The sequence below is a fragment of the Cottoperca gobio genome, chromosome 11, assembly GCF_900634415.1.
Source record: "Cottoperca gobio chromosome 11, fCotGob3.1, whole genome shotgun sequence".
Taxonomy (NCBI): Eukaryota; Metazoa; Chordata; class Actinopteri; order Perciformes; family Bovichtidae; genus Cottoperca; species Cottoperca gobio.
In genome coordinates, this window is record NC_041365.1 from 13,597,526 (window position 1) to 13,658,473 (window position 60,948).

Consider the following 60,948-nt stretch of genomic DNA (forward strand, 5'->3'; position numbering starts at 1 on the left):
TGCCCTGTGTTCCCTACAGTCAGCCATGATGTAGGGAATTAGTAGGATGTTAGAAAGCTTAGAATCTTATCTATTTAGTGAGAAAAACAGTTTTGAGATCAAAATTACAACAGCAAGTACAGTAGGCATCTCACACAAGCAAGCAAACTCACAATCAAACCCATAACTTTGAGCCAACTCACCTATGAAGTCTAATCATAATTCTGTATTCATTAATAATAATAATAATAATAATAATAATAATAATAATAATAATAATAATAATAATAATAATAATAATAATAATAATAATAATAATAATTCACTCACAAGCCCCCGGCTGAGCGCCGCTACGTTGGAGTTCACCCCAGTGGACGAGAAGGACGCCTCCCTACGCCTTCGGGTTATGGGGGGGGGAAACTCTGACTGTTGTTTGTGCTTATGCCCCAAACCGCAGTTTGGGAGTATTCTGCCTTCTTGGAGACCCTGAATGGAGCCCTGCAGGAGGCTCCAGTAGAGGACTCCGTGGTCTTGCTGGGAGACTTTAACGCGCACGTGGGAAACGATGGAGACACCTGGAGAGGCGTGATTGGGAGGAACTGCCTCCCTGATCAAAACCCGAACAGTCGTTTGTTGTTGGACTTCTGTGCTAGTCATGGAATGGCCATAACAAACACCATGTTCGAAGGATGCTCATTAGTGAACATAGTACCAGAGCACCCTAGGCCAAAGGTCAATGATCGATTTTGTGATCGTATCATCTGAACTGAGGCCGCATGTTGGACACTAGGTGAAGAGAGGGGCGGAGCTGTCAACTGATCACCATCTAGTGGTGAGTTGGATCAAGAGGTGGGGGAAGACTCTGGACAGACCTGGTAAGCCCAAACGGGTAGTGCGGGTGAACTGGGAACGTCTGGAGGAAGACCCTGTCCGGGAGATCTTCAACTCATACCTCTGGCAGAGCTTTTCAGACATCCCTGTGGAGGTTGGGGGCATTGAACCTGAGTGGGTGATGTTCAAAACCTCTATTGCTGAAGCTGCGGTGAGGAGCTGTGGTCTCAAGGTCTTAGGTGCCTCAAGGGGCGGTAACCCTCGAACACCGTGGTCGACCTCGGTGGTCAGGGAAGCTGTTCGACTGAAGAAGGAGTCCTTCCAGGTTATGTTATCTGGGAGGACTCTGGAAACAGTTGCAGGGTACCAACGGACTCGAAGGGCGGCAGCCTCTGCCGTGGCAGAGGCAAAGCAACGGGTATGGGAGAAGTTCGGAGAAGCTATGGAGAAGGATTTTCGGTCGGCACCAAGGTGCTTCTGGAAAACCGTCCGGAACCTCAGGAGGGGGAAGCGGGGAACCATCCAAGCTGTGTACAACAAGGGTGGGACCCTGCTGACTTCGACTGAGAAGGTTATCGGGCGGTGGAAGGAGCACTTTGAGGAACTCCTGAATCCGACTAACACGCCCTCTATGGTAGAGGCAGAGCTGGAAGCTGATGGGGGCCCATCGTCAATTTCCCTGTTGGAAGTCACTGAGGTAGTCAAACAACTCCACAGAAATGCTGAAGGCTTTGGGTGTTGAGGGGCTATCTTGGTGGACACGCTTCGTGAACATTGCGTGGAAGTCTGATACAGTGCCTAGGGGGTGGCAGATCGGGGTGGTGGTTCCCCTATTCAAAAAGGGGGACCAGAGAGTGTGTGCCAACTACAGGGGTATCACACTTCTCAGCCTCCCCGGTAAAGTCTACTCCAAGGTGCTGGAAAGGAGGGTTCGGCCAATAGTCGAACCTATGATTGAAGAGGAACAATGCGGATTCTGTCCTGTTTGTGGAACAATGGACCAACTCTTCACTTTCGCAAGGATCCTGGAGTGGGCCTGGGAGTACGCCCAACCGGTCTACATGTGCTTTGTGGATCTGGAGAAGGCGTATGACCCGGGTGATACTGTGGGAGGTGCTGCGGGAGTATGGGGTGGGGGGGGGATCACTTCTGAGTGCCATCCAATCCCTGTACGCCCAAAGCAAGAGTTGTATCCTGGATACTCGGCAGTAAGTCGGACTCGTTCCCAGTGAATGTTGGCCTCCGCCAGGGCTGCATTTTATCACCAATCCTGTTTGTAATTTTCATGGACAGGATATCGAGGCGTAGTCGTGGAGGAGAGGGGTTGCAGTTCGGTGGCCTGAGGATCTCATCACTGCTCTTTGCAGATGATGTGGTCGTGATGGCGTCATCGGTCTGTGACCTTCAGCAGTCAATGGATCGGTTCGCAGCCGAGTGTGAAGCAGTTGAGATGAGGATCAGCACCTCAAAGTCTGAGGCCATGGCTCCCAGCAGGAAACCGGTGGATTGCCTACTCCGGGTAGGGAATGAGCCCTTACCCCAAGTGAAGGAGTTCAAGTACCTCGGGGTCTTGTTCGCGAGTGAGGGCACGATGTAGCGAGAGATTGGCCGTAGAATCGGAGCAGCGGGGGCGGTATTACTTTCGCTTTACCGCACCGTTGTGACAAAAAGAGAGCTGAGCCAGAAGGCAAAGCTCTCGATCTAACGGTCGATCTTCGTTCCTACCCTCACCTATGGTCACGAAGGCTCGGTCATGACCGAAAGAACGAGATCACGGGTACAAGCGGCCAAAATGGGTTTTCTCAGACGGGTGGCTGGCGTCTCCCTTAGAGATAGGGTGAGAAGCTCAGCCATCCGTGAGAGACTCGGAGTAGAGCCGCTGCTCCTTTGCGTTAAAAGAAGCCAGTTGAGGTGGTTCGGGCATCTAGTAAGGATGCACAGCCTGGTGTTACTCTTAGAAAAACCTGTCTGATATGTCTTTATCCCTTTTATCTGAAATGTGGAGCTGAACTTCATAACACTTGGTGCTATGTTTCTATTGTGTTTTCCAGTCCATACCTACCAGCTATACCCATCTTCAGTTATCTTTTTCAACAACAAACTTCAGGCGGAGTGTATTCAGTATATTCAAACCACTATTACTCAGTGACAGAAGCACTTGGAGTGATTCTTCAATGTTTTGCAAGAACAAAAGAGAGTTATCTTTTGAATGAGACCAAAATCATGCACCTGGTGCAAATGGTTGAAGAGCAGCTTTCAATTTACTTTGGGTATGTCGTTTGTAGGTATTTTCGGGTAAATTCCTCCACCTCCAAGGGGAACCGATCTTATCTGAAACAGAAAACCAACAAGTCCATGAACTAAACAACAAAACATGGAATTCGTCACTGCCTCCCAAAACGACCCAATAGGTGCTTTCCTCATCTGCAACTCCTATCATTAGGATATTTCTGCATTTAGGCACAAAAGCTTCTAGGTTTGGGAAAGCTTTGTTGGTCGATTGACTCAACTCTCACTTTTACTTTTTGAGTGCTCTAAATAAAGAGAATTTGAATAAAATATATTGATATTCTTGATTACTGTCTGTGTGACAGCTGGTTGTGTCTTACTGTTTTTAGACTTTGTTGTAATAATGTTGCATCCTGCACCCAGATCTTATTAATGACTTTAGTGAGAACAATGTCCCGATGGCCAAAACTACAAAAACAAGTCGAGTAGTAAACCAGAATTACTCTTTGAATCTTGACCACTATCTGCACATTGTTTGTTAAATACTTGATTAAGACTGTCCTCACAAGAAAAATGAAAGCATCATATTTCCGAAAAGACCCCAAAAACAACATGTGTTTAGTGACAAAGCCCGTAGGAATTATGGCTCTTGTACGTCGGGTATAAATATTGTGATGTTATAAAGCCACAAATATAGAGATTGCACACTGTGTGCTTCCCGTTTCTTCATACAGTCATACAGACTTTTGTAGACAAAAATGATCAGAAAATGTTTTGTAATTTAAATGACCTTAATGTTTTTATATAAAGAGCAGGAGTTTCTTTATATTTTGACTTCTGTTCATTGTGATAAAAAAAATCTGTAAAACTCTGCGAGTCGTCAGTGTGTCTGCAGCCAAGTCGTCAGTATATTTATGGAGTGTGCATGGAGTAGAGTTCAGTTCTCCGTCTGAGATGGAGATCGAGTTAATAGAGTCAGGAGCACCGTCATTCCTTGCCTGCACTCCTTAGAGCTGAATCACTGTATGTTTTCATATTCATATTGTGTGAGATGCAGGGAGGCAGAGAGGAGGGAGCCATGTTGGGAGGAGGAGAACAGCTGTAGTGCATTGTTAGAAAGGAAAGCCCAGCTGCAGACTCAAACAGGCTGAAGCGTGATGCATATTACATGTATCAGATATCGCTCGCATCAACACTGGCCCGCCTTTACTTGTGCAGAATAAAACGTTCAAATTATACATTAGACAGTTCATCAGGGGGCAGCGTGTGAGAGGGAATAATGAAGAAGGATGTCAATGTCAGAGCTACTTTGCATGTGGTGGGACTAGTTTACAGTAATCTGAGCGGATTCGCATTTTAGGCCATCGGCTGACACTTCAACATGTTGAGATAATGAGGGGATCCTCAGAATAACACCGAACACCGAACATCGAACTCACCAACAATACAAACAGTTGCAAATTAAAACCTAAAGGTTAAAACGATCAGATGTGGAAGACATTGTGTCTGGTCCCACAAACATATTTACAGAAGGTGCGTAACATGAATAACATGTTTCAGAGATATAAAACATTAGCAGCTGATGCCAGTCTACAAGTAGCCAGTTTACAAGTTAACTTAAGCTAATAAAAATCAGAATCATCGTCAGACGACAGGCAGTGCCCCTGTAGTTAGTTCAGTGTAAGTCGCTCTCGATTAGGGCGTCTGCTAAATGACCTGTAATGTAATTTCAGCAAATTAGTTCTGCCTCTTTAGCTCTCCACACGACTGTTTTCAACCAAAGCCTGCTCAAACATGGCTGGTCAATACTACTCAGACTTCAAACGGAAAGCAGAACCTTTCCGATGCCAACATCTCGTCCCTTTGCCTACAGATTCTGCACACAAGGTAGAGTGAATGGAATATGCATTTCAGTCTTCATATGTTTCTGCAACCTTTTGTAAAACGAAAAAGACAATAAAACACAATAATGTGCGCCATAGCACAATGTAGGCCAATATGATAAATGGGTACTGGAGATAGACAGAGGAGCCAACATTGTGTAGTGATGTGTTAATGTACAAAGAGAAACTGACTGAAGAAAAGACTTTGGAACAAATTTACACAACTACAGGTTGCAGGAAAAAACACCAACATGCTTTAGGTTACCTTACCCTACATTAGTACATCGTTACAGTGCTAGCAGGGTTTGTCATTTATATCTGTTGCTTTTGACCAAAGTAAAAAAACTTACTTTAGCAGCCAACTGCTGAATGCAAGTGATGGACATATTGAGGACATGGACAGACAGTGGGTCTACAATTAAACAGCACCACAAACTGCAGCCTGTTGAATTAACAAATTGAATGATACATTTATGATCCATACTGTTTACCTGATTTCATATTTGACTTTTTATATTTGTACTCTTCCCACTTTGGATTGAAACTACTGCACAATTCCCTCAGTATGAATAAAGTTTTATCTAATTAATAAGCAAACTGTTAGTGAGCACACAAACAGCTGTACACTCAACCCAGTGTGCTCATGTTTGATTATGAGTGTATCTAATTTACCTTTGACAGCTTGATTTGTGTGTGTGTGTGTGTGTGTGTGTGTGTGTGTGTGTGTGTGTGTGTGTGTGTGTGTGTGTGTGTGCGTGTGTGTGTTTTGCATGTGTGTCTGAATATGTGAGGGTGCGAGTCAAAAGAGAGAGAGAGCGATCGAGCCACATTGACAATGACTGAGGGGAAACAGGAGTGTGTGACGGCGGCAGGCAGAGAGAGAGAGAGGAAGCGACGCGGATGACACGAACATACACACCCTCTCTCTTTCTCACATACGGAGAAGAGGACAGCGAAGAAGAAGAAAAGACAGAGAGAAGGAGGAGAAGAAGAAGAGGAGGAGAGGGGAAAGCGCAGAGTGAGAAAGAGAAAGAAATCTGGGGAGAAATGCCCGCTGGACGGATGGATTTTATTTTCCCCGAACTGTACGAGCCTCTGTAAGACAACATGGGCTGCATAGGATCCCGGACGATCAGTAAGCACACACTGCTTTATATTCTGCCATGTGGAGGGAGGGCTGGATGGATAGAATAAAAGATAGAGGAATGCGTGTCAGTGCTTTTTTGAAGGGCGGAGATGTTGAGAAAAAGGGTCGGAAGAAGAGATGAAGCTGGAGCAATGAGACACCGGCATAAATATTACTTTTAGGAAATATCCTGCAGGGAGTTGCAGCGCTTTAAATGTGATTTATTCTCCTTGTCAGTGGCTTAGGGAGTTTTTTTGGGGGTGTGTAGTCTAGTGTCTGTATAGTTTACTGTAGGGATTAGATCTCAGTGTGTGTGTGTGTGTGTGTGTGTGTGTGTGTGTGTGTGTGTGTGTGTGTGTGTGTGTGTGTGTGTGTGTGTGTGTGTGTGTGTGTGTTAGAGGGGAGAGGCGGGACAGACAGGCAGCAGGGATGTGAGCGGAATAAGATGCGGCTTGACGTCCTCGTGTCCACATGGATGACACCGGGCAGGCAGTGTGTGTGTGTGTGTGTGTGTGTGTGTGTGTGTGTGTGTGTGTGTGTGTGTGTGTGTGAGAGAGACCTCCGCCTTGACATAAAACTAAGGTCATTGCATGCTGGGTGTTTGAGAAAAGTCCCCATTCCTCCCTCCTCTCCTGTCTGCCCCTTCCCTCCCCTCATCTCCCCCCTCACCCCTTCCTTCTATCCTCCCCTCCATCTTCTCCTTCCTCACCTCTCCTCTCTCGCTACTGTGCGTCATGCAGCGACGTAATAAACTGAAGACGCAGGCAGTGCACACCGGGTTTCACAAACACACACACACACACACGCGCACACGCACGCGCACACACACACACACACACACACACACACACACACACACACACACACTAAGAGGAAGCTCGGGGCATGACTCGTGCAGGATGAGTCAGAACCGGGCTCGGTAATCTCAGGTGTATGCCTGAACACTCTGCTCATGCAGGTCAATTCTGCAAAGTCAACGGTGCCAGCAGCTACACAGAGAACTCTATGCTATATGTATGTATGTATGTATGTATGTATGTATGTATGTATGTATGTATGTATGTATGTATGTATGTATGTATGTATGTATGTATGTATGTATGTATGTATGTATGTATGCATTAACTTAAACATATGTCTAACCTTTAAAACCAACTGAAATTAAAAGGCATTTTTGCTAACGAATCAGCATACATTTCCTTTATGTTTCTTTTGAGGAGTGCACTTATTTATTGACACTTGGCTTGTTTGGTACTTGGCTGGACGAGACTAGATTTTAATTGGTGCAATATCAGTGTGGGTGGACACTGAAACAGTTTGTAATATTACTTAAGTTCCACACAGGCAGTTAACCATCCACTCCACATGTCGAAGTGTCCTTGAGCAAGACACTGAACCGCAAATTGTTCCAAATGGTTTGGTCAGCATGCCGTTAACTTGCTGCCATCGGTATGAATGAGATTGATGAGAAATTGTAAAGCTCTTTGGATAGAAGCACTGTATATAAATGCAGGCCATTTACCCATCTGGGACGAATGCTGCTCGGAGAGTGCAGGAGCTGCCAGGAGCTTAAATAACATGAATGAAAAGTAATGTCTAGTGGGAAACGTTAGCAAGCTCTGCTATAGTTTCCACTTTCAAAGTAAATTACACATTTAACCTAGAATGGGTCCTCCCAACTGTTGGATCTTGTAAAGGGACAGATGTCCTAACTTGCTAACCGTACATGAGTAATGCTATTAGAGAAAAAAACAAACAAATTGTATCAACACTTGTAGGGTAAAAACAGATATGATGTGCCGGTCACCAGCACCAAAGTTGGCGGTGCATCTTTTAGAGGCGGCAACCTTCAGTGCTGTAAAATGAAGCCAAAAATGGCCCAACACTGCAGTTCCTTAAATGGCCACTTGAGGATGATGGCTCCAAAAGGGAGTCAATCCACATAGACCCCATGTTAAAATGTACAAATAACTTTATAGCAGAAATAAAGATGTTTACAGTCTGGTACAAAAAAACGGTTTTGGTATTAATTGCTAAAATCCCCGTTTAATACAACCTTATGAGGGGTGAATTTTTATACAACTCAATTTAAATTATATTAAGGCTTACACTTATGCATAATTAGGGGTGTATTCTCTTTGAGGGACAGGGGGGAGCTAGCTAGCTGTCTGTTCTGCTGCGTCACCTGGTCCCGTCTCAACTCCACAGACAATACACCACAACAATTCCTAACTCCTATGACTTAAATATAACTTACTCTAGAAGTATATCAACGTCAAGTACAACACCCGGTAAGTGCAGATCCCGTCATCCATCAGTCACCGCGGCCCACTATAGACCATGCCCATATACTGTACGTACCAAAACTGTTCTATCCTATATTGAAAATTGTAAAATTACCCTTGATAACGGCAGTACCCTTGTAGTTTATATCCCTTAATACAAAAAGTGAGAATTAACATTTCAGTTCTACATTAACCCTAAAATTATAGAAGTAGAAGTGAATACCAGAACAAAATGTCCTCACTTTCCGACAATGTCCTCACTCTCTCTCACACACACACACACACACACACACACACACACACACACACACACACACACACACACACACACACACACACACACACACACACACACAGCTTTAAATCTTTTACAGAAGCCTCTTCATTATAGACACTAAGACCCAAGAGACACACTTCAAACTGCCCTGCTGTCAGCATGGTCACTCCTCTGTCTGTGTGTGTGTGTGTGTGTGTGTGTCACCATTTACCATTAGGTGAAGCATGCAGCTGTTGCGTCCTGCCTTGACACGCTCATGTATGCAGACACACACACATTGTACAAGAGGACGGTCACCTCCCTCCGTCTTTTAAATGCTCCATCAGAGTCTCATCAACTCCTTTATGAGAACAAATAGAGGCTGCTGGGGGATTTCAATAAATAAAGGATCATTTGACCTTTGATTGTCATTGAGCTGGGCAGACGGATGGAGAGGGATCAGGGGAGGGACGGAGGTCGTTGGTGAGGAACAATAAAGACGAGGAGGGAGTGGAGGGTTTTCTGCTAGCAGGAGCTTGTGGTGTGATGAGTTCTGATGTTTTTTGGTTTCATAGGTGGGTGTGTTCCCCTTTGAATTTCTCCTCTCATCTTATCTCCTCTGGCTGTCTCTCTCTCTCCCTCTCCATCCCTTCCTCTCCTCTCCATTATTTGCAGTGTCAGAAGTAGATCAAAGCAAATTAAGCTAGTTGTGTGCCGGGGACATTATCTCACTCCGGTGGATATTCTCATTTTTGTAAGCGTGTTCTCCAGACGCCGCGAGAAGTGAGAGTGAGAGTGAGGTTGACTGAATCTGCAGCAACGCTTCAGGTTTTCTGATGAAACAGGACTTAACACAGGGGGGACAGAGCAATAAAGTGCGGTGTTGTTCAAGGAGGGAAAAGTAGAAAAACATTGCAGGGTGCAAAACATCTGACTATTGTATCGTATCAAAGGATTGTTGCTAACTTGACAATCCTGGACATCTCGTGCTTTGCTTCTACAGGATCTGCAATTTAATGATGTGATTCAGTCTGTCTCCACTCTCTTCCTTACTTTTCCAGTTTGTTGGAAATAATAGAAAATTAGGAACTGGATAGTTTGCACAATTAGCGATAGCCACCTACAGAAACTAACATGAAAAGAAACTCAAAGGCAGAAGACTTCACAGACTTCACAGTCCCACTCTGATTGCTATCTCTTGCAGCGCAGGGACACCACAACACTAAGCACTAAGAGCCAGAGATGCATTTATGGAAGGATTTTGTGTGACCTTGATCAGGGGACACAGTGGCAGCATTGTTGAGACCAGTGCATTGAAGAACTGAAAGAGAACACAGCCCTGTACTAGTGAGGCGCTGGCTCGCAGGCACTGAGGACATCAAAGAAAGGAGGATAAAAACATGGATATAAACATAGTTTTTATTGACTTTCGGTTTCAAAGAAAAACTAAATCTAAGTAAAAAAACTAATCAAGCACACACAAAACACGTCTGCCAGTGCTTTGAACGTTTCAGATATAAAAATCTAATAATTTTCATATCTGCTGCTCCTATAGTTACGTTTAGGAAGAAATCTGCATTATGGGTAAAACAAACTAACATTGTCTTTTGGTTGGAAATGGAATAGGAACACTTTGTATGCCCAACCATTGAACCCACCGTCCCCCATTAGAGTATTCACTATATCAGTGGTTCTCAACCTTTTTTGGGCCAGCGCCCCCCTATCCATTATCCAGGTCCCTTACCACCCCCCAATCAAATAAAATGTAGGCTAATTGTCTCCCCTGAATTTTAATGTCGATTATTATTCTGTTTGTATTATTATGATTATTATCCTTAGTATTTATTATTTATATTACATATTGATTATATTAATTTAAATTCTTATATTATTTTTCTTATTATTAGGCTGCTATATTATATTATTATAACAACTCAAATTCATACATAATAACATTTCTAAATAATAATAAATATTATATTATTAAAATATTTTTGTTGTTTTTTTTTTTACCTTCAATTGCCCTGATACACCAGGTACCCAGGGAGCAAACAAAGACATTTTATTCAGGAGTGTTAAACAAATGCAACGGTAAGAAGTTTGAGATTCAAACTTTAATCGGTGTCAAAGACTGCAGCCAATCAGAAACGAGTCAGACATTCAAACTTTAATTGGTGTCAAAGACTGCAGCCAATCAGAAACGAGTCAGACATTCAAACTTTAATTGGTGTTAAACACAGCAGCCTCAGAACTGCCAAACAATTTGCCCTCTTAAGTGTTCCAACAGAAAACAAGCTGTTTTGGTCGGGAGGTTCCCCACCCCTGCTATAAAACAAACGCCCCCCAAAAACACATGAACGCCCCCCTTTCTAAAATATTGCTTCCAGCCCTGGGGGGGCGCTACCGCCCGTTGAGAACCCCTGCACGATAGCATCACACTATGCATGCATCATAAACACAGGTTGTTTTAAACAAACAAGCAATGCTAAAGCTCTCTGGCGAGGACATTTATCTGACTTCAAGCTATCCTGTGCCGTATTTTTTTCAAAACCTCTAGTATCACTATGGAGCAGTTTCTCTGTGAGTTCTGTTTGTCCCGTGAAAACACATGATACATATTCCTGCCAATGGTGTCACACTATTCCACTGATCTACAGCTGGCGTTAATGTGCACAGATATGCAGGAATGCTCCAGTAAATGCAGAAGAGAAGAACTGATTTCTAGTTAACATAAATCTAAACAAATGTTTTATGGGGAAAGACATGCATTCATCAGCTCAAGGATACACAGCATTAGTTTAGGTGAGAAACGCTGAATGTAAAACATACATTTTATTTGTTTATAATAAAGTCCACAGGACACCTTTAACTAGTATGTATCCATAATCTGGATGATTTCACATACACTTTATGTTCTAGACATTTAGCTGTTTAACTATATTTGACGATGGTTTCATCTTTATTTATAGACAAGACTGAAACAGGGGCAACACGATGTACACTGTTCACGCAAACACCCTTAAAGATGACTTCCCTTTACCTCAAAGTAACTGCTTCATCAATGTGCTGGATTTCAGAGTCAAAACAATACAAATGTATAACATTTCTGACTACCAAACATATACTTAACACAAGGTTAAAATATGCTACACGTCTCAGATTGGCAATATAAAAAGGAACCTGGGTCAGAATGACCTTGAAAGTTCACAAAATGCCCATAAAATAAGAAGGCAAATAACCAGAAGAACACATTTTTGCATTTAAAATCCTGAGTATAATATATTTGCTGAGATATCGAATATTCATATATGAATGCAACACATGTCCTCTATGGGCCCCTGTAAACAAAATGTTACCCTGACAGTTATTGTTTCTTCACACCCAAAACCTTGACAAAATACCAATTACGTTTTTTTTGTTGGTTTAAATATTTACCAACTCAGCTGTGTTAAAATAAATAATCAAAACAATCATGCAGAGGGTAGTGCACAGTGTTCATACTTCATTCAGAGGGAGAATAATGGTTTATATTCAGAAAAAAAGCAGCGAGGAAGAGTAAAGACAAGTATTGTCAGTGTGCAGTATGTGAAAGACAAGAACGTGGGAGATGGAGAGAGAATGTGATAGAGCACCATCATCTTCTGTAAGGCGGAGTTGTTAAGTGTTTTACAAAAATCAATAAACTGTTTTATAGTTCAATAAAACTGTTAAAGGACCAGAATGTCTTTAAAATCTGATCCACGTATTGAACTAAAGTGTTGCGAGGATCAAGAGTGATGTACTGAGTGACAGAGCCCCGTCCCTTCAACTTACTGACTGCAGAATATTTCCTGCTGCGTTTCTTGCGAGGAGCGTCTATTCTTATATTTGGCCCGAGTGAGAGAGGCTGCTGCTAATAATAGATCCGGGGTAAAAGAGGGAGGTCAATGGGAAACGGAGAGAGGAGAGGGGAGAGAAAATGTTACAGTAAATATGGGTCAACAGCTCTCTCTCTGTTTCTTCTTCTCTCCTTCACATCTCACCCTTTGCTTTGTGCAAGTGAATCAAATATCAACAACAACAAAAACATTTCATTTGAATGTGTATTATATTTCAGTTGTCGCTATCGTGGTTTTGTCTCTCAGGGCTGGATTGTTTCCCCTCCTGTGGAGTGCCATTTAACCAAAGCATCACCGCCTGCCATTACACTCAATTATCCTCCAGTTACAGCAGAGCTGATGTTTAGCAGTCATCACTCAGACAGCAGGGCAGACACATAGAGAGTTGACAGTTGCATCTCCATCTTAACGATTCACAATCAGAGCCGGTCAGGTGATGACTTCTGCAGCTGGCAGAAGCTAGTTCCATTACTAGCAATCACTGTCCACTGTATGAGAGATCTTCCCAGAAGATTTAAGACTGCTGTGGTGGAAATCACAGATATGTGTTCAATGGCTAACCTCTTAGAATTGGACACATCAGTGAAGTTAAAGAATTGACACTGTTTGGTGTAACGTCTGTGAGACATCATTACCAAACAGTCGATCAAAACACATTTAATTTACCACGTTTAGGTCCTCTTAAGGTGAGAGGATTTTCGGGTTTGAAAGGGAAAAATGACCGAAATACACCTTTCAGGCCGTTGTGGATGAATTTATGTTTGACTTACCTACTGAATGCAAATGAGGGGGAAGTGGAATTCAGATGAAGCTGCCTAATAAAGCCAGTTGGGCCATCCACTGCAGTTTAGCCTCGTAAGAGATGAAGGCAGCTTAAAGGTATGTTAGGTCACGGTACAGCGTGGTGTCATCTGTCAGAGGGCTCAGCAGATTCCTGACTCCACAGCCTGATGTGTTAATGATAGGTCAAAACATAATTCAACATGAATACTGGGACTCCATAGGAACACTCACCGCACATTTTACTGTGTATCGATAACCATTTTGTACCGTTTTGACTTTACAAACCGCAGTTTGATATATATAAAACATCTTCACTTGCTAACTCTTTCTGCAACTTTCAACTTGATCTTCCTCAGCGAACAAAGTTTGCCACGTGGTAACATGGTCATATTGGGGAAGGTGTTGGGAATCCCCTGCCTCTGTTGTGATGACCTAAATACTTGAGGTTCCATACTGATACAACTGACATATCGCCATGACAACTGAGAAAACTCCATCGACAGAGGAAGACCAGAGATGCTGTTGAAAGTTGAAGTTGAAAGCAATGCAATATTTGTGCCTATAAAACTTTAAAGTGATTTAATGCTGGCATCTTTTGAAATATATTTCCACATCCTCATACTGTACTTTTCATCTCCCGCTCTCTTAATATCTTTAACTAAATGAAGTTGTATGAACTGTCCCAACCACACCACCACCCCTTTAACTGGGGGACAATGAACAATCAGAAAGTGAATTTCCCCTTTATTTTTATGTTTTAACTGGGTTTCTTTTTAAATGTAGGAAATTAATCAATACAGCGAAGAAAAAAACTACAGCTTCTAAGCTTCATGTTGATGTACAGGTTTCAGGCCCATTGCTCCGAAAATACACACTCTCTCTGCAACAAACAGAAATACATGGCTAATTATTATTATTCAGAATGACCTTTGACCTTTGTCATTTGACCTTGTGCTTGAAATCAAAGTCATGTTGCAAACAGAACGGACATTTTTATGTCACATGGCAAGAAATATTTAGGTTTGGTTTTAATTTCCAGCTGCATCCAGCAACACAAATTGAAAGCAGATAAGATTTTCGAGATAAAAATAGGCGACAAGCGCAGTTTTTAAATTTTTAATTGGGAGTCCGTGACAGCTGCCAAGTCGACTTACAGTTTGTGGTTTTAAAAGCAAATGTCTACATGCAGGGAACGAGAGGAGGGTCAAGTAAGAACTGAGTACCGTGTTATTTAAAATGAAAACAATGCAAAAAGCAGAGATGACTGGTTGGCTGCTCCTCTCTGAAGATAATAAATATGTTGGAGGTGATTTTGCCATCTGACTCCTTCCACGATGTGCTGTTGACAGAGACTCTGAAAGCCTGAGCCTTTTCGTCTGGCAGAACACCTTCCAGCAACTGTTTTCAGTCCAACAGATCTCCCTTCAAATCCGAGCCAGTGGGCTGACTGTGAGCAGAGCGGCGGGGGGGTTGTTTGAGGCTGCATGTCTACTTTACAATCATTTTGCTGATGTAGTGAAATGCAGCAGGAGTTGGCTGCAAAATAAAAATAATATAACACATGAAGACAAGGTATCATTCAACATTAAAGCATCTTTGTTGTGCTTTGTGCAGACCTCCATACAGGGAAGTACAGTGGTACTGGTTGTTGTCCCTGAGGGTCTTATAGCAGGTGTTATCACTGCACAGTCGAGCAGACATTTAGAGCATGGGGCTTCTGCTCTTTGCTTGTATATTACTTTATTTACAGTACTTAACACTTAAATCTACACTTTAGATTAGAGTGTTTTGCTACTATCAAAACATGCAGACTAAACACTAATCTAAGTAATCGAGGCTCATAAATGATATGCTTCAACTAAAGAAGTAATGTATCCTATCATTTTAACTGCATTAAGTCAAAAGCATATTCCAGAGCAACATTTCTACGTAAAGCTGCTCCAATAAATATTGTTTATATTAACAGTGATTGATTGTATGACTGTATATTGTGAAATGTGTCACTTGTAGTGCAGAGAATTATCTCCTGAGTTTCTATCAGCACTAAACAGCACACAAAGTTAGCAATTATCTTGTGAACATAGTAGAGCATTTACTAGCTAAATAGTAAGTAAAGGGAGTGAATATTTGACTTTTCAGATGTAAAACTGAATGCTTATGTTTCTTCTCATCTGCTGGATAATTAAATAATCAACTGGTTGCAAGCACAGCTGCATATCAGTACAGTGCAAATATGTCAGTGTTGTGTTTACAGTTTGTTGTGCTACTCCCGAACGACCGTAGAAAAATCAATACAATTCATTTCACATTCTTTAATGGATGCAAAGCCAACTTTAGATGTGAAAGGGAGGGAATCCACCCTGGACGGCTCAAATGGACACACCGGAATCGACTGTAGAGGTTTGTGTGAGCGACCCCGTCACCTCTGAATAGAAATCATAAATATTTTGTTCACGTTTAAATCCCAAAGCCCTTCATTTTCTGCCTCAGCATGGTCATTATACAGCATTAGATGGACCGATGAGCAGTAATATTGCGACTAAGGGTTAGCTGCTCGACCACAATCTACATGCTGTTAGTGCTGAGTGGTGCATTAGACAAAAAGATTCAATGACACGTCAATATGAAAACCATTGTTGCTCTTTCAAAAGTTGCTTCATGACAATCAGATGTACAGATTTACTGTCATTAAATATCAATATTACAAGGATATTAATGAATGAAATCTATACATTACACAGACGTTTGTTTATCAATGTTTGTGCCATCTGAGATGTAATCTTATCCACTAGCCTGTAAGTGTAGTCTTGTTTTGGCTTCTGCGTTTCAGTTGGCAGGAATCCGAAACGAGTAAAGAGCAGACTCACAGGCAGCGGCTCCATTTCCACATAAATAAACACAGGTTGGAAAATGCAAGTGGCATCTGATGTGACACTTGGCCTGTGTGGTCATCTGTGAATGCAACGTGATCGTAGCGAAATCCTGCAGGTTTTATTTTTAGACAAATCGATTCAGGCCAGTAATGGAAAAAGAAGGTGGTGCTTCCTTCAGGCTTGTCTTTTTCTGAGTGTCTCGTTTCCCGTATTCCCCTCTAGATTTACATCACAATGGCTCTGTGGCCATGTCCCCGCTCCAAGTTCCAAGCCTGAAGCTTGCCACATGAATGTTTAGTAAAGACGTGACAAGCAGTTGGAAAAGTAACTAAGAGCTGCACAGGGCAATTTCACAATTTTCTAAATGGCACTCAGAAGTAACTGCTTGAATTTCAGTGACGTCAGTACAGTGCACACAGCTCCTGTTTACCGTCGCAACTTGTCCGTGTTGCTTTATAATAATGGAAGTCGAGAGGTTGCATTCTGCTCTGATTCTTTACTTAATTTCATTACATACATTGCATGATTCTCAATGACTTTGGATGCAACACTCTTCTTTGTCGCGGCAGCAATATGTGATTTCGGCTCAACAGAGGGTTTATACATCTAAATTGACACGGTGCGATGTACACATGTAAAGGAGAGCACAGCTTTGGCTCAGTCACAGGGTTCAGCAACCAAAACTGTCCTCACACATTCGTTAATTAAACGTCTTAGCCCACTTACTCTCTCCAAGGTTACGAGGGTGCTGGAGTCTGTCCCAGCACACATTGTCTTTTTAAAAACGTTTATCAGCACGAGCACTGAAGCTTATCTATTGGCTCTCCACATGCTTTGATAGCAGAGTGTCTCGCTCGGTCCCACTGTCCGGTCTGTTTGTCACTGGGACAAGGATACTCGGTCCCATTTGTCTGGTAGTTTGCAGGAAAACCATGTTTCTTCAATGAAAGTAAGAGGAGAGTTCTGGCATGGACAAATGTATCGTTTTTTAGTGTAAATAGCGCCACAATATGGACATTTATAAAGCATGCTTTACAATTTAGCTCATAACTCCCAAACTGTGAGACTGTGAGGATTAGTTCTAGATGGATCCATCCAAACAGGCCAAATATCATAACATATTTAGATGATCCAAGATATTTGTTTGCGGTTTGGGGACTATTTTCAGCAGCGGAATAATCCACATTTGGTGCTCTAGTGAGTATTTGGGGCAGCAGGACGGTTTATGTGGGATTGAATCAAAATAAACTTCAGTGTTTGTTCCTAGTAATGAAGGAACATGTTTTTTAATAGTTTCTGGACAACAATGGAGCTCTATGGCACTGAGGAAGAAGATACATCACACTCACAAAACTAGTTGTAGGATCAGTTTGTTGGTTTTTACATCAAATTTGTTTACAATAGGAAAAATGAAGAATATCACCACACTTACCTTTTACAGCTGTCATTTAACTGGTTGCCAGTTCCCTTGCAAATGTGACGTTTCGATTGACATAAACTGCCATAATTCTTTGACTTATTGTGTTATTGCCAATTTAGAAGACACATACGTATGTATGAACTCCGAAGTGGAGATACAACAACGCGACAAATTGGCCATAACAGAGAGAAAGCGAGTGAATACAACTTTACACTTCATCTTCTGTACAAAGTCCTAATATTCTCTGACATGATTTAGTTATTCTACTAAAGCTGTCTTCTAGTTAAACCATTTAACACTCCATCGTGTTTGTTCTTCTCTGTCAGGTGTGTTTGAGGTATCACCTTACCCAGGAAAATCCTCCTCCCTCCCCAACTCCAAAATATTGACTGTGTTACCTCTGCTGACTGCGACTGATGGATGCCCTGTGTACTAAGTGGTGCGTGTGTGGCCATTAGCATCTCTGACCTGAAGGGCAGAGGAAGTAAAAACTCTTTAATATCCAACAGTTTTAAAATGACACAGCTTTTCCTTTTAAAACCATTACTTCATGGAGCTGGCTTTGTGCATGAGGGCATTGTCATCTGGGGACAGAAAAGGGACAAACACAAGCTGTTGTCCTAAAGTATAATCTATATTGGAAAGGTCTTTGTTTAAAGAAACCCCATAAAATTGCTCAGCCATCAGTGTGGACTCCAAGTCTTCTTAAGCTGCTTGCCTGGATAAAGCTTCACTGTTTTTTTGGGGGGGAGTTTAAGAAACAGAATTACAGCTTGCCTCGAGGAAAGCTGAATAGCAGGCTGAAGCATCATCTTATAAAAACAAATGTAGTAGAACTGCATTTTCACTTGGGGGTGTAAAAATGTCTTTACAGGACCTCACACAAAGACGACTGTAAAAGATAAAATCAAATTACAGGAGGTATAACTGGAAGCCAGCACGCGTAGCTTAACATTAACACTAAACAACATTATCCAACCCGGCAGTGACCTCAACTGACCTGGAATCAGCACACAATACATTAAAATGAGTTTCTTTGTGTAAAAACAAGACTTCTGTCAGTTCAAAAAGTTGTTTTAGTCAAGTACTGTGTATGGCTTTCAAAACCTCATGGGATTTGCTCTTATTGTACTATCCAGTACATACTCCTTTATTTTAGAAAATGGTCAGAAAAACTAAACGACTGAAGGAGGGGGTGAGTGAAGGAGGGGGTGAGTGAAGGAGATAGTGAGTGAAGGAGGTGGTCTAGTGGTACGCCTTCCAAACAGAACACCAGATGGTTGTGAGTTCAGCACCAGGGCTGAATTGCTCCAGGGATTCTGTCCCTATAGTTAGTTCCCTGTAAGTCGCTCTGGATAAGAGCGTCTGCTAAATGACCTGTAAGGAAACCTTCTATGTGAAACTTCAGTCTAGACCAAAAATACCACAGTGATAAAAAAATAAAATAAATGAATCAGTCCTTGAGCTTTAAGGCTAACCTGGATGGTTATTACAGCAGCAATAACGTTATCCTTGGCATGTCAAAATATGTAGTATATAGTTTTTGTTGGGCATTTTTACTTTTATTTGAAGGCAGATAGATGTTGTGCTCATAGTATACGGTTAAAAGATATTAAGAAAGCAGGATATTTGCTTGGATATATTTGGTTGACTAACACATGTTTGATGATTCAAAGATACATACATGAGACATCTATCAACCACGAGAGACCATTAAAGGGACGAGTGTAGAGCAGCAACGTATCAGTTTCATTGAAGTGAACGCAGCTTTTGTCGAAGTGCTGATATCAGTCTGAAGGAAGGTTTAGCGAAGCTATTGGAGTTAAAGGAGAGGAGGGGAGGGGGGTCTAAGAGAGATACACAAAGTGCTCACATCACTTGTAAAACCTTTTATGAGCTGGATATTAGTTGAAAAACCATTGTGTTATATAAATTGGTGGTAGTATCAGATTATCACCTGATGTATTGTTTTGGAAGCACGTAAATATAGCGCAGGAAAGACAGAGAACATTGTGTTTTTCTTTGAATCATAAGGGACATCAAGTACCAAACAGAAACAGAAACCTCCGGAAGCTCGAGGGATATGGGGTCGCACACACACACACACACACAGACACACACACAGAAGAATGGACGGATGGATGCGTGAAGGTGTTACCCCGACAAGACGTAGTGAGCAGGACTCCCTTAGTGTTTGGTGTCGGCTCAGAGCGTCCGCTACTGAAGCGGAGGTGAGTCAGACTCTAGACTTCACTTCTAATCACTGTCACTGGACGTGTGTCACCTCACCCACTCGCACTCGCACACGCACACACACACACACACACACACAGTGCCCAGAGCCATAGTAGCAGACAGGCGAGGGTCTGCCAGAGAGAGCTGTCAGGACTTATTGTTGCAGCGTCCCACAATGCCAGCCTTGCTTAGACACTCTTGTGTGTGTGTGTGTGTGTGTGTGTGTGTGTGTGTGTGTGTGTGTGTGTGTGTGTGTGTGTGTGTGTGTGTGTGTGCGTGTCAGCGTACATGTGGGTGTATCTGTGTGTCTGTGTCTGTGTCCTTGTGTAGCATGTTGTGGAAGTGGCTTGTTCATGGCAGCTTCCTCTTCTCCGCCCTGCTGATCCTTTTACCTGGTCTGTAGTCGAATAGTCAAAATAATTGTCTTTTGTCTTTTCCTAACCATTGTCCTTCCTTTGCTAAAGGAAAGGAAGCATTTGAGCACCTCTCCTTAGCAACATAATTCGACCAGCTCTTGACCACACACACACTACAATACTTCTGGGTCGACCGCAGCCCTTTTCTTCTCTCCCTACCATCCGTCCCTCCTCTTCCTGCAATACTGAACCCTGCATTTACCACCGTCTCCCTCCCTATCCACCCATGTTCTCTTCCTTTTTGTTTTCCTAAGAAATCACTTCCTCTTCCCTCCCTTATTTGCCCAACTGTTCCACTCATTCCTTCGCTCGGTTTCATCCCTCCCTGTGGTGCAGTAATGCAGCTGTATTAGTCCTTGTGGAGCAGTTAAACCAAGGTACTACTTTATATGGAACACATTTTCTGGCACAAATCCACCTATTCAATCTCTTTGTCCCCTCTTCCTCTGGTGCATTTCACCATCGTCTTGTGTTTGTTTTAATGTTGAACCCAAATGACAGTAAGGACATACATTTTGACCAAAACTTCAGGTCTGTGTTGCTTCATAACAGAGAAACCAAACAAAGCGCTGAAACACAGCTGAGACAGTTAGTCCATTCATTATCGGCAGACAATGAATTAACAACGTTAAAATGCCAAACACTGTCTAGTTCCAGCTTGTCAAACTTAGAATTAAGCAAATTGAAAACGTCTTGGCCTCTCAGAACTTGTGACGGACTATATTCACTATTTCCTGACATTATTTAGACTAACAAATTCATACAAAAAAAAGATTAATCAACAAGTCATCCAGATTTACCAACAAAATAAGTGTTTTATAACTACCCTCTAGAACAGGGGTGTCAAACTCATTGTAGTTCAGGGGCCACATACAGCACAATTTGATCTGAAGTGGGCCGGACCAGTAACATCACAGCATAATAACCTGTAAATAATGACAACTCTAAATGTTTCCCTTCGTTTTAGTACAAAAAAGTACATTCTGAAAATGTTAAAACTTAATCTTTTTACAAAACATTATGAACAACCTGAAATGTTTTAAGAAAAAAAGGTTCAATTTCAACAATAGTATTAGTTCAGAATTTACACATGTGCGTTACAACTTACACAGTGTATCTACAAAGGCTTTTACTTTATGATCAAAACAACTCATTTTTACACTTTGCAAAGTCATCTCGCGTGCCGGATTGGACCCTCCGGCGGGCCGGTTTTGGCCCACGGGTTGCAGTGGATCATTATGGACTGAAGGAATATAAATAAATCGAGAAACGGATTTTATGACCGCTTCAAAGGTAGTTGTTTTGTAACTGATGCTGTCCTTATTCTCAAGAGGAAAGTGTCAGATTATTCAAAAATTAAATTGAATGCAGTTCTTAACCAAAGACGTGAGCGGGAACACGTAACAACGTTTCTTCAGGAGAACTGTTTTTTGAAACAGGTGTATTTCTACATAAATATCTGGTGTAGCTTTGGAGACATAGAGTTACATAAATCTCTCTTTCAAAGACACATTTAAATATATATTTCATTGGTTTGAAAGTAAAAAACACAACTACATTGCCCAAAATGTCTAGCAGATTGACTGATGTACAAAACTCTTCTTGGCTAAATGAAGCGTGCAGCTCCAGCAGGCCGTTTGGCAGGCAGCACTTCTCTGTCATACTTTGATGTCTCAGATTCATTTCCCTGAGACCTTCTGCATCGTTGCCAAACAGATTAGAGCATGCAGCACCAACATCTACGCCGATGGCTTTGTAATCTGCAGACTACAGAAGAATAGCCTGTGGAAAATGTCACTGAGGCTTTCTGAGGACAACGGCATCAAAAAAAGAAAAAAAAGAAAACTGTAGCGGTTTCAAATTATTAGGAAATATTACAATGTTCCTTTTTAATCCCGCAGTTTGTGAAGCGAAGTTTAGCAGCAATACGAAATAATTTTGAAGTTTGTTTTGAGATGAAATGTTACTTTCTGAAAAAATGAGATTTCTCTTCTGTTACTTTGATTTATTAGTGTGAAGTACCACTGAACTGTATGCAGACACAGATTAATTAATAACCAATGCAAACATCCCTCGCAAGTTATTTTGGTTTGTACTATAATAGGCTTAACTATGTTTTACACCCACATGACCGTATATAACATGTAAGGTCATGAAGAAGAAGAAGGCCTTCACTTTCATATCTGATGGTGCTTTTATTCGACTCCACAGCAGAGACTTTGGTTACTAACACAAACAGAAACAACCTTTTCCTCAAAGGTCAGCAGCCTCGCACTAACTGCACCACACCACAGACGTGTTTCACAGTCTAACAAGCAAACATTACACTGCGGCCTCCCAAAACACAATTTACAATCACAGTCTGAATCAGATTAATTACCAAGTTCAATGAACGGACAAGAATTTGCATCTTTCACATCAGTTATGCCAGTCCCCCCCCCCCCCCAGTGTCATGGCTGTAAAACCAGTCACATAATTACACAGTATCCAACTCTCATTTGTGGGGAAAATCTTCTGCTGCACCAGAATGTATGTGGTTTGATTATTAATCTGATAATACATGAATCGTTTTCAAGTAATGTCAAATGTGTAATTCCATCTTCTCGGTTGTGAGGATTTGCTGCTCTTCTTTGTCTTCAATGATAGTAAACTGAATATTTTGGGGTTGTGGATTCAATAATTGAGGACATTTATTAATTTGAACCCTAACAGCAGATTAATTGACAATAAAATTGTAGTCGTAGTTGCAGCCTTAACAATTTTAAAAGCATGAGATGATCATTACATGTTATAGAATCCATCAGAATACAGATTTAGAATTACAGTTGATTAAACCTGTGAAGTTGTTATGGCTTACATTTCGAGTCCTGATACAGTAAAAACAACAACTGGACTATATCACAACTATAACGTGTTTGATCTTGTGCTGCATGAGGATTGTCTGTGGTAAATCATGCAACACAGGAAGATATAAGTCCCACAGACCCTCGTAGTTCTCGGGGGATGTAAAAACTATTCATACATCCAGCAGACAAATAGCAAAATCATTTGGAGTCGTACTTACGGCCACCTGACAAATTGAAGTTGAATATTCCCTCTCCTTCTAGCTGTTTTTGGTATCAACAACACCTGGGGGGAAATATGTCTTTAGCTTCTAAATGCTCCACTATGTCCATCAGCTTGAACCCACTTTCTTCTTGAACACAGCATTCGCATGAGTAGTGATAGCCACCATGAGGCCACCACCTACAGAAAGTCAAACTTCAATCACAAAAAAAACATTAAACAGTAATGTTAATTTTTTTTTGTAAATGGTCATTAGGCCGCCTGACACTGAGTGACAGTAATGACTGTGAAGCAGGCTGCATGTCCTCCAGGTGCTGCAGGGAACTCTGGGTAAATTGCTATCAAATGGCAACCGAGTGATCAGTGCTGCTGCTAGCTGTTTGGACTTACACTTATTGGGCCAGACAGCTGTTGCTGTTTACACAATGTTGCTGTGGGCGTCAATTTAGTGTCAATAAAAACCCGCCTGTTTGCAATCCTGGCTCCAAAAGGGTGGAACGAGCCTCCCATTGATATCAGGTCAGCAGAAAGTCTTCACATCTTCTGTCGCAGACTAAAAACTGCAAAACTAAAAACTGTATGTAGCACTTACATTGGTTTGGCTTAATTGAAGCTAATGTACTTCCTGCTCTTCTGAGTCTGTATCCTCGTGGGTGTAATTCAAATGTTCTCGTAAAGTCTCTGTTAATAATGATGTTTACAGCAGTGTAATGTAATACATGCACACTTTAGAAAACACATTACGGTTTGTCAATTATCAGGATGTGACCTTGGTGTTACTAGTATGCTATCAAATAGTTTGCAGTATTTAATGAAATAATCAATCAATCTCTTCAACATTTCCCCCTTTCTGTGTTTTTGAGAGCCTTCAGCTTCCCTCTGTGTCTCTTTCACTCTCTTCCCCCCCCCCCCCATGGCTCCGGCAGGGAGCTCCATCAACTCCAGAGGTCTCCGGTGTGTGTGAGTGTGTGTGTGTGGTTAACTTGCTTGTGTGTGTGTTTGTGTGTGAGTTTGTATGTGCCTCCATGCGTGTGGGTGTGTTGTGAGGAGTAAATGGCCTCCAGGATCCCCTGGGTCGCATCTCAAATGTACTCACAGAGAGCAGAGTCATGACTAAGACTGCATGCCTTTCATTAACACAGAGAGAGAGAGAGAGAGACACAGACAGACAGACAGACAGACAGACAGACAGACAGATAGACAGACAGACAGACAGACAGACAGACAGACAGACAGACAGACAGACAGACAGACAGACAGACAGAGAGAAGGAAGAGGGAATGTCTAACAATGTTGAATAAGTCAGCTGGTGGAAATGTTGTCCTTCCCCAGAAGCACTGGGTCAGGCCTGAACAATGTGTAATGCAACATGTGTTGTGTGTGTTTGTCTGTGTACATGTGTGTACATGTGTGGGTGTAACTAAGGTGTTGAGGAGTTACCAACTCTGAAATGAATTAGATTTTGTTTCTGAAATGAACTCTGATGATATCATTTTCCTCGTAGACGTAGTTTGAACATAAACCAGAAAAACAGCAGCATTGTTGTTTATTCAACCAAAAAAAATCACGTTGAGCAGCAAAGTCAACAGTAGTGATTGTTATCCTGCGGAACAAACGTGTACAGCGAAGACCCACTGAAAGCAAACAAATTGCATTACATTAGGTCCAACACATCTCACTTCTCGCTGTGAGAAGTCAAAGCTATTAGTAGCTTGGGGAGCAAACATTGTATTAAAGAAGCCTTCTCCGACTTTCTAAAACAATTTACATGACTTTATTTATAATCTTAAGGGCAACACACATACAAAAAAGATCATAGAACCTACAATAATGATCTATTCAGACGGAGCAGACTAAACTTCCTGTTCCAACACTGAATCACTTCACTTTTGGCAAATCCCTGCAGAGGTTCAGGACTAAACAGCAGACATTAAGCTAAAACCTTTCAACGGTCAACCCCTGCTTTCTTTTAACATCGCCAGTGAGTTCCACGTCACCTTTCATCCCACAATGCTTTGAGAGCTTCAATTGATTCACTCGTGTCTATAGAAAATGAATAGGCTGAAAAACGTGGCCAAAGAAAACCTGCAGGTTGTTATTGCAGGTTAAAAAAATATCGATGGGCCACGAGAGCGGGTTAAAAAACCCTCAGCATGTCTTGTAGCTGCAATGCATTCTGGTCTGCTTTCTGTTTTTGTCTCTGTTCACCCCCTGTGCTGATGGATTTCTGTTATTGATGTTGGGTTGGTGCTTCAGTAACTGGCGACTTGTGAAAAAAGCCCTTGCTTTTTGATTAAGTGGGACCGAAACTGTTGCCGTCTAAAACATGTCCTCTGTGGCTTTACCCACGAGGCCTCCCCTTGAGAAAAATATCACAACTGAGTGAACCTGCCCGGGGAAATAAACCTGAAATGAAAATATATCGGGGCAGCGCAGCCTCACTGCTGCCATGGGGCCAGAAATGCAAAGTTACTGTTTTTAGAAAGCATTAATTCAGTGTTTTATTTCTGTACAGACAATGTTAGAAATGAGCAGCCTTTTAGAGAATATAAGTCATTGTAATTGTTGTTAGCAGAATCAGTAGCTTGGAGCGACTTTGGTCATTTCTTGTCCGTTAAGATTCAGTACATCTCCAAACTGTATCTTCTGCCACTGAACAGTGACAACAACTCCCCCTCCACCCTTTGCCTCGAAGGGTTGTATTGATATTGATTCAGATGGAGAGCTTAAGTCTCCATTAAAGGCAGTATGAAGGCTGAGGTATTTTTAGGGGCTGTCGATTGGCAGCGCTCCCCTCAGTGGTGGTGGGACCTGGCAGAGAGCACCAAATCAATGTGGACGACATCGATGAGGATGTCCGACCATATGTCGAGAATACAATACATAAGAAAGATCGGCTCTTGGTGCGAAGTAGACTGATAAGTGAGTCCTGGTTGCTTTATTGATTTTAGTTGTTAAATCCACTTCAATTAGCCTCATCAAAAAGGGAGATGAAAGAGAGGTTGTGGGCTGAAGGAGGATTTTAAAGTTTTGAATAATGAGCTGTTCTACTGATGAGAGTGTAGGAAAGCTCAAGATTATTCCCTCTTGAAACAATCTTAGAGTGATACTCAACAACTTGAGCAATTTTCTACGTAAGCACCATTATCTTGACTTGTTATTTGTAGCTGAAGTTGGACTAATTTCATAACACTTGACTTTTGAGTATTTTAGCATCTCCTGTGGAGTTTTGGATCCAACAGGAACTGTGAGGAGGGGAAGCAGAATCTTATCTCAGTTCTCACCACAAGATGTTCGAGATGTAGGCTATAATTTGTGTTAACAGGGGGGAGGCCTCTCCTTTCACCGCCACTTAAATCTAATATCCTTCAACATCCCGGGCCTCGCTGACTCATACAGGTCATGGCCCCCTGTTCCAAGGCATGGTGTGGATAATTAATCTCATTTTAGCGTTAGAAGGGTGATACTGGATAGAGATGTTGTTTTCACTCATCTTAAAGATGCAATAAAAGATGATTCCAAGAAGAAACACAGGTTTCATCTGATTCTTTATCGTCCACGTTAACGTGCACATTGCTTCTCCTGGTTATCCTGCTTTTGTTTTACATTCAGGATATAATAATCACATGGAACATAATGTCAGAAAACAGCTGAAAGATTGTGACACAAAGGAGAAACAATCAATCAAACAACAAAAGATTAAGTGTGAAAATGATCTAAATCAGCAGTGAGAGCAGTTAAAAACAACTTTGATTCTTTATCAATTATTTAAGTCAATAATGCAAAACGAAATGCCAAATATTTGCTGGTTTCAGATTCTCAAATGGGATGATCTGCTGCTTCTCTGTTCGTTGTTTGTCTTAGCCCGAAATGCATGGATGTGTGAGGATGTGTGCTGAGTAGGTGCTGAATGCTGCCAAATCAAAAAGGGAACGCATACAAGGTGGATGCCAGCTGGAAGTGAGACAGAAAACGAGCTAATGGGAGAGATTTTATAGCCTCCAGGGCCCAGGATAACCAGGTGAACCACAGCAGCAGACAATGAATCATAGCAGGAGCAACAAGGACAGCTCACCAGACAGAGTGGGAGACAAAAGAGTTATTCATACATCTCAAAACTTTCAGTGTCTGCCGTCGGTGCAGGCTGGTCATCTCTGTAACGTCTAAATCACCCAAAACAGTTGAGAATGAACCAACTTTGCTATACTTGGTGTTCAGTTTAACGCTGTGTGTGCCAGGAGTGGAACATATACATGATAAGTAATACTCATGCAGTGTGTTCCACACACAACTGGCATTAGACTTTCACTTTCATTGCAAAATGCTGATTACGACTGTCAACAACAGAGTCAAACTCAGGTTAAACAATAAAAAAAGAATAACATCTTTAAATTGAACCAGAAAACATATTTTGCTTGCTCCTCCATTTGCAAATAATGTATAAATAAATTCACCAACATGTTTTAAGCTAGTCTAGAGCTGAAGTTTTGGGGGAAATCATATTATTTATTATTATTATTTATATAAAGGGGATGGATATATCTCAAGCTTGTTAAACAAATAAGTTATGGGACTTGTTAACACATCAACTAACATTAGTTAGAAAATGTTATCAACTTTAATTGACTAAATGTATTGAAAAATTGAGCTTATTAACATGAATACTGTGTAATATATGTTTTAACTCTCCTATAATGGGAACAGCAGTTGCACTCAGTGGGAGCAGTGATGCTGTGGACTGAAGGATGCTGCAGGTCAGGAGTACGTTTGGTGTTTGAGATACGAAGGACATCACAGAGATGCTGTCGCTCATTTTGGTTCTCAACCTGCTTTTGTTCAGAGTTAACAGAAAATGTTTGCTCACATATTTGAGTGGGGAAGTGCGCAACATTGAAGTTGCGTAGTTGTGTCTCAAAGAGACGGAGCTTCACACAGAATGCTTTCATGTGAACAGTAGTCTCTTGTTCAGTGTTGAGATGACCAGTAAGATCAACTAAAAATGCCAGGTCTGCCAACCATGGAGAGTCTCTCAGCTCATGAAGAGGTCGCTCCGTCTCTTTCAAAAACAGATCGGTTTCTGATCTCAGGGAATAAAACCGCTGCAGCACGGAGCCGCGACTCAGCCAGCGCACATCAGAACTGTGGAGTATGTCCCCGTATTCAGCATCGACATCAGACAGGAAAGCTTGGAATTCTCTGTGGTAAAGTCCTCGTGCTCGAATTATGTTGTGCCCTTTAGACTCCTAAGACCAAGCAGCTCTTCCGTAACGCAAAAGTTATCGTCAACTCCCGGCAAAACAAATGAACAGCTGTACGTGTCTGTCGCATCTGTGCTCTCATCACATGCAATCAGTAAACATCTAAAGCACAAGCTTTATCTGACACTTGATGTTTTAAGTTAGCTGACAAGTCAAAACTGTGTTTCTGTGTTAGAACTAAGAAGTACAAAACATTCAAGCGCAAGTTTCTATCTGGGCCATTAAACTTTTAGAATTTGCTGCGGGCCAATTAAAAATGGACCGCGGCCGCAGTTGGGGTGTAGTTTGGACGCCCCTGATGTAAAGGATGTCCAAGGTACAGAAACACTTTGCTAAAACCCAAAGAACATTCCCATATCTCAGTCTCAAGTCAAACTGAAACTGCATTAAACCTAGGCAACCCATTTATCGTTTTGTCCGTGACAACTTCTACTGATTACTTAGGCCTGCATTACACAGCAGCAGCAGCAGCAGATAGGCATCAGCAGCAGATAGGCAGCAGCAGCAGCAGCAGCAGATAGCCAGCAGCAGCAGATAGGCAGCAGCAGCAGATAGGCAGCAGCAGCAGCAGCAGCAGCAGATAGCCAGCAGCAGCAGATAGGCAGCAGCAGCAGCGGCAGCAGCAGCAGATAGGCAGCAGCAGCAGCGGCAGCAGCAGCAGATAGGCAGCAGCAGCAGCGGCAGCAGCAGATAGGCAGCAGCAGCAGCAGCAGCAGATAGGCAGCAGCAGCAGCAGCAGCAGCAGATAGGCAGCAGCAGCAGATAGGCAGCAGCAGCAGCAGCAGATAGGCAGCAGCAGCAGATAGGCAGCAGCAGCAGCAGCAGCAGCAGATAGGCAGCAGCAGCAGCAGCAGATAGGCAGCAGCAGCAGCAGCAGCAGATAGGCAGCAAAGAGTTAACAAGAAACTGAAACAACTGTATGAGAAAGAGAGGCAGAGGGACAAGGAAAAAGGGAAGTGACTGTCATAACTTTACACTATTAGTTTGAAATAATGACTTCAATTATTTGATTGAACTTCTGCATTAAAACACAGACAACTAATTACTAATTATAAGTGCATTGATTTTCAAACATTTGCAGAGCTCTGTCGAAATTTATTTTATCTTTGACATTTTTTGGTAGGTGATAAGAAGCATGGCAAATCTCAAATCTGGGCTGATACCAATGTTTGAAATAACAATTTGGCCGATAGCTGTTGCGTTTGTTGTTGTTGTTATTTATCCCCCTTCTGTGCCTGGGAAAAAAAGACATCCTAATTATAAATAAATAAGTTAACCGTCTGCTCTTGGTTTTCTCCTCTGCTCTTGGATTTTTTGTACAGTAACCCTATCAAAATTCTCCAACCCATAGAATGCCAGGTGTAGTGTTGTAGGTGCGCTTGCTTTACTTTTACAGCGTCCCATGTGGGAGGTTACTCTTTAGCCAGGTTCATTTATCCACTTCCGCCTCCAAGCTTTTATTCTATGTAGTTCCCTGGCTTTTTATATGACTTTGGAAAAAAATGACAGTTAATATACATATATCAGCGTCCATACTTTTAATTTTACTTTAATAGCTACACTGGAGCCAACTTTTTAATTTTGCCGTACGCTGGTGTGGATGGCGTGCATCAACAACGTCAGTTCATGCTCGTTGACAGCGGCACGCGGAGAGATATTAGCTTTCTGATGAAAGCTAAAACCTTGGTGGCAACTGCCTCTTCTCCTTAATACATCCATGGTCTGCACACATTAAGCTATCTCCCTCGCTGTAGCTATAATTAAGTAATGAAGTAATGAAGTAATTAATAATGCAGTTTCCTTACAAGCTTAAACTGAACATACTCATGCTGAAAAGTGCTCTATTTCTATCTCAGCTGGCTTGATGCAGTTAATGTTAGCTCTGTAGCGCTCCGCTTTTTTTTTCCAATAGTAAGTGAGGACTGGGTGCCGTGGTGTATAATGGTATAGATTGTGAGTGGTATTCCTGTTGACTGTTGCAGTAGTGTGCTGCTGCGGTCGCACCTACAAGGTCGGGATCATTTCATTGGTCAACACTACAGCTGGCATTCTATTGGTTGGGGAATTTTGACAGGGTTACTGTACAAAAAATCCAAGAGCAGAGGAGAACACCAAGAGGCGCACAGAAGCAGCCTGAAGAGAAGGGCTTAAGCTGGAGCGCAGGAAATCTGTGCAATCAACAATATATACGAGTGCAAGCATGCAGTTTGAGGAGAGGCAGAGCACATCTAAGTGCAAGCAGGGGCTGTGTGAGTGTGAGAGCATGGTTTTTGGGGAAAGCATTACAAAATCTGAAAGTGAAATCAAGGAGGCATGCTCTCAAATTGAAAAACAGGCTCTTGAATAAAGATAGTAAAAAAGCTCCATAATAATTCCTCCAATATCCAAGTGGGGTTGCTTTTCTGAAAAGAAACATGTCTTACAAACTGCATGTTGCTGATTATTCTCTGAGACATGGCAAACGTTTTCTTTCATTGTTATTTGTAAACAAACCACACATACGCACCACGCCGTCACCTGTTGTGCTCTTACATTTTGCCAGTGTTTGCAGCCATTGGCTTCTTCTCTGAATGAGCAGCTGGGTATACCAGCTTTGTCCCAGTCTGACAGCAAATAACTAAAACAACATTTAGCCAGTGCAAAATTAATGCGACACAACAGATAAACATCAGCCACTGTCATTGGTGAATGTCATCTTGTTTGCCAAAAGGCTGATGGCAGTCAACCGATATAAATAGTTGCATCCCTAGGTATACAGTATCTCATCGAAAATAGCACATTTCATCATTCCAATCACCAACAATTTTAAGAGTGAACAGATCCATTTTCTTACTCTATATACCAGACTACTATCACTGAACAGGTTAAGTGTTAAAATGAAACACAAACTTCTGAATCGCTGTCCAAATCTCAGATGTTTTAAGAGACTCAAACCCTGTCGGTCTGGAGTTGTGCTCTTTAAAGGTCATTTCCCTAGTTGGAAAATAATGGAGCCGATCAGAGCTTTGTAGGGTGGATTAACGATGGGTCATCTCCCTGCGCAAGAGCCAGAAAACAGCAAAAAAGAAACAGTACCAAGCTTGGTTGATATCGACACAGCTGCACAGGTTGATGTACGTCGACTTATATAAGAATTATAAGAATACATCTTCGATCAACATGGCAAATCAACTGTTCCTGGCATCAGCTTGTGCGCCCACTGAAAATGAAGTTTACGAGACGCCTACGTCACTCGATACTGACTGCTTATTCACTGCTAACACAAAGATGATGTCAGAGAAATACGTCAGATTTCCAGACTACAATACTGTCACGACAATTTACCAGGGATGCATTAATGCTTTTCATAAGTGTGCTTTCACAGGTTGCATTGAATAACCTCATTACACTATGAAGGTCAGACTCAAGGTCACCATATAATAGAAGGAGAGGTCAGGTCCTCATCAAAATCTTCAGGCTCTGGCTGGCCCACAGTCCGTTTTCAATTTTACTACCGTTAAATTATTAAAATAGCATTCCATTACTTATGATAATAACTTACAGAATGGATTACCCTTTCATCACCCTCAAATATTTCAGAATAATCTCTGGCCTTCATGACTCTGGTGGTGCCCTGTCTGCCAAAGCGTGGTGTGGATAGTTAATCTAATTTTAGCATGGTGTGTGAGTGTGTGAGAGAGAGAAATAGTAGACAGCGTTGTCATTTTCCCTCAGCGAGCATGTTGAAGCCTACATCAGTTTGACATACTGCTTCTCCTTCTCTCTCTCTGTGTTAGTGTCCCTCGCTCACTCCTCTATCTTGCTGTTTCTCCTTCCCTCGCCCGGCCTCTCCTATCATGGGTGGTTGAGACAAAGCATTTGTTTCTTCTTGCATCTTTGTTTCCTGCCATGGTCTGATACCTGCAGCTACTGGAGCACTAGTGATAATACAATTATCTTTAATTTATCTCTCTCTGTTTCTTTCTCTCTTTGACTCTCCAGCAGTGGATGCGGTGCCGGTACAGAAAGATGGGGATCAGGTAAAATGCTATTATCTTTTTTTTTTTATGCCTCCATCATTTCTGCACATCTCAATCTATTTTCCCATTTTCCTGAAAGCCACTGTGTCAGAATACAAAAGGCAGCAGAGCCGCTGTCCTCAGCTGTCCTCTTTATATCTGAACAGTCTCCACACAGAAAATGAAGGTGTGTGAGTGTCGTTTCTTGTCTCCTCAAATCTTTTAGAGGTGATAAAAGGAGCGCTGTTACTCACCTAGAACTGCCTACTGCTGTTAGACGGCCAGGCCTCAAGAAAGGTTGCCCAGATCCAAACTCTGAAAAAGGAAACATTTATCACTTTGTGTGGAGAGAGTATTATTTGATTTTCACAAACTCTGTGTGTGTGTGTGTGTGTGTGTGTGTGTGTGTGTGTGTGTGTGTGTGTGTGTGTGTGTGTGTGTGTGTGTGTGTAAAGGTGTGTCCGTGTTGTCTTTTGTGTACAGTACAGTCAGAAAGTATTGGGACAGTGTCATATGTTTAGTTGTTTTGTCTCTGTACACTGGAATTTAGCTGAATTAAATGTGAACTAACCCGAAGTTCTCCTGCATATGTGGACCTGAATATCTCACAGAACTGTCGGCATTGTGGGTAATGTAGGAGGAGTAAGGAAGAAGGATGCATGGAATTAAAAAGATGATGGCTCTGCTGCATTGATATTTATCCTTTTTTTTCTTTTTAAACTGTTTAATTGAAGGGTGTTTAGGACGCCCTTTTTACAGTCGCTCAATTTTAAGACAATGCAACAGAACAATCTTTCTAACACAGACAATAGCCAAACAGTGGGATGTTCTTAACTGGCTGCTGTACAGGTCTGGCAGAGCAACACAAGAGCTGTCACTGAGTCATAGAATCAGACGGTCACTGAGTCATAGACCCAGACGGTCACTGAAATATTAAATATGATGGGGAGTCCTGGTGGCAGAGTGGTTGGCACACACAATATAACCGCACACTCCCCGGGTCGATCTGTTGCATGTCACATCCGTCTCTCTACCCCCTCATGTCTTATCTGCCTTTATACTACCAACTGTCTAATACTATATAAAGACACACTTTATCTTAATTTGTCCAAGACAATTTCTTAGCTCTGCTGCCTCACATCAGGACCTTCCTGGGTTTGAATCCTTCGGCGAGCAGGAGATTGCTTTCTGTTTTGGGTTTGCATGTTTCTCCCGAGCCTGCAGGTGCTCTATATTTCGTCTCACAGTCCATAGTCCAGATTATTAGTGACTGTAAATTGGCCGAGGTGTGTGAGGTTTCTGTCTGCATGTGTCAGCCCTGTGATAGCTTGGAAACCTGCCCAGGGTGCACCCTGTTTCTCACCCAATGTGAGCAGGAAGAGGCTGAGGCCATCCTGCCCGATAAGCAGGTATAGAAAGTGAATGGAAGGATGTCCGATTACTTTTGGCTAGGGTTGTTCTGACAATTAATTTCTAGGATAATCTTTCGATCAGCAGTCAGAAGTCAGCACTTTACCCTCATTGTTTTATATTAACAGAATGTGCTGAAGTACAGAGAAAACACAACAAATGTCAGAGTCTCAATCGTTTCTGACGGCACTGTATCTCTCAACTGTTCAGTTGTATGTTTGCTGAATTAACCCTTCTCTTAAAACGCAGTAATGTATCACATATTACAGTTCCTTTCCTACTCAAAGGGTGTGGTGGATCACCCTGCCTTACTGGTTAGTGGTCCTAAAATAACTGCGCTAATCTCATTTAATTCAAAAGTTGTTCTGTCCCATGACGATCTAAATGCTTTTTCAGAGGCTTTTTGAGCCAGACAACAATAATATTAATGACAACTACTGAATATGTCTCAATATTAGAAGCTCATATTAGCTGATTAAATGTGAACTCCACCAATTTTAACTATTAATTTTAACTACTTCTGCATATGTGTACCTGAATATCAGCCAAATATTAGCCAAACTTCTGTGTCCTCCTGTGTGCATGCCTGCACTCTCCTGACTGGCTGTGCGTGACTGGGTGTGAAGGTGTGTGTGTGTATGTTGATAGTCTCTTACCAAGGCCACAGAGCTGCTCTCCCCAGGGCTCAGACTATTACTGAGCCATGTATCACTTCTCAGCTGTGGGCCCTGGGGAGAGAGAGAGAGCAGTAGAAAGAGAGAGAGAGAGAAAGACAAAAATACAGACATCCATCTTATTGTTTTTCCATCGCTAGCGTCTACTTTCTTTTCTTTAGTGATATTTCCTCCTACACAAGGGTTGGAAGGTCGACATGCACCAGTAGTTTCATTACTGTATAAATATTTTAAAGGTGTATTTGTTTAAATTACTACTAAATTAATGACAGCTTATAAGTGAAAGAGCAAGTTGGAAATAACCTGCAGCTTCTTTCCTTTTGCTTTCTGTGTATATGAAACCTAAAAACATTACAAACACACACTTATTATAACATTTTAAGTAGAAAAGTACAGGCTGTGAGCGACATTCATCCAAAGATAAGACAGAGACATCTAAACGTTAAACAACAAATAAAGAGTTAACAGAAAAGCCCAGTTTAAGAAATCTAAACTTCAGAAAAGAGATGACTACAGCCATGCTAGCAAGCTGTGCTTTGATGCTACAGTATTTGGGCACGCTAACATTCTCACATTGACAATGTAAATATGCTGATGTTTAGCAGATATAATGTTTACCATGTTCATCATCTTAGTTTAGCACTAAACATAAAGTACATCTTAGACTGGGAATGTCTTTATTTTTGCATGTATTTGGTCATAAGAATGTAGATATTTTAACCTGGAAGTGGTGGACCGCCCAACCAACAGCACAGTACAGTTTTTAAACCGCACTAAGCAGAAAAGGTGGAAAAGTTCCTTAAAAGGTTCAATGTGTAAGATATGCAAGAATTTAAACTTAAAACATTAAAACAATGAACTAACATTATCAAAAAAAATTGAAGCGGTAACAGTGTTGACGTTATATCACAGACGTCTATGTTTTGAGTTGCAGAGATTAGAGAGATCTACTGAAGTTAGCATGCTAACAGCTAGCTGCGCTGCGTCCAGTCTGTAATACCACGTGTTCCTCTAGAGGTGATAGTGAGTCAGTGTAGCTTCAGTCTGTCCTCAGTACAGAGGGAGAAGAAGTACAGCTGTCTGACTCGCTTGTAAATATTACAGCCATGTTCCGTGTCTGTTTGTTTATTGGATTACATTACTATACACAGCTGTCAGGAGGCTGTTTCTCTGAGCGTCTAGCTGTCGGCAGCCCTGAGAAACAGCGTAGCTTCAGTTAGCGGTTAGCTCGAGTTCAGCCACAGCACCGGGGAACTGCAAACTCCCTGTTGCTGTTTTACTAATGAAAGTGGAATTCAAAGTTATGAGCTCATCATGCTGGTCTCACATACACACATTAAAACGCTGTCAACTTAAGCGAGGAAACGTCCCTGCAGCATTAGGCTCAGTGAAAAACACATTAGCTGAAACATCAGCCTGTTTGCGGTTCCACTAAAAGTCAGATCAATACTGAGTGCTCCCGTCAGATCTCCTCTGAGGATATACTTCCAAATCCAAATTCACAAAAGTCTGACCTTAAGGATAGAAAAACACAAACAGATCTGACTGAGATTGAGCTGCTAAATTAAAGACTTAATGTATCGCCATTAGTGTTTTTCTTCAGTTAAGGGCTTTAGACTTCAAATGAGTTTCTGAAGCATGATACCAGAAAGACATACAGCTGCTGCGAGATATTTCACCACTATTTGATTTCTTTAATGTTTTTCCTTTTGCTTTAATGTTTCCCACAGGAATTTTAATGTTTTTAATATGTAAATAGCTTCTGAAACTGCATTTCCACATTACGTGACAGTAAAACTAATGGCATTCTTTAAAGATTATTAGCTCTCTAAGCAAGATGATCCCACAGCTCTATTTGTTTGTAATTTATTTGCTAATATAGATAGATAAAATAGAGTACAACAGCTGTTATTATTGCAAGATGAAGTTTAAAGTGTGTGTCACATACACACTTTCTGTATATATATCATTGTATGCAGTGAAATTATTGGTAGCATGCTCCTGCAATGTGCAATATATCCACAGTACATTCTATTAAAAGAAGGAAGAAAATAAGCACAATAAAAAGTAGTTATGTACCCTGCATCTGGTCTAATGCATGCTGGGAATTGTTTCAGCACCCTGTGACCCTGAGCAGGTATGGGAAATGGACGGATGGAGAGGTAGTTATTGTTGTGTAAACTGTCTGCTTCGGGAAAATGCTTTAAGGTGCGACTTCCAGCGGCATAAACAGTTGATTTAACCAGCTGGGCTCAGAGTTAAATGCTGCGAGACCGTCAATGTTATCGTGGCTGAATGGATTTAAATTTCAGCTCGCACAATGCTACTGCGTCTCACTTCCATTCAGGAAAATACACTGTTGGTGAGGCTACAGGGACAAGCGCAGCTGTTAAATACTTTATGGAGTCTATTTGAATACAAAGTATGAGCACAAGCACATCACAGAGACAGTGAGGACGCCTGGTTTTCTTTGTCCTCAGTTGACCAGGAGACCTTAATATTCCCACACTGAGGGGTGTTTCTGAATACAAATCCTGTGACCTCTGACGCAAACTGTCTTAATAACACACACACGCACACGCACACGCACACACACACAGAGATGACACCACTATTACCAGCTCCTCACACGTTGGACCATTATGAATCCTGATTGAAAGCTCCAACACACAGTCATTAATTCATTAATGTGAGCTGCACTCTGACCCCGGGGATTATTGTGTTTGCATTTTCTGGGCAATACGTACAGTTTTTCTCCTCTATAGCACAACATGATAACAATGTATCTGCAAAGGGTGACAGGGTTATTGATCAATAACAAAGATTAACAGATTAGCTGGGCCAGCTGCTGTGATAGATCATGGATGCATACATATAACTAGATTCAACGTTGTAGGCGGGCTCCTATTCATTCCTATGAACGTTTCTATGTGACGCCAAAATGGCACAACTGCTGGCGCAAATTTCCCAGATCATCCGGTGATCTTCCGCTTACCATAGAGCAGGCGCAATAGCTTGTCCTTTAACCCCGCCTCCCAGCCGCTACCAGCCGTCTAAAGTCTTTCTGGGCCAAATATCATCACGTAAGGGACTCAGATGTTGTAATTCCACGGTTTGGCCACGACAAAAATATTATTTTTTAGCCATGCCAACAGCGTGACTCTAGGGATGACAAAGTTGGTGGTCCAGTCCAGAGAAATATCTCAACAAGTGTTGGATGGGTTGCCATGACATTTTGACATTCCTGATCCCCAGAGGATGAACCCATCTGAGGTTGACGGTTTTGTTTTTTGTGAAATGTCTTGACAACTATTGGATGGATTGCCATAAAATGTGCTCCACACATTCATGTCCCCCTCAGGGTGTAGTGTAAAAAACGTTAGTGACTCCCTGACTGATCCTCTTCTGTGTAAATGTACTTTGTGTTTGGTGATAATTAGCAAATACTGAACATGCTAAAGATTATACCTGCTAAACATCAGCATGTTAGCATGCTGTATTATAGCACTGCTCTGCCTAAGAACAACCTCATAGAGCCGCTAGCAAGGCTGTACACTCTCTTATTTAACAATACATTTGAATAAATCACACTTTATACAGCATGTATGAGTTGTAACCAATGGTTAAGAAATCATTTATTAATGCTTTATTTAGAGCTCTTTTGAAGAAGTCCAACTTCTACAAAAGAGCTCTAAATTAACTGAATCAAAATCTGTTTTTTAACATTTATGTTACATCTGCACACCTGATGGATCATTGTTGGCGTTCTCACTTTCCATAAGACATATCTGCAGTAAAAGATGTTACCAAGTACTATTAGAACAATGCAGTTGGCTACAGTTGTAAATCCCAACAAGTTGTTAACAAACATATTATGGTTCATAGGCTCTGCAGAGCTTTTTTCCTTGTAGGGGTTTTTCTTATGGATTAAAAAGCTAAAACGATAAAGCAAGAATATAACCCAGCTGAAGACATTTCACAACCCAAACGTTCTTATTAATGGCCTGATTCTATAATGCCTCCAATATATCTATGTAATCGTTTTCTCAGTTCACATTATTGTAACAACACTGAAAGTACAACGGCTTCCATGCAAAGAGGAGATAACTATAACATTAGAGTTGTTCGACTTTCCACAAGACACCAACAGAGGTTGGCAGAGGTCATAAATGACTCCATGTCCCTTTTACACTGAATACATTAAAATGTAAAACAATAGTTCATCAGCATAAAATAATAAATTGCTGTTGTTGAGCACTTTTCTCTTATGAGTAATATTCAAATACATTATTTTATAAATAATAATGAGATGGTTTCTCCTCGGATCTCTGAGTGATTTATTCTAAATGCTGAAAGATTAATTTGCGTCAGACCAAGCTGCGAGCCCACTGCTGAGCATGTTCATTAGCTTTAAGATTAAATAAACCATTATTCAATTAGTTCAGTTTAGTCTGTCAGCTGTGAGTTTTACACATTGAGTGTTAGTGATTAACAGCAATGTTTGTTCAGTTAAAAACATGTCACTGAAGTTATTTCTAAGTAATGTTCTGCTAAGGTAAATGAATTATTCCCCAGATTGCTCCTGTTAATGTGTATCTGACACAAAAGCCCAACGAGGCGACTGGTGACTTGTGCAGGGCTTCACTAAATCCCTCTGCTATCTCAGCGGCTGCTTTGTTAGAGGAGGATTATTCTTATTCCTCGTTCACTTGTCCTGGAAATAAACATCTCTGACATGAATATTACATCGATGCTTCTGAGAGAGCGAAAGGGGCCTGCAGGAAGACAGAATTAATTCTAGCTTTCAGTTTAGCTTTCCCTGTATTTGACACCTGAGGAAAAATGTTAATCAGGGCAATAAGGCCTTAAACCAAGTCAAACCAAAATATTCACATTCATTGATGGACATATTCTAGTTATAGAGTCTCTGAGCCCAGCAGCTGCTGATTAAAGCATGAATAAATATAAAGACAGAGGCCGAGCTCCATCTTAATGTTTTATCACCACTGCTATGCTGCTTTCTGTACTTATTCTTTTATTGTCACATTCAAATGCGGTTGTCCATCTTCCACCAGCCATGTTATCACTGTATTAGCATTTTTATTATTTTTTGGTTTGTTTCTTTAGATGACCTTATGGAAATGAATGATGCACCTTTACAGCTGCGCAAGATTAGATTTTTATGTAGAAATCCATCTCTTATTTATCTGAAATCACACAATTGAGGGTGTAATAAAAGAAGAACATCTTCCCACACAATGAAATGCTGTTGATTCAATCTATCTGTATTATTCATGTGTTATTACTGTTGGCTGTGGTCACTTCTCTGCTGACAGAAAATAACAAATCAAGACATCAGAATTAAGAGAGTGAGCCTAAATCACAAGCATTAGTCTATATCTTTGGTATTTTACTGATATGTATTACAGGACCAGTTAACTACAATGAATCCATCATTATGAGCAAAGTGGCCCTTTGAAGCTTTATAGTTTCTTTAAAGCAGGGGAGGGGAACCTCCGGCCTCCGGGTCGTATACGGCCCACGAGACCATTTGATCAGGCCCTCGAGGTAATTCGTAAAACGCACGCAAAAAAAATCCACTTGCAAAAAAAACTAGACAGCAATATTTTAAATGGGCCGACTGACTGTTTTTCCTGGCCGTGGTCAGGGTCCTTGAACACAACACGAGCGGAACGTGTCAGTCACGTGGTCACGACATGTCAAAAAACTACAATATTAAACAAAACTGTCACTGACATCAGTGAACCCAGTGTGGCGAGTGTAAACAAGAGAAAGCTGGATGCGGAATGTCGCACTTTCCAGGAGAAATAATCTCGAGCGTCATTACAGTACGAAACATGCCGAACTGCACGAGCTGAAAGGACGAGTGCGTTTGGATAAAGTTAACGCTCTTCGGCGGAGTTTGGCCCAACAAGCAGCTCTCTGCAGAGCGTAACATACAAACATGGAGAGATAGAGAGGTAGACCACCACACCAAGAACAGACTATTCCACCACTGCCACACCAATTATCACTGCCATTTACAATACTCACGTTATATAATTTGTGCAATATTCACTTTATTTTCTATCAACCACTTGGTACTTATATTATTTTTTATTCTATTTAATTGTTGTGTACTGCCTTTTTACTTCATGTGTTCTTTTGCTGTGACAAGATACATTTCTCCGTTGTGGGACTAATAAAGGATTGTTTTCTGATAAAACAGAAAGATACAAGGATAAAACAGTTGCTTTTTTGCACAGCATAAAAGAAAGGTGAAATGAATGGGCTGTGTCTTAAAAAAGTTTTGCAGAGGTTATGAGTTCAATAATTAGTATGGCCCTCGAAGGATGTTTAAAAAAAAATGGCCCTTGATAGGAAAAAGGTTCCCCACCCCTGCTTTAAAGCAACTACAAATACAGTCGAGACAAGAGAAAGGCAAGTGTACCAGTATGGATGGTGTATCTAGTCAGCATGAACAGGCATGTATCATTAAAGGCTTTTTAATTCTTAACTATCCCACTTGAGTGCCTGAATTGATTTTTTATGCCAAGTTTTTTGTTTCTTCATTAAACCCATTAGTGCAGGGGTGTCAAACATGCAGCCCAGGGGGCCAAAACCGGCCCGCAAGAGGGTCCAGTCCGGCCCGTGGGATGACTTTGCAAAGTGTAAAAATGTGTTGTTTTGATCATTAAGTAAAATACGGTTCCAGATACCTGTGACAAAATGTTTTGTGCCTTTGCAGATACACTGTGATCTGTAAGTTATAATGCACGTGTGCAAATGATAAACTGAGGCACAATATTGTTGAAATTGCACCTTTTTTTCTTAAGAAATTTCAGGTTCATAATGTTTTGTAAAAAGATAGGTCATTAAATTTGAACATTTTCAGAATGTATTTTTTTTTAACTAAAACGAAGGGGTACATTTGGAGTTGTCATTATTTTTAGGTTATTATGCTATGATTTTACTGGTCCGGCCCACTTGAGATCAAATTGTGCTGTATGTGGCCCCTGAACTAAAATGAGTTACCTGCACAGAAGAATTAATGTCACAATTATTTTTCTTCATATATATATATATGTATATGTATATATATATATATATATATATATATATATATATATATATATATATATATATATATATATATATATATATATATAGTAATAGAGCAAAAGTTAAAATAAAATCCAACTTCCAGTTATTAGCGTTGAAAAATAAATGCAGGTTAAAATAATGTCAAATATAATCATCTTAGCATTTCCCATAAACCAGTAAGCCAACACATTAAAGTAAAGTCTGACTCAAGTTTGGCATTTACTTTGACATAATGTTTAGGACATTTTCCGTGTCACCTCTCATGGACGCTGTGATCTGTGGCTTTGAATGGTACACATTTGATAACAAGCTTAAAGTGCCAGCGTAGAAACTCTTGAAGCGCTGTGACAAAGGGCAAAAGAAATCCTTTTGACTGCAGTGTATTTAAATTGTCTGTCCAGTTTCCAAAATGTTCCCCTCTCCCCTTGTGCCTATTGTACAGTATTATGAATATGCATGATTGTCTGTGTGTGTATGTATGTGCATGCATATTAGGACACACAATTAATAGTGCCCATGTTTGGTCACCCATCAGATTTATTTGCTGTTGCCCCTGGCAACAGGGTCACTGCTGAATGGTATCCATTGGTTACCTAAAGATTCCAGGGCAGTGTAGCTGGACAGAGAGAGTGAGTGAGTGAGTGAGTGAGTGAGTGAGAGAGAGAGAGAGAGAGAGAGAGAGAGAGAGAGAGAGAGAGTAGAGAAAGTGAGTGTGAGAGAGAGAGAGAGAGTGAGAGGGTGAGAGAGAGTGAGAGAGAGCTAGATAGTGAGAGAGCGAGAGAGTGAGAGAGAGAGTGAGAGAGAGTGAGAGAGAGAGAGATGGTGCAGTTGACAGCAGCAAACATATGAACTACACACAATTTCTATATTATATCCTATTCCAAAAACTGCTTCTTATGTCCTCTGTCCTCATGTTCTACATAATGACTCAGCAGACTCAAATAAAAGCTTTTTCACTGTTGGTGATATCTACGTTTACATGCACACGACACAGCTCACACCGTACAGTTCACTGGTTCAAGTGCCTGTTCGGATAAAAAAAAAAAAAGATTCTCAAGCTTACTGTTCTTATGAGCTCCTGATGGACAAACTGATTTAGACTGAACATTAGGAAACTAATGTACCATGAATTATGAAATTTCAGAATATAATTAAAGTTCTACAATGGTCTTTCACGTATACCTGCAGAATGCCTGGAAGTTTAATAAAACGACAAAGATTGTATTTTTAACTCAATTCAAAGTTCCACTAGACAATAGTTTTGCTTTAACGTAAGTAGATCGATCTGTTTGTTCAAATGAAAATCAACAGAACATATGTTATTATGTCTCTGACGTTTGGGAAACAAATGCAGTGTGTACCGTGTTGGTAGCTCTGAGGAAAACAGAAAGAATTTAAACTCTGTAAGCATTCAAATTACAATAATTCAGGGCTAAGGCTTAAGAACATCTCCTATGTCCCAAATCTCTTCTTCCCTCTTTTAAGTCTCTCTCTTCTCTTCCCAACTTTGCTATACCTGTACTTTCCTCCTGCCCTTATCCCTCTCCTTCCCCCTCTCTTCTCACATACTCAGCATGGCCATTCCGAGTTTTCCTTGGACGGAATCAATGTAAGTGCCCTTGTTAAATCTGCTCCTTTTCATTTCCCCCTCCATCACTCACTCACCTGAGTTTGGGCTTTGAGTACATACGTTGACATCCTGTTTATCCTTCCACCCCTTCCTGCCACTCTCTCTCTTATCCCCCAGTTTTTCTTTTCCCCCCACAAACTCTCCCTCCTATTCGTCTCTTGGCCCTCTGCTAATCTACTGTACTGCCAGGCTCTGTATATATATATATATATATATATATATATATATATATATATATATATACAGAGTCACAGATAACAGGCTGTAATAAGCTTATCTTATCCACAGCTGAAGCCTTCGTACAAGTCCCAGTTTTTACTGAAAGCACTGCACGATGAAGTACATCACTACTCAACTGTTTCTGTACCTTCAGCACAATGTAAATGTTGTTGACTCAAATATGCCTGGAGGCAAAACAATCTCAAACAGACACACTTCTGTTTCAAGCAAGAGAGTCTGGAGAAATGTCCTTGTACACAAAGACCTTGCTGAACCAAAGGGAACATTACTTGACTTTGAGATCAACTTCTTGTACTTGTGGTTGGTGTTTCCAGCCAGGAGGAACACGATTGCATTGTTAGTTTCGATGAAATGTGAGCAAACTTGTCAGCAAACAAAAAGTAAGTTTTATCAAACCTGTCTTGCAGCCTGAGGAAATTAGATCCGTAGCTATACATCAAAGCTCTGGATGAAATGGAAACATATTCTCCCTTAATGTGCACCCTCCTGTTATTAAGTAACGATCAATAATGTGTTGGTGTGGCGTTGGTCTGGTTGACGTGTTCGCAAACTGTTGCAACAGAGCAAAGGAAGCATTCAACTTGAGTCCTGCTTGTGTCCACCTTATGAATGCCAGTCCAATATTCCCTCTCATTTTATCTCATGTTTGGTCTCCATTAACTCCTAACATTCTTCTTTACTCACCAGCTTGTCACTAACACTGTCTGCTGTTTGGTGCTGGGCAGGAAGCGTTTGCTGAAAAAAGCTGCTTATATGTAACGGGTTGATGAGAACCATTATGCTGCTGTATTGTTTACATTTCTCCAGAGCTCTGTTGTTTTACACACGAGTGTGACTGTGCACGCTAGGAAGGCACACAAGGATATGTTGTGTTATTTTGTCACAAAATACGTGCTTACTTCTGGTTTATCACATTTGAGAATGAACAAGCTCCTCGCTGACACCAGACTAATGGAGGAGAAATGCATGACCATGGATTGCTATATAACTACATCTGTATGCCTGCACACTGCTGTATTACTACATCGTATAATGTCATTGTTACATGCAAAGCAGAAAGAAAAACTAATGGATGACACTCCACTTGTACACCACAGAGGGACCAGATAATATCAGCTTGCCGTCATACAGTAATGAATGCACTTTAACTCAAAATATTGCATCACATCTAGCACACAGTCCCCGGGAGTAACCGAGCCTGTTAGCTTTTGGGAATACCTCATTAAGAGCCGGGCTCTGTCTCTGTGTTCATTAGCTTGCTGGTTGGTTCGTTATGAGCACTGGCGCCAGGAAGTACAGTAGAAATCACACAAGCATCATCGTGAACCATGTCAGGCTGGTGTGCTGCACACCTGGGTGCGCTAGGTCTTTGATTACTGTATGAGCTGTCTGGCTTTAAAAAAAAAAATCTTGATTCCTCAAACATGGATTCAGTTCAGATAAGTCGATTTAAGCATAATTATTTCACTATTCTTACATTATATCATTTAAGGCTGCAAGGGCAGGGGGGGAGGTTTCACTTGTCGCGTTATATTCTTGCATGTATTTCACATGAGCTCTTACTTTTCTACATTCAAATGATGGAAATAACTAAGGGCATTTAGGAGGGAAGACGTGTTAAACTAGAGAACACCAGTTTAAGCATCCGTCTCTGTCTGAAGAAGAGTCATTGAACAAAACAAGCAACACTTTCTCTCATTATAATATCAACATCTCCTCCTAAAACTCGTCTGAATAAATTCATTTCTTTGCCGCAGTTTCTACTATTTACCCATCTAATCTTTAACCAGTAAAAACACTATATCTACCAGTAACTGTTCCATATCATCAAGTTTTTCCCGATGATTTTGCACCACTTACCAGCTGCTGTGGTCACCAAAGACCATTTAAATGGCTTTTGAATCACCACTGAAGCATACATTGTTCCTCTTAACCACAGTATATCTATGATTCCTTTCAAGCAATGATCCCTGTAAGCCATTTACAAGGTGTTTCAATAATTAACCCTCCTTTCTTATTCCCTCTATTAAAACCTCCCTTCTCTTCTTCTCTCTCTCAAACTGTTTTCTGATTTTTCAAATCATCTGCTCTCTTCACCTCAATTTCTTTTATTCAATTTTCTCTTGCTCTTTCATCTATTCTCTTTTTGTCCTTTTATCTACATCCTCCTCTTGCATTCGTTCGTCTCTTTATTTTTCTGTTCACCCTCTCTGCTCCAACCACTCCTCACCTCCCTTCCTCTCTCTTTAGTTGTCCATGGAGGACACTACATCCATTCTGCCACGCCTCAAGAGGAATCCCCCCCAGGCCTATGGGATCGGCGCTCTGGCTAAGTCCTCTCTGACAGGTGTGTCAGGTGTGTGTCTGTGCTGCTAGATGGTAAAACAGCCCCCATGTTGCCTCCACGTGCTCCACAGAGGGTCAAGGGTGAAGTTGTTGTTGAGAAGTGACACTGGGGAGGAACTTCCTTTTCCCCGTTGTGTAAAAGATACTTTCTTGTTTATTTTCGGGTGATATTCAGAAGGTTATTTGGTGCCAGAGTCGTGCAGGAGCCGAATGATCAATGCGTGGTCTGGTTTAACGGTGATCACCAGACTGAATTGGCAACATTTTTGCCAGAGCTGCTACAATATAAATGATAGTGAATGGGTTACATTTTTATTTAAACGTTTCTCCACTAATTAGTATTCATTAGGATTGAAATTTAAATCTCATTTAGCATTAGCTTAGCTACGTTAATGCTATGTTAGGTCTGTATGGCTGTTACTAGACAACCATTCATTACACTTTGCAGAATGGAGTTTAAAAAGAAAACATACAGACTTGTTAGGAAAAGATTATAATTTTTCTTAATCCACCCGAATTTTGCCGCATCATCCTCCAGGAATGCACTGTGCTGTGCAAGTGCACGTCTGGTAGATCACTCTCGAACATGAACATAGTAGCATGACTGCTTACATCCTTCTTCATAATATCATAAACTCACCGGACCGAAAGCAACATGCCCCCACCAACAGTGAACCTTTTCTTTTTTGGTCTGATGAACACCAATTTAGTAGACAGATAAACAATGTCAAATGTTGGAAGTAAAGATGATGCTGCCAAAGCAATACTAGTCTACAGCTATCAAAGCAGGCTCATTAAGAAGACAATCTTTAAATAGCTGATTTTACAACATTAAGAAAGCCTTGGTCACAATTAAATAAAAAAGTCTCATCTTTGAGATTTAAAATGATATGTACTATTCAAGGTTGCCAGTTAGGCAAGATATTTTGGCTGTCGTGATTGATTTTAAAGCGCTTTTTGGGGCATTTCATGCCTTTATTACACCTTAGAAAGGAACACGAAATGTGACGAGAGCGATCAGAAGTCAGACTCAAAGGTTTTTATTTTATTTCACACCTTAAACCCCAATTCCACAAAGATGCCAAAGGCTCTCTTGCATCCAGAGCAGCTCTTGCTTTGAGATTTGTTTGTATGATCACAACTCTGCACTGCTCGCAGGCCAAAGAATCATCTGACACACTTAAAAAAACAAAACAGGAATGATCTTTTCACCTTTGCCATCAATGGTGGATTTTGTAAATCAAACCTTGCCTCAACAGACAACTTCCCCCTAGAGCAGGAGGAGGAGGAGGAGCTTGGAACCAACATGGCCACCCCTGTGGGTGCCCCTTCCTATATCACTCCCTACTTCCCTTTCTCTTCCATTGATATCAACAGCAGACGTCAATGACACATTTCTCTGAGTCATTGATGGAAATCCAATCAGATCTTTGATTTCAAAGAAACTAAAGTAAGTGAGATTACTTACTTTAATTACGTACTGAAGCATCTCCACAGGTGTGTTGGGAAAGGTAGTGTATTTGTAACGTGGCAGTGCTGGTGGTGGTGTGGCCCCATATTTGTAAAGTAGTGACTCTCTTGTGCAGTGTCGTGACTTCAAGTGGCTGGTGCCTCTTGTGTGCTATCTTGTGCTTTGTGCTCTGTGCTTTGTAGTGTTTAAGTGTAGCACCTCAGAATGTCTGTGTAAAAAGTGTTTTATTGTGTTGCGTCTGGGCCACTTTAAATACATCTGTTGGTATAACTTAACGTGTTTAGCATTGTTTTTTGAGCCTTTGAAAAGTTAGGACCCCAACACTCTCCCTCATCCCCATTCTTTCCATTCCTATTTCCATCTCCAATTAGACTCTGCAGGGAGTGTTTGCTCATAAGTGCACGTGGTACCAGAGCACCCTAGGCCAAAGGTCAATGATCAATTTCGTAATCGTATCATCTGATCTGAGGCCGCATGTTTTGGACACTCGGGTGAAGAGAGGGGCGGAGCTGTCGACTGATCACCATCTGGTGGTGAGTTGGATCAAGAGGTGGGGGAAGACTCTGGACAGACCTGGTAAAACCAAACGGGTAGTGCGGGTGAACTGGGAACGTCTGGAGGAAGCCCCTGTCCTGGGGATCTTTAACTCACACCTCCGGCGGAGCTTTTCCGCTATCCCTGTGGAGGTTGGGGGCATTGAACCTGAGTGGGCGATGTTCAAAACCTCTATTGCTGAAGCTGCGGTGATGAGCTGTGGTCTCAAGGTCTTAGGTGCCTCAAGGGGCGGTAACCCTCGAACACCGCGGTGGACCCCGGTGGTCAGGGAAGCCATCCGACTGAAGAAGGAGTACTTCCGGGTTATGTTATCCGGGAGGACTCCGGAAACAGTTGCAGGGTATCGAAGGACTAGAAGGGCGGCAGCTTCTGCCATGTCAGAGGCAAAGCAGCGGGTGTGGGAGAAGTTCGGAGAAACTATGGAGAAGGACTTTCGGTCGGCACCAAGGTGCTTCTGGAAAACCATCCGGCACCTCAGGAGGGGGAATCGAGGAACCATCCAAGCTGTGTACAGCAAGGGTGGGACCCTGCTGACTTCAACTGAGAAGGTTATCGGCCGCTGGAAGGAGCACTTTGAGGAACTCCTGAATCCGACTAACACGCCCTCTATGGTTGAGGCAGAGCTGGAAGCTGATGGGGGATCATCGTCAATTTCCCTGATGGAAGTCACTGAGGTAGTCAAACAACTCCACAGTGGCAAAGCCGCAGGGGTTGATGAGATCCGTCCAGAAATGCTGAAGGCTTTGGGTGTGAGGGCTGTCTTGGTTGACACGCCTCGTCAACATTGCGTGGAAGTCTGGGACAGTGCCTAGGGGTTGGCAGACCGGGGTGGTGGTTCCCCTATTTAAAAAGGGGGACCAGAGAGTGTGTGCCAACTACAGGGGTATCACACTTCTCAGCCTCCCTGGTAAAGTCTACTCCAAGGTACTGGAAAGGAGGGTTCGGCCGGTAGTCGAACCTCTGATTGAAGAGGAACAATGCGGATTCCGTCCTGGTCGTGGAACAACAGACCAACTCTTTACTCTTGCAAGGATCCTGGAGGGGGCCTGGGAGTACGCCCATCCGGTCTACATGTGTTTTGTGGATCTGGAGAAGGCGTATGACCGGGTCCCCCGGGTGATACTGTGGGAGGTGCTGCGGGAGTATGGGGTGAGGGGGTAACTTTTGAGGGCCATCCAATCCCTGTACGCCCAAAGCAAGAGTTGTGTCCGAATACTCGGCAGTAAGTCGGACTCGTTTCCCGTGAATGTTGGCCTCCGACAGGGCTGCACTTTATCACCAATCCTGTTCGTGATTTTCATGGATAGGATATCGAGGCGTAGTCGTGGAGGAGAGGGGTTGCAGTTCGGTGACCTGAGGATCTCATCGCTGCTCTTTGCAGATGATGTGGTCCTTATGGCCTCATCGGTCTGTGACCTTCAACAGTCACTGCATCGGTTCGCAGCCGAGTGTGCAGCGGTTGGGATGAGGATCAGCACCTCCAAATCTGAGGCCATGGCTCTCAGCAGGAAACCGGTGAATTGCCTACTCCGGGTAGGGAATGAGCCATTACCCCAAGTGAAGGAGTTCAAGTACCTCGGGGTCTTGTTCGCGAGTGAGGGGACAATGGAGCGAGAGATTGGCCGGAGAATCGGAGCAGCAGGGGGCGGTATTACAGTCACTTTACCGCACCGTTGTGACGAAAAGAGAGCTGAGCCAGAAGGCAAAGCTCTCAATATACCGGTCGATCTTCGTTCCTACCCTCACCTATGGTCATGAAGGCTGGGTCATGACCGAAAGAATGAGATCACGGGTACAAGCGGCCGAAATGGGTTTTCTCAGACGGGTGGCTGGCGTCTCCCTTAGAGATAGGGTGAGAAGCTCAGCCATCCGTGAGAGACTCGGAGTAGAGCCGCTGCTCCTTTACGTTGAAAGGAGCCAGTTGAGGTGGTTCGGGCATCTAGTAAGGATACCACCTGGGCGCCTCCCTAGGGAGGTGTTCCAGGCACGTCCAGCTGGGAGGAGACCCCGGGGAAGACCCAGGACTCGGTGGAGAGATTATATCTCCTCACTGGCCTGGGAACGCCTCAGGATCCCCCAGTCGGAGCTGGAGGATGTGGCCCGGAGAAGGGAAGATTGGGGTTCCTTACTGGAGCTGCTGCCCCCGCGACCCGATCCCGGATAAGCGGTAGACGATGGATGGATGGATGGATGGATGGATGGATGGATGGAGGGAGTGTTTGATTATTTCAAATGAGATTGACTCTCTTTGTCTAAGGGGGGAAAAACTGTTTCTATTTATACCTCAGCCTGTAACTTACCCCTGGACTAGGGGGTGCAATTTCCAAAGCTCTGTCTCTGTTTATTCATGCCTGTTTGATTTTAATTTAATTTTATATCGATCAACCTCTCTGCCAGCATTTGACTCAGAGAATATGTCCCTAGTTTGAATCCTGTATTTGCATCTTAATTGGGCAGAGATTTACCTGTGGACCCTTCTCAACGTTCTGTGTACACCCAGGGATCACTTCCCTCTGCCTCTCTCAGTCGCAGTACCACGTTTTTAATTACACAAAGTCTAATGAATCTCATTTATTCTGTTTACCAGAAGATGAGTAATGGCTTTAATTATTAATATGGGTTTGTTAGCGTTTCAGCCGTCATCCAAGTCCCTTGCTGTTCAATTCAACAAGCTCTAACGAGCACACAGGCAACCCTGTCCAATGTGTCACTATCGTTAACTCATGTCCCCTGACCTCTGACCTGTCTTGCAAAGATCTGCATTATTATAGAGCCGATTCTACACAACGTTGATTGGATTATTCAAGAAATACTTGTAGGGTCTTCAGTCATATAGTTATTTGGATATCTCACACTTTTAGTTCATTATATCCGAGAGAAGTTGATATGCATCTTTGTTTGAATGCCAAGTGGTCGGCAGACATCTTTATAGTTATTACATTTGATACTAGATTTGTTCCAAGACTGAAGAGGAAGAGCAAATTAAAGAGCAGATTTACCGTTTGTAGTCTACTCAGTTTTGATCAGAATCTCAACATACTGATCGAGAAAGAACGTTTAAGAGACTCGTTCCTAACTTAGTTCACCTCTATGTGACATTTGTCTGACCGGTACTCTACGTCCCTCTCTGCTCATCCATATCAGTCACATACATCATTATCATTTAAAACGGCAGATTATGATATGATTGAAATAAATTGATGGTGTGTGGTGACTGTCAAGACTCATTTTGATGATCAGCATGCAAGTAATAACTGGAAAGCGAGAAATTCCAAAAGGTGAGGGTACCGTGGATGTTCTGGGGCTTAGCTCCACTGAGGCAGGTTTGTTCCAAACAGATGAATATTTACACCACTGTTGTGTTCCTGAGCCATTTAGGCATTTAACCCCAAACTGCTCTAGCTGATGAGGGCTCATTAAGTAAGAGATGTGAAAGTGTGAGTATGGAGCAGATTGTTGTGCTCAACGAAACCTACCTAAAGCTATATATCTTTATAAATATACTAAATGTATTTTAAAATTACTATTAAAGCAAAGCAGCTGCAAGGTTGTTGCATGTTCTCATAGCCAGTCACTCTGAATACATCATTTCAGTACTTTCATTCCCCCATTGGCATTATTTATTATAGTTTCATGTATTAAACAGTTTCTCATGACCATTCTACCTCCCCCCCTGAGCCTCAGCTGGAGGTGTCATCATCTGCAGAGGCCAGAAGTTGTTCTGACGGTGTTTGTGTGTGTGTCTGGTGTGTTGTGTGAATGTGCCCCACCTGCTGCCCCCCTACCTGTTGTAGGTGTGTCTCGCTCCATGAAGGACAAAGTGACCAAGCCCACTGCCATGGCCCATGGTCGCGTTGCCCATATGATCGAGTGGCAGAGCTGGGGTAAACCATCTGCGGGGCCGGCGGTGAGCGCGGTACATACCAGCCTGCTGAGGGAGGAGAGGAGGATTGAGAGCGACGCTTACAGCGACCTGAGTGACGGCGAGAAGGAGGCTCGCTTTGCTGCAGGTGAGGATACATCTTAGTGTATTTTTCTTCACTGAAGTTTGGAAAATCAAATTGCTTCTGTCCCATCTGGTACGTCTAGCAAAGTTATAATTGGGGATTTGTTATTTATACACATTTATTTGTCTGTAACATTTTCAGATTTCTTGCTTGGAATAACGCGTTGTACAGCCTCCTAATTAACTTGTGTCTATGTGTTAGCAAAGCTAGGACTGGGATTTGTTTAATGCACTGTGTCTCTAATTGTGTCAGTAAGTTCAAAGATCTCCCTATTATTATGATTACTGTCACTCTTTAGGCATCATGCAGCAGTTTGCGATCTCTGAGGCGACTCTGTTTGGCTGGAACTCGATGGACGGGGAGAGTATGGGAGCCGGCTCCAACCAGGGTAGCGTCGCTCACCTCAGCGAGGTCAACCAGGAGAGCATCACCAGCAGAGGTACTGCAGTTTAAAACCTTTCTGGCGCTGAGTGCTTCTACCTTGATGGCACATAGTGTGGAACCATTGCAAGGATCTGGTTCTGTAACCGTATAATTATAAGGGAAGAGGATGAGTCATTTGTTCAGTTGTATTCATTTAACGCATTGAAGCTGCTTAAACCACAAACACAGTTAAAGCAGAACTACAGATACTGTATTCTCACAGTAGTGTAATAGCTCTAAACACTTCTCATATTCAGTCATATGTCTTTGGACCACACAGTAAACTATTATGTTTTGTATTGTGCGTACATGCACAGTTTTGGGAATATTACAGCCTCGTTGGAACCTAAAAACAGCCAAGTCAGTTAATCTGCCGACCAGCTGTAAAGGACTTTTGGAGGGCAGGCACACAGCTGCACATTTCTGCCTTTCACTGCTACCGGGCACTTGCTCAAACACTTCCAAATGACAAATTCCGATGAAAGCCTGTCAGATCAGAACACATTCGGATGGAGTGTCATGAGTATTGGGTAAGAGAATTCACCCAAAATCCTAAAAGACAAGGTGTATTCAAATAAAGAAATGAACTGAAGACACAAGGATTTCCTTTAACACTTGGTTTGGTTGAATGAAACAAAAACAGTTTGGGAAAACAAACTCATTGTGATTTGTGGTTTTGGCCTCAGGTGGTAAGATGTCTGTTCAGTTTAGTTACACATAGGAAGATAAAACAGAGAGTAAGCAAGTGAGCAATTTTCTCTGGCAAGATTAGGAAACCCCATCCTCACAGGAACAGCCATATTACTTCATAAACAATCCAAACAAAACAAACAGTTCAGTGGCTATGTGGCTGTGTTTTTCTGGCTGTTCAAAAATAACACAAAATGAATTTGAAACCTGGACAACACTGTAAACAGTTTCTTTTTTAGTTCTTGCTGGTGTTAAGCAAAGCAGAGCGCTGTCCAAACCCTGAGGGACCCTTTGTGTCAGCACAAGGACTAAGCCCTGCTCTCATTAACACCACTATATGGGCCCGGCACTGTGCTTTATCTAGCATGCAACACCAACACACATGTACAGTACACACACACACACACACACACACACAGACACACACACAGTGACGATTAAAACGCTACGTAGTGTAATATCAGCATTAGAACTGAGGGAATGTTTCTGGTTAAGTGTTCAGCCTGCATGTGTGTGCTCTATAATAACAACGCAGCTGAAGATAGGGGACTCATTCTCCCATTAAAGTTGGATTTCACTTCTTTAAAGCTCTTTTGCAGTATATTTTATATCCCAAAGGAAAAAAATGCAGTGCTTTTTAAAAATGTTCTAAAAATAAAATCATAGTTAAGCGCGAAAAATGACTGAAAAGTAAGTGTGCAGGGGAATTCATAACATTCTTGTTTGTGGGAATCTGTGGTTGCGCCTTTTGTTGTCCCAACAAATGTTCCAGTGCAATGCTGCTTTCCCCCACTTGTTATTAAAATATATATATTTTTTACATCTCTTGTCTTTTGCAACATCCTTTCTTTTCCTGTCCTCCTTTGACTCACTCCTCCCACTTGCCTGTGTTTCGCCGTACAGACCAGGTGCTCCACCACTCCTCGGCGGACGTCTGGCCTCACACCTACGTCTCACAGGGCCTGTATTGTCTGTCGTCCTCTGACGCCTGGGAACCAATCACCAGCCAGCCCTCGGGCATGGCTTCACCTGCTGCAGGCTCCTACATCATGGCTACCGGTGAATACTGAATCTTCTCTCTAAACACTACCTTTAAACACTAGCCTGTATCTCTGAGCACTACGTGTGTAATGGTTGTTCCAGGTGGCAGCAGTGGAACAGCGGGTACACCTGGTGAGGGGTACGAGGGGACGGTAGGCGGCTTCCTTCAGCAGCATCATTTCACCCTGCAGCAGCAGAATCAACTCCAACAGCTCCAACATATTCACCAGTTCCAGCAGCAACAGTTTCTGCAGTACCAACAACAACAGGTCAGTAGTTCCAACTCTGTTCCTTTATGCATATCGACTAAGAAATTAGCAGCATCAGGTCAACCAGCAACAGCTGGGGATCTAAATGTGAACAAACAACTACCTCAGAGGCAACAGGATGTCAGTAGAATACTAGCACTGCATACTGAGAGCAACATCATTAACACAGTAACAGGTGAATAGCACTGCTACTGGACTGTATCCATACAATGCTTCAGTAATGGCTTCAGCACCAACTCTTTCAAATTTTGTTTATAAAACTAATTTACTACTAAACCGTGAAATAAACCCAAAGCCACATGGACCTCTGTCCACTACTTTAGTCCAGATTTAAGTGTCAAATCGACGATTAGATGGATTGCCTTGACACTTTGTACAGACATTTGTGGTTTGAAATATGTTAGCATCTTGGCACAGAAATGTGCACAGATAAGCATGGTTCTCAGATGATGTATCTTAATGACTTCAATGAACTTTTCCTTACCACATTGACATTTGTGGTTTTTAGTTAAACAGCAATTTGTCACAAATGTTGTTTATGACCAAACATCTTCAAAACTAATGTCCTTCTCATCAGTCTCAGCTGTACTCGCTCTAGTAGTGCTAACTAGCTAATGTTAGCATGCTAAACAAAAAGGTTAAACATGGTAAACATCAACTTAGCATTTCAGCTTTTTCAATAGACAACCATGCTACAGTGAGCTACTGCATCACAACACATTTCATCTTAGAACAACTCTTCTGCTAGCTGCTTTACAGAGCTACTAGCATGGCTATAGAGGCTTTCCTTGTTGTCAACAATAAAACCTATAATATAGCTCTGCTCACTATTAATAAAGGTATTTATGGTTGTGTTGTGGAAGGCTACGTGAGGTTAGGGGTACCATCTTTGTCTATCACAGAAAGTTAACACTGACTTGAAACATGAGGATCATCAGGTTTCCTCCAAAATGTATTAGCTGACCTAAATGAGTTGTTCAGTATATAAAGTAATATAATCTCAGTACAGAGGGTTGCTGGCACTTGTGTCCATGCTGTTTATACCAATACTAACATGTTGTATACACACAATGTGTTTACTTCTTGAGTGATCAGACTGGTTGAAACAATAACAATTAAAGACTAAATGCTCCCATGTTTAAATGACAGGCTTCACCTCCTGTAATCTGGTTGGATGTGCGGGCTGCATGGCTTTTATTGGTGTAAATCCGCTGCTGACTTCCAGCTCTCAGGCTGTTGGGAGGTTTTCTGCAAATGTAGTGAGTCATGATGAACAGTGACACCTCAAAACCTTTTTCCGGCTTCGCTGGCTGCTCCAGCGTTGGTACATTTCAGAGCTCATTAAGTGAGGGTTATGAAATAATAACTTGAAAAGGTCAGGGACTGTGTCTTTAAAAAAAGGTGTACTGATCCGAGACCACAATAGCAATGAGCTTGTTAGCTTTACTGTGTGTATCATTATGTTTCCCTTCTGAAGGAGACTATTGAATATATCACATTACATTTATTATAAAGCTTTTCAATCAGTCTGTCAAGTTTGTGAGCATAAGAGCCTGATACATTTCCAGCAGCACTGAATCAAATGTATTTATATAGCCCAATGTCACAAATTATACAGTTGTCTCAGTGAGCTTTACAGACTGTACAGCATACGACACCCTCTGTCCTAAGACCCTCATACTGCACAAGGAAAAACTCCTCAAAATAAACTAGAAGAAACCTCAAGGAGGAGGGATCCCTCTCCCAGGACGGACCATCCCTGACTCAACATTTAAAGGGATATACAAGTAGATGCTGACCATTATTAATGACTAGAAGGAAGTCCTTCTACACAAGTCTCTGGACTGCTAAATGCTGGAAGAATAAAATGTTTGGTCATTTGTTTGGGCATGACAGTGCTTTTCAACCTTCCTAGCTGAAAATGTGTTGATGCAGCAATTCGCTGTAGCATTGTTGTCCATTATTGAAGATGATAACAAATGTCAGGAGCTGCGGGGCTTTGGTGTTTTTGAATCTCTGCAGAATGGCGATATTTTTATTCCAAAGAAAAACAAATGCTGATTCATTGGTTTTGATCAGCAAACAAATAAACCCTTTAAACATATATGAAGCTTATTTTACAGTAAATCCTTATTAATTCTCTTTCCTTCCTTTCCTATCTCTGACTACAGTCTATGGAGCAAAGGCTACATAGTGCCTCCCATTCCCTCCAAGCCACTCCCAACAGCACCATCCACAGTCTCGGTCCTCCCACCCACCCTCGGCTAGCTGACCTGTGGGGAGCTGCGCTGGTCGAGGCACACCACGTAGGCACTCCCCTGCTGAATCCAAATGGTCGGATTACAGACTTTGCGGACTAGATGGTGGTTTAATATATTCCGACGGAGTTTGCAAGGGCACATGGGTGTGTGACTGTATGTACAGTCAAAGGCAAACAGGACAGGCATCTCCATTTAGTTGAATAAGTGAGACAACAATCATCATGACAATGACAGCATGTCTTATTATGCATTTAATACTCTCTTGTTATTGTAGGAAGCCAAGGTTTATCTTCTTTGATGTCAGGCACAAGTCTTCAAAGGTGAAAATAGTGCACTAATTATAGTACTATCAAGTTGATGTTAATATTCTGCTCAGGAATAGACTTTTCTTTAGTCATTTTCCATGTTTGACACTCATCTTGGCTAATTTGTTTTTGTCTTCTGGATCTGGATTTGTTTATATCAGCAGGCATATTTAGCACCCATCTGTAGTGCAGTGAATGATGGGAGAAACTGCCAGGGAAGTCGGCAAGGTAGGAGACAGGCTGAATGTCTGCATGGAGCACTGCCAAAAGTCTGCATGACAGCCTTTAGCGGACTTGATGAATTTTGACAAAGGACATCCTTAAATCTGCCTGGTCTTCGGAGTAGCATGCTGTAAAGTCCGCAAGTTTACAACTCTAGGCATTTGGATTCAGCATCTGTGTCTGTTGTACCTACCTATGTATGTCTTGTCTCTCTGATGTCCTGCAAATGCAAATCAAGCTGGGGTCAGGACATGGGAGCTCATATTCTGCTTTTCTAACTTCTTTCCCTCCTGTCTTCTGTCTCTGTTTCTGTCTTTCTGTGACTGTTACCAGGAACTGAAATTGAAGGGTTGTCAGTCTGTGATATAACATGTTTAAATGCCAGTAACCTGTTGAATCCTCTTCCAGTTTAAAATGGGTGCAACAGAAAAAGACAAGGAATTAAATCAGTACACTTCACTGGTTGCAGGGGGAGATCATCGGGCAGCTGAACGGACAGATGGCTGACATGGTCGGGGGAGTGGAGACCGTCGGAGAGGAGCCAGAGACCGAGTCTGAAGGCATCCCTGAGCAGCATGAAGAGGAAGAGGAGGAGCTGACAAAGGTGAGTTCTTTCAGCCCCAATACCTCGGTTTTGTTATTCTGCTGCAATCCCAGCAGTCCTAAAAAAACTGATACGTTAATGAGATTAGATTCAAATGAAGACGATTAATGGAAAAGATGACCGTTAGATGATACAAGTGAGGAAACGTGCAAACACTTGGCCTAATAAAAAGAACAGAACCTTACTTGCCTCTAACACAACTGCAGCATCCCAAACTGTCTTGTAAATGCTTAATTTCCTGTCTTTACAGGTAGAAGAGGTAACATTAATCTTAGAGCCGGAGCCCTGCTCTTTGACCCCGTCCCCACTGAGGGAGGATGTCCCCTTGACCAGAGGTTCAAGCCCAGGACTTCCAGCACAGATCGGCCAATCTGTCACGGGGAGGAAACCGTTTGAAGTCACGCCCTGCATAGTCCAATCATTAGAGGAGTAGGACGAAGACGCGGACGATTGCTTCATTGATATTGTTTCGACCAACTGAATCAGAGGGCCAGAAAAAAAGGGACAAAAAAAGGAAATAAATACTTCAATAATCAATCAAGCTATTCCAACCTAACCCCAAACCCCCTACCAACTATTTACCCACTTTGAGTCAGAGGAAATATGAAAGACTTTTTAAGACGAAAACGTGGGATGTAACATACACAAACTAAATGCCAAGAATCCCCTAAAGTAACTGCGGGACATGTGGAATCCTCCAAAGGAAAAAAAGAAAGAAGAACAAAGGTAGGACAAGAGGAAGGAAATGGCCTAGTTAAAAATCAGTATCAGTGCAATACAACAAACATGGACACAACAAGGTCAAAAAGTATTTGCAAATAATTCTGAGTGGTTGATGCAGGTGTAGCGTATCCCATTCGAAAAATCCTGCAGAACCAGAAACTTTACCTGGTCACAGTTCACCGTTTGATTTGCTAAGTAATGCACTTTTCTTTGATTGACAGCTTGTTTGAGCCCTAGTTTAGATGTTCTGATGAGGTAAACCACTGTCCAATCTGACACTCAGAGGCAACGTCCACACTGTGAGACTTAGTGCTCAATTTGGATTTATTGCTTTTTTTGGCATAATTTCGTTAAAAATGTGGCCAATATCAGATTCCAGTGTGAACAGGTCACAGTCCTGAACTGACTGGCATGCGCAAAAGAACAATAACAAAGACGTCACACACAGCGCAATGTCGTACGGAAGTAAACCTTGAGTCAGCATGTATGGTTTAATTTATAAGTTGTGGAAGCCAGCTAACTCGCAGATGATGAGCACGAAGAGAAAGAGAGACACATTTTTAAGTATGGCTTTGGTGGGAATGTGACGTAAATCAAAGAGTGACTCCTGCCAGAGGGCAGAATGGTGACGAAGTTGATCTAGAGTGATGTAAAAGTCACATGAACTCCAATATGACCGTTCAGACTGAAGTCGCATTGCAAAGAAATCAGACCTGAATCTGATATAAAGAAGGACCACATGTCTGTGTGATTTGTGCTGTTCAGACTGTCTGAAAAAACAGATCTGAGTCACATATGCTCAAAGAAAGATCAGTATTTGGCCACTTTTGCCTGCAGTATGAGCGTAGCTTTACCTGTGACGCACACTTGGAGTTATTTGCAAACATTTGATCTGGACACAACCAAAAGAAAGTGCATGCTTTTTGACAGTGACCTAGCCCTAACAGTATAACACAGTATACAAAGTAATAATATATCAAATTGCTTTTATAATAAAATAAAAAATCCAATAAACCGATATGTATTTGTATGAATGTAAGACTGTATGTATGAATGTAGCTTTGTTTGTGTGTAAAAATATATATATTCTGGGAAACAGATTCTTCTTGGTGCTGTTCTGTTTCACCATGTGTTGCTCACACATACACACACGTGCACACACATTTGTACTTCTAGTCTTGTGATGACCTTTAACAAGATAACGTATTGCCTAATATACTGCATCTAACCAAACCTTAAAGGTGCAATGTGTAAGATATGGCCTGAATTTAAACTAAAATGATCAACAGAATGTGAAGTAATGTGTTGACGTTATGTCAAAGACATAGACTGTGTTGTGTTGCAGAGATATCTACTGAAATCAGAAGTCCGACTGGCCCCGTCCCGTCCTGTAATACCACTTGTTCCCTGAGAGGCGATAGTGAGTCACTGTAGCGCCAGTCTGCACTCAATCCAGAGAACAAATAAGTGGAGCTGCCTCGAGGGCTTGTCAATGTACGTTTTGTTTATTGGATTAAATTCAAACTGGCAGAAAGGGAAAAGAGAAGACGAGATGGAGGTGCTGGTGGTTTTCTCGTTTTTGCCACTTTGGATTTAGTCCAATAAGGAAACTATCAAAACGTAACGTTACACAGACTGTACAGTTGGTGGCACAGTACAAAAACAGATGGCTAACGTAAACTATAGGCCGACGCCACACGTGAAGATTAGAAGTGTTAAGCAGTGTTATTTCGGCCGACTCTCAGTTTCAGCAGTTTGGTTGAATGTTTGCCATGCTGTCAGTCAGTAGTTGGCTTCTTTAAAAACAACTGATAACTGTACATTTAGATTATAGGAATCCAATAGTGAAGGTTAAATGCTGCCCCCTGTCGTTGGAGCACGAGGCTAGGTATTACACACCTTTAACAGTAGCTTTAACCTAAACTTAATTCTAAGTTTAACCCCCAAACCAAGTCTTAACCATAAAATCAGACTTTCTAAGGAATGAGGGCAAGAGAAAAATGTCCTTACACTTAAGGTCACACATTAGTCCCTCACAAATATTGAAATATAAGAGCACACGCAAGTACCCAGTACCCATTCACCCGACTTTTAACATATTTTTCTGTGTATTGATAAGTGCCTAGGCCTAGCTAGCTTTATTTAATCTTATTTCTAACCTAAAGTCTTGACAGGCAAATATACTGTATATAACACACACAGACAAAGGAATACAAAGAACGGGCATGACCTAAATGTCCTGCTGTATATTTTTTACAAGCTGCAGTGTGAAGTTCAGAGATTTTCTTCAGAGCGGTGGTAGTTTTCTTGTAGTCATCAAATCCACTAAAACACTTGAACTGTTCTGATCACTAGAACAGCCTCATTCATTAAAGTGGGCCATGTAGACTTCGTCATTGTCTTGAGGCAGTGAAGTGTCCTTGTCCGTTCAAGTGCTATTATCCTTTTGAGCTCTTT

At 41.9% G+C, this 60,948-nt stretch overlaps 1 protein-coding gene across 8 annotated transcripts; it reads left to right on the forward strand.

Moving 5' to 3' along the window:
* Nucleotides 1-5,770: 5,770 nt before the first annotated feature.
* On the forward strand, nt 5,771-59,591 carry LOC115015785 (protein FAM131B-like). Of its 8 annotated transcripts, none has more exons than XM_029443334.1 (11): nt 5,771-6,057; nt 32,500-32,537; nt 43,278-43,313; nt 45,825-45,930; nt 51,741-51,956; nt 52,252-52,392; nt 53,970-54,125; nt 54,210-54,376; nt 56,548-56,682; nt 57,634-57,768; nt 58,019-59,591. In XM_029443334.1, the coding sequence occupies exons 1-11, from the start codon at nt 6,030-6,032 to the stop codon at nt 58,199-58,201; spliced, it is 1,341 nt and encodes a 446-aa protein (XP_029299194.1). In that variant the 5' UTR covers nt 5,771-6,029; the 3' UTR covers nt 58,202-59,591. The 8 variants fall into 8 exon arrangements, with proteins under 8 accessions (XP_029299194.1, XP_029299197.1, XP_029299196.1 ...); XM_029443337.1 differs by having other exon boundaries at nt 45,825-45,921; XM_029443336.1 differs by having other exon boundaries at nt 32,503-32,537.
* Nucleotides 59,592-60,948: the final 1,357 nt, after the last annotated feature.

Excerpts from the sequence above, each read along its gene's own strand:
- LOC115015785 (XM_029443334.1), top strand. The coding sequence starts at position 6,030 with ATGGGCTGCATAGGATCCCGGACGATCA. Across the intron at positions 32,538-43,277 it reads TACAGAAAGATGGGGATCAG|CATGGCCATTCCGAGTTTTC; the intron begins GTAAAATGCTAT and ends TCACATACTCAG. Across the intron at positions 51,957-52,251 it reads GGAGGCTCGCTTTGCTGCAG|GCATCATGCAGCAGTTTGCG; the intron begins GTGAGGATACAT and ends GTCACTCTTTAG.